The sequence below is a fragment of the Ascaphus truei genome, chromosome 20, assembly GCF_040206685.1.
Source record: "Ascaphus truei isolate aAscTru1 chromosome 20, aAscTru1.hap1, whole genome shotgun sequence".
NCBI classification, from domain to species: Eukaryota; Metazoa; Chordata; class Amphibia; order Anura; family Ascaphidae; genus Ascaphus; species Ascaphus truei.
Window position 1 is genome coordinate 30,971,257 of NC_134502.1, and position 72,089 is coordinate 31,043,345.

General features: G+C 44.0%; 4 protein-coding genes across 4 annotated transcripts; all 4 read left to right on the forward strand.

Annotated features, from left to right (window-relative positions):
• The first annotated feature begins 4,178 nt into the window (after positions 1-4,178).
• LOC142471178 (olfactory receptor 5P66-like) lies at positions 4,179-6,644 on the forward strand. The gene is made up of 2 exons (XM_075577967.1): positions 4,179-4,395; positions 5,685-6,644. Exons 1-2 carry the CDS (start codon positions 4,384-4,386, stop codon positions 6,642-6,644), a joined length of 972 nt encoding a protein of 323 aa, XP_075434082.1. The 5' UTR covers positions 4,179-4,383.
• A 16,051-nt stretch (positions 6,645-22,695) lies between these two features.
• On the forward strand, positions 22,696-24,971 carry LOC142471179 (olfactory receptor 5P66-like). Its single transcript, XM_075577968.1, has 2 exons — positions 22,696-23,648; positions 24,764-24,971. Exons 1-2 carry the CDS (start codon positions 22,696-22,698, stop codon positions 24,969-24,971), a joined length of 1,161 nt encoding a protein of 386 aa, XP_075434083.1.
• Positions 24,972-44,752: 19,781 nt separating this feature from the next.
• LOC142471421 (olfactory receptor 11A1-like) lies at positions 44,753-46,010 on the forward strand. The gene has a single exon (XM_075578227.1). It carries the CDS (start codon positions 44,753-44,755, stop codon positions 45,707-45,709), a length of 957 nt encoding a protein of 318 aa, XP_075434342.1. The 3' UTR covers positions 45,710-46,010.
• Positions 46,011-67,578: 21,568 nt separating this feature from the next.
• On the forward strand, positions 67,579-68,514 carry LOC142471180 (olfactory receptor 5P66-like). The gene has a single exon (XM_075577969.1). It carries the CDS (start codon positions 67,579-67,581, stop codon positions 68,512-68,514), a length of 936 nt encoding a protein of 311 aa, XP_075434084.1.
• Positions 68,515-72,089: the final 3,575 nt, after the last annotated feature.

The window sequence follows — 72,089 nt, forward strand, 5'->3', positions numbered from 1 at the left end:
GACTCAACTAGAAAAAATGTATATGGAACATTAAAAATAAACATCAAAAATATAGCTATAAATCAATTACATACTCTCCCATGTGCTTTACTGCAGCAGGAACTATCCCCAGAGGAGACCAGGCTGCTCTCCCACACGCTCCACTGCAGCAGGAACTATACCCAGACCAGAGCAGGCTGCTCTCCCACGTGATCCACTGCAGCAGGAACTATCCCCAGAGCAGAGCAGGCTGCTCTCCCACATGCTCCACTGCAGCAGGAACTATACCCAGAGTAGAGCAGGCTGCACTCCCACGCGCTCCACTGCAGCAGGAACTAAATCCAGAGTAGAGCAGGCTGCTCTCTCACACACTTCACTGCAGCAGGAACTATCCCCAGAGCAAGCTTTCAATTGAATACATTCTTGTTTAGATAAATTGGTATGGTAATAGGGTGAGAATCTATAACCTCGTGCCAGGTTACACAATTAGCAATTCATGCAGCAATCACGAAAAGACACAAAGACACGAAGACAATGGATATAGTCTTACCCTCATTTATATGGAGTATCAGCCTTATCCCTTAACCGGTGGGGCACCTGAATGTCTAGCAGTCTCCTTTGTAGTAAGGAACTGCAAGTGTGAATTATGACACTTACAGAACACTCAGGCCCTGCGTTTCTCCGCCCTATTGTACACAATCAGAGCGGTCAGCTTTTGATCAGAGGGTTTTATTGTCGACCATTTGTCTCCCCCCTGAGCATTAACCTACCATCTGGGCTCTGGGTTTTTCTACCAGACCCAAAATACAATACATGCTTTAATATCTACACATATTAAAATAATCCTTTCTGCGGGTCTGAGCGGGCTGAAAGTTGCCAGGTCTTCATGCCGGAGGACCTTTGCAAAAGTGGCCAAGTTTCAGCCTTCCACGACCCCCAGAACCGGAGATACCAAAAACCAGTTAAAATCCCCTATTAACTTTAATGCAGGATTCTCCGCCATAGCTAAAATAAATCTCTGCTTTTCACTCTCCTATTGAAATCAACAGGCTCCGCCACTATAGGCTTTCAATGGAGCAACTCTGCCGTTGAAGTCAATGGGCTACTCTGCCATAGGCTTTCAATGGAGCAACTCCGCCATTGAAGCCAATGGTAAAATTACAGTTTTCACATTTGCCTATACTCCGTCTGGTTGATCCGAGAGGGCTGGAAATGGCCATGCAGTCATGCCGGAACAGTGACTACATGCAACCCAAATCCCAACCCTCTGGTCCTCACAGAACCGGAGATATAGGCTACACTTTTTACACTTTCGGACTTAGCCGTTTTACCGCCACGCGGCTTTCCCCCATTGGAATCAATGGCCGGCGCCAGCCATAGGAAATGCATGGGCGAGCGCCGCCACTGGATTCAATGGGACCTCCGCTCCGCCATTAGAGTCAATGGCGTGACCCTCTTGACGAGCGCGACCCTTTACGGGGGTCTTTCATTCCCGGACTCGGTGGGGGTCGAGTGTGGGGGCTCCTAGGATCTAGGGGCAAAAATAATTTTATTCCTGGCTGCCCTAGAACCTAAGTTTGCCATGCCAATTGTGATTGACCTTGAACTAATGTGATAAAAGCTGTTTTTCAGATATTGTATCCTGCGGTTTGCGGTTTTGGATGGCTGCCAACCCGTTCCTGGAGGTTGGCGTCGAGGAATCCCCATTGAAATGAATGGCTCCATAGACTTACAATGGGGAACCGCCGCTTTTCCTCTCGGGCGCCATCTGCTGGTCATCTATGGAAACAGGCCCAAACCGCCAGATCTGCCATTGGAATGCATGGAGCTGCAATGGCGACCTATGGGAGGCTGCAAAATGGAGCCTGAAAAGGTGGGAAAATGGGACAAAGGGCTATAAACACTGAATTATCATTAACCCTTTCCCTCCCATATCAATCCCAGTGTATGTGTTGGTGCAAACACTGGAATGGGAACAAAACATATTTTCAGGGGAATATACATTTGGATGCTGAAACAGGGTAAAGACACATTACTGGACCGCAGTCCAGTTAACCCCTTGCTTCCCAAGTGAGAGCAGGGGGTGGCCAAATGGGGTGTATCCCCTTTAATCCCGGGCCAGTCCCCCTCTCCATTTTGCAGCCTCCCTTAGGTCGCCATTGCATCTCCATGCATTCCCATGACACCACTATTCTACACTCAACCTTCACTGCATATGAGAACTACCTAACTGCAAATACAGGTAAGAGAGGAAGTCCCTGTTAGGTAAACCCCATCTCCACTGATTAAAAATAATATTTAATGGTATTTAGATAGAGGACATAATTTAGTAAAACCTACATTGGCGCTTTAACATAACAGCTCACTTATTGTAAGCCTGGACGTCATGGCATACACGGATTGCAGCCCATAATATTGTATGTTTATTGATTTTGATTTGAAACTGGTATCTGTTGTTTGGAGGTCGGTGGTCCTTCCTCCCCCCCCCCCCCCCAGGGTTTAATCTCGCCCAGCCCACTTTCAAAGTAGCAGGTTTTTTTCATGTTCCTGTTATGACAGACCCAATGTGGTTATTCTCCCTCTCACCGAGGTAGATGAGAATTTTATCAGGTGGTGTTAGGACATGCATACTGGTCATGCCGTGACGTGGCTGCATACTGGTCATGCCGTGATGTGGCTGCATACTGGTCATGCCGTGACGTGGCTGCATACTGGTCATGCCGTGACGTGGCTGCATACTGGTCATGCCGTGATGTGGCTGCATACTGGTCATGCCGGGACGTGGTGGCATACTGGTCATGCCGGGACGTGGTGGCATACTGGTCATGCCGTTACGTGGTGGCATACTGGTCATGCCGTGACGTGGCTGCATACTGGTTATGCCGTGACGTTGTGGCATACTGGTCATGCCGTGACGTGGCTGCATACTGGTCATGCCATGACGTGGTGGCATACTGGTCATGCCGTGAAGAGGTCGCATACTGGTCATGCCATGACGTGGCTGCATACTGGTCATGCCGTGACGTGGTGGCCTGAGACGCACAAAAGGCCCAACGCGTTTCGTCCTATGACTTCTTCTGGGGTCATTAAGCATGTGCCTCAAGCATGTTTGAATTTGATGACACCGCACTATGTTATTCACATCTATTTTCATAAAGAGAGGAAGGCTCCTAATTCTATTTTCAGGTTGAGATCCTCTGGACTCAACGTTTCTAATTTGTGGATCCAGAAGGTCTCTCTCTTGCTTAGTTTTTTACTCCTATCTCCTCCCCTCCAGTGCGGTTTTACCTGCTCAATCGCTGTAACTTTCAGCCCTTTTGAGTCACCTTTGATGATACAATGAGAAATGATTCGACATGCTACTGTATGTGTGACCACTCTTCTCTTGATGTTACTTACTGTAGGTGTTCAATTATCCTCGTTCTAATGGGCCTTGTGTTTTTTCCCATGTGTTGTGGACAACAACTGGTAGGATAATAGACCAAGAAGAAGGAGAAGTGAAAGAATGTATATGGCTCAAAAAGGTTTGTTCTGGATGCCTGAGGATGAGGTGCTTCATAGCTTGCACTTATAACGATGCATGATGAGGGAAATATGCAATGACATTACATACAGGTAATTATTATGCACAATCATACATTTGAGACAGGCGTGACACATGCACATTAACACGTATGCAAATCTGAGACATCATTGTGACCATTTTCGACCACATGCTAATGACTCTTTAGCTCCTAACTCCAAAGTCCAGTCGCACACACCCAAATAACAGGCGCATGGCTAATATTTTCCCACCATCGCTATTACTGCGTCCCCTAACCAACTTTTTTTCGAGCCCCTTACGGAAAAGCACAAATTAACAGAAGTAAGACATCAACAAACAAGAAGGAAAACCAACAAAAGCTAACAGTGATCAGCTATCTTCAGTATCCCAACCTGAAATTAATCTGGCAGGGGAACGGTTAAATTATCTGCAAGATGAAGATACCAAACTGTAGCAATGTGATGTAAGTCTATTAACTTAATTGGGACTGGGAGTTGATGTTTTCCTCCCTGAATTACGTTGACTCGTTCAGATGAAGTCTCCATGGGATTCTGTACAATGAGTATCATGGATTGTCAAGGATTGTGTTTACTGTATAAAAAGTATAAAAGATCAATATCAAAGGTGTAAATATTACAGTCTGTCATTGTCAGACACGCTGCCCGGCATTAGAAGATGCTCCCGTATTGTAGGGTCAACAAGAAGCACAGAGAATTATACCACAAAGTCTTATCACGTTGCTTGCTTACATCTCACTGAGGACATTTACAAGGGAAGGCTAATGTGGTTCCCTTAGAAAGCTGAGCCTGATGCTAACTTAGTCTAATCATTGCTGTGGGGATTATAGCTGGTGGAACGAGATGTTTTCTGTGGTAAGTTGAATTGATCTGATTTGCAGTAGGGGTGGTTATATAATTATGAGAATTTTACCTACATAGCAATAGCTGTGCTGATATTACATTGGGATCTATATATCAATAAATATATAGATTTGCTTGGATTCCCTGTATTATTATTATCTCAGTTTTGTCAAATGTAAGAAGCGAATGTTCCAGTTATTAGTATGTTATGTTGGGAAACGTACAGGTACAGCCGGAGCTCGGTGGGTATCACAGCCTGGCTTACAGTCAGATGGTTAGTAAATGTCACAGTGGGAGTGGGAAGAGGTGCAGATAAATCAGGCTTCATCGTTCCTTTCTAGTGAGATATTAGGGGATATGTTGGGATATGTTGGGATATTTTGCACCAACATATTGTGTGTTATTTTTAGATATAGTACAATGACACCTTCTACATCTGCAGCCATAAATCCAGGCGGTGGAAATGTTTTATCTAGAAGCTGTTTTTCAAGACTAACCTTGAAAGCCCGGAGAGACACAGCTTTGCATATATTGGGGGTAATGCAGTGACACAGGGTAAGGGAGGGAAAATGTTAATTTAAAAAAATAGCTGTGTTTACATGACATTGGGATCTATTTACAGTATCAACGCAAATAAAAAATTGCTTTGATTCCATCTATTATTATTTTCTCAGTTGTGTTAAATGCAAATAACCCAATAATCAGGTATTGGTATGCTATGTTTCGGGAACATACAGATACAGCAGGAGTTCAGTGGGTATTAGAGCCTGACCAAGATGGTTAGTAACTGCCACAGTGGGTGTGAGGAGATGTACAGATGTAGAAGGCTTTATTGTCCCCTCTGTGTTGGGTATTGTGGGATACAGAATGTTGGGACATTCTGTCCATCCATTGAACCCTGTTGAAACACTTATATAATGAGTTCGTGTTAGGGGAAGGAACAATGAAGCCTTCTGCACCTGTTCTCATGACTCATGATTCAAACTATGGAAATGTTCTATCTGGAAGCTATTTTTCAGGACTGGACATGAAATCATGGAGATAGGGAGCCTTGCACATATCGAGGGTAAAGTATTTCTAAAGATAGGGGGCACTGAGAATATATGGGGTATAGGAGAAAGGGAGCTGTAGAGACAATATGGATGGAAAGGAGACAGTTGTGAGCAGAGAGCAGGGGTAAAGGTGAGGCAGCAAAAAAGGGGGCGTGGGAGGGGGAGATGTGTTATGTAACCTCTAACCACGTCTCATCTCAGGATATCACAAATGTTGTGATTTCTAATTTGTGTTTCCCCCGTCCTCAGGCGATGCTGGGGAACAATCACACAATAGTCACAGAATTCCTGCTTCTTGGATTCCAGAATATTCACAGTTTCAAGATTTTACTCTTCACTGTGTTCCTCGTGACTTACATTATGACCATAAGTAGTAATCTCCTGATCATCACATTGGTATCAACCAGTCACCAACTCCACTCTCCCATGTACTTCTTCCTTGCCCACTTGTCTCTAACTGACATCCTGCTCATTACATTTATGGTCCCCAACATACTTCGCCTCATATGGGGAGAAGGTGGCACCATGTCTGTTGCCGGCTGCATTAGTCAACTTCACTTATTTGCTTGCTCTGGGGCTACAGAGTGTTTCCTTCTCACAGTGATGTCCTATGACCGATACCTGGCCATCTGTCACCCGTTGCGTTACACCACCATTATGAATGTCAAGTTTTGCCTCCTGCTGGTCATCTGGTCTTGGCTCTTAGGTTTTGTGGTGACATTAATCTTAATTATTCCAATCAGTCAGTTACAGTTCTGTGGCCCCAATGTTATTGACCATTTCTTCTGTGATTTTGCACCTCTTGTAAAACACTCGTGCTCAGACAGCTCCTATTTAGAAATTGAAATCTTTGTGCTATCCTTCCCTGTATCCCTCTTACCATTTACTTTCATCATAGTGACCTATGTGTGTATCTTCCTCACCATCCTCAGGATCCCCTCCACCACTGGGAGACAGAAAGCGTTCTCCACCTGCAGCTCCCACCTAACGGTTGTTTGCACATATTATGGGACTCTAATTACTATCTACGCTATTCCATCAAAAGAACACTCATTTAACATAAACAAGGTCCTATCGCTGCTCTACATGGTGGTGGCTCCCTTCTTCAACCCCATCATATACAGCCTGAGGAACCAGGAGATCGGGGCAGCTCTGAAGAGAAAGTTTCACAATTCAACAGATTTCTGGCTTGAAAGGAGAGGGAGGTAACCCAAAATATGGACCTCTTTGTACTGTATAGAAAGTAAGATGATTGATATTTAATTTGTGTAGGGACCTCGGGAGTAGTTTGTTTCTTGGAGATGAGGAGGAGCGCAGGTAGGTGTAGCAAAATATGCAAAAAAGAATAACAAATATATAGTGCAGATGGTAGACCGAGTTCTGCCAGTCCTTCAGAGCTTGTTCTCTCTCTTCGCGTAGAGTTTGGAATAGTATGCACTATTGTGGCTTTTCTTCTTATCCATACATATCCGTGCCTTGAGGGATTTCCCTGCTACCATTTAAAGGGCTCCAGTCAGAGAGAGAAGGATCTCTGACACGTGATATTTTCTGCGATTTATGTGAGTTCTATTCTATAGATTACATCTACTTACACAGTGTTTACCATCTGCACTATATATTTGTTATTCTTTTTTGCATATTTTGCTACACCTACCTGCGCTCCTCCTCATCTCCAAGAAACAATCTACCCTTCTGGGACCTGGAACTGTCCCATCAGAGGAAGTTGAGCTGCTTTTACACACATTTATTTTTTCACTATTTCACTATTGGTGTTATATTGTGTGTTATTAGTTGTATTCCCAACAACAATATTGGTTCACCAGGGAGCGCCCAATCCACTTCCCCACCTCACCCCTTCACCTTTCCCTCACATCCCCTTGTTTTGCAACCTCGGGAGTAGTCACTGATGACAGATGACCTCTTCCAGATAATATTTGACTCGGGATGTCCTGCCTCCCCAATGGGAAGAGTCACTGTATAGTTAGATGATCAGAAAGCTGTGTGCTGGTACCGGTACATGTACAGATGTAGAAAGGGTTATTACTCTCACTGGCGTATTAGGGTGGGATATTCTGTGATATTCTGTGATATCACTGCCATTAATGTGTCCTCTCCCAATTAAGCAATTACTATACCAAGACAAATTTACCTAGCCAATTCCAATCTGGCTTTCGTCCCAAACACTCCACCGTAACTACCCTGCTAAAAGTTTGCAATGAGATCCAGTGTGGAATGGAACGGGGACAACTCACTGGTGCAGTATTCCTAGATTTTGCAAAGGCTTTTGATACTGTTGATCATGCTATCCTGTTTAACAAACTCCAGAGCTCTGGAATAGGGAAGCATGCTTTAAACTGGTTTCAGTCCTACCTATCAGGAAGATCCCAACATGTGTCCATCTCAGGCTCTAACTCCAACCCCCTGGATATCACCTGTGGTGTCCCGCAAGGCTCTGTTCTGGGGCCCCTACTCTTCTCAGTGTTCATTAATGGTTTTCCCACAGCTTGTCAGGAAGCCTCAATACACATGTATGCAGATGACACAATCCTATATGCACAAAGCCATAGCCTCTCTGACCTTCAACACATACTTCAGTCTGACTTTTTGAGACTCGAAAACTGGATTTCCCAAAACAAACTGTTTTTAAACACTGACAAGACTGTAACAATGGTATTTGGGACTAAGACTAAATTTTTAAAGCTTCCAGCGACTGAGCTCCTGATTAGAACCAACGTTAACACCACCCTAACCCCTGTCACTAGTTTTAAATACCTGGGCTTATGGTTTGACTCCCACTTAACATTCGGAATGCACATTGATACCCTGACAACTAAGACCTACGCCAAACTAGGGGTACTTTATAGGAACAAATCCTCCCTAAGTCTCCCGGTCAGAAAGCGTATCGCACAGCAGATGCTAATGCCAATTATTGACTATGGAGACATAGTATATGGCTCGGCTCCTCAAACCCACCTTAGCAAACTTGACACCCTCTACAATTCAATTTGTCGTTTTTTTCTCCAATGCAACTACAACACACATCACTGCGAAATGCTCAAAGAACTAGATTGGTCATCACTCGAGTCTAAGCGCAAAGTTCACCTTCCTGTCTCGCCTTCAAATTCTTTATGGGCAAGCTACCCAGCTACCTGAACAAGCTCCTCACCCCTACCACATGCAGCACCTATCACCTGAGATCAGACTCCAAAAGACTGTTCATGGTCCAAAGGCTCAACAAAGTATCCGGACGTTCCTCCTCCTCTTACCATGCACCCCAAAACTGGAACAACCTACCAGAGACTCTCACATCCACCACCAGTCTAAGTTCTTTCAAATCTAAGGCTGTCTCACATTTTAATCTGGTCTGTAACTGTTTCATATGCCTATAATATATATATTTTTTTAACTGTGCATGCAATGTGTTGTATATAATGTATACCCTGTTCATTTATGTAACTGTATTTGTAACCATGTATTATTTGTCTATGTTACCATACCATGTATGGTAAAATATTTTATAAATAAATAAATTAATTAAATCCTATGGAAAAAGGTGATATTCTGCTTTATAATGTGACATCTGTTGGTAAAATAAAGCTGGCTACATATGTAACATAGGTCTATAATGACTTGAATATTACATGTATGTTATTATTACTATATATAGATATAACAATTATAAATATTAAATAATACAGATATTAATCATCTAGATATTACAATTATATATATTGTATGGTATATCTTTATTTATATAGCCGACCCAAGTGATTTAGAACGGTGATAAACAATAGTGCTGGTGATTAAAGTGATAGATACACATATACAGTGAAATTGTAAGGTGCAACAAAAAACAGATTCTCAACCTTCCTACGGGGAATATGTACAGATTCCCCTCGAGATAATGTAGGTGTTGGAAGGGAGCGATGGTATCAGGAACACCCAAAAAAATAGAAAATACAAAAAATAATAGTGCCGTATAATAGCATATAGTTTGGAATAAAGGAATAATCTTGGCTCTATTGAGTGCCTACTTACACCAAGTAAGGGATTAAATCAGCATTTATCAGGTCAACAGGTAAGTTGTACACCGCAGTTGCAGGAACCCAAACGACTGGTAATGTAGGAGAGATCTCACTCAAGTAGGGGATTCATGGAAAACAACGGGAGACCATGGTGTACATCGAAAATTCGATTTTATAAGTTAAAACCAATATAAGAAATGTACTCACAATAAGTACATAATACATGTACACATAGCGTTTTCTTGAGGCAGTAGAGCGCTGGAAGATGGGACTCTCGCTGCTACACTTCCAAGTGACCCTCGCCGGATCACGATGGATGGCGTGTGACGTCACAACCGGTACAGGGATGACGACTTCCGGTATGGCACACACGGAAGCATGCAGCAGGCAGACGTAGCGAACTCGGCACCTTCAGTTTCTCAACAGCTGTGCAAGCTACAGATGGCTCAAAGATGGCTCTACGCGTTTCACTGTGTTCATCACCTTTATTCCAAACTTTATTTATGTAGCGCCATTAATGTACAAAGTGAGAGAGTGCGCGTACAACATGGTGTAAATCTCGGTAAAAATGTATTGGTACAAAAATAGAAAAGGCTTGAGATGGGAACACACAAGTGTAGTAGATAATATCGCATTGTGAGAGTAATTCTCATTATAATTGCAGGATCAGAAGGTCCAGTGATATCCACCGTAGGCCACAATCGTCCCTCACGTCCCCGCACCATCCCTGCAACCTAAAGATCAGGATCTCATATGTGGCCGCAGTATGCTCCTCTTTGCGCTCAAGGGTCTCTCCACATGATGTTTGATGGTGGGTTTGAGGAGATATAAATAACACTTGGGACTCTAGCCAAAGAAGGTCTCTCACCCATCTTTCTCTCTCTCCCCTTTCATTTTCTCTCTTCCCTTTCACGCTCTTTCTCTTCTCTCGCTGACTTCCTCCACAACACATTTCTTCTTTCCTGATTTAACGCTGCCCTCTCTTAGGCTAAATAACACTTATTTGTTATGCTAAATCTCGCAATTCGAAACCCACGTCTCCTTTATTCTACCTTTGTCTCTCTCCTGCACCTTCGTCTCTCTCCTGCACCTTCGTCTCTCTCCTGCACCTTCGTCTCTCTCCTGCACCTTCGTCTCTCTCCTGCACCTTCGTCTCTCTCCTGCACCTTCGTCTCTCTCCTGCACCTTCGTCTCTCTCCTGCACCTTCGTCCCTCTCCTGCACCTTTCACTCTCTCCTGCACCTTTCACTCTCTCCTGCACCTTTGTATGTTTATCTTTTTATTACAACCCCTGAAGACTTTGTTGATTACTTTAAGGCAAAGGAAGATCCAATCCATCAAGACATCCTCCATCAATAATGTAATCCTCCTCTTCCTAACACCCCTCTCTGTATGTCAAAAACTTCAAACCAGACTGACCCCACACAGGCACACAATAACACACTATGAAGAAGGAAGATACTGCACTGACACACAATAACACACCATGAAGGAAGATACTGCACAGACACACAATAACAAACCATGATGAAGCGAGATACTGCACTGACACACAATAACACACAATGAAGAAGCGAGATACTGCACTGACACACAATAACACACCATGAAGGAAGATACTGCACAGACACACAATAACACACCATGAAGAAGGAAGATATTGCACTGACACACAATAACACATCATGAAGAAGCGAGATACTGCACTGACACACAATAACACACCATGAAGAAGCGAGATACTGCACTGACACACAATAACACACCATGAAGAACGGAGGTACTGCACAAACACGCAATAACACACCATGAAGAAGGCAGATACTGCACTGACACACAATAACACACCATGAAGAAGGAAGATACTGCACTGACACACAATAACACACCATCAAGAACGGAGGTACTGCACAAACACGCAATAACACACCATGAAGAAGGCACATACTGCACAGACACACAATAACACACAATGAAGAAGGGAGATACTGCACAGACACGCAATAACACACCATGAAGAAGGCAGATACTGCACAGACACACAATAACACACAATGAAGAAGGGAGATACTGCACAGACACACAATAACACACCATGAAGAAGCGAGATACTGCACTGACACACAATAACACACCATGAAGAAGGCAGATACTGCACAGACACACAAAACACCATGAAGAAGGGAGATACTGCACAGACATACAATAACACACCATGAAGGAAGATACTGCACAGACACACAATAACATACTTGGAAGAAGGAAGATACTGCATAGACACACAATATCACACCAGGAAGAAGAAAGATACTGCACAGACATACAATAAAACCATGAAGAAAGATACTGCACAGACACACAATAACACACCATAAATAAGGAACCAGGTATCATGGGAGACCAGGTTATTTACACCTTTTTACCAGGATCATTCATTGAGCAAAGCAAGATAATGAAATAAATTGTAATTTATTCGGCATAAATTCACTTACACACAGTGGAACACAAAATACAGACAAAAAGACACACTTGCTTTGGGACTCGGGTCGAAAACTAGACTTTCCTAGGTGCAGGGAACTCTATGGGAGAGTTTTACCCTGACCGGGACTTAGCCCGGAATCTCCTGGAACCCAAATCGGCATAAAATTCCATACGCCACCGCTACGCTCTCTTCTGACAACTTGGTCCCTCCTGACCACGAGTCAGTCCAAATCTCCTGGAACTCAAATCGGCATAAAATCCCAGCCGTAACTGCTACTTTAAATTCTGAGAACTTGGTCCAAAAAAAGCTGGACTTTTAAGGCTCAAAATTGAAGCCGGTTGCTCTGCTATTAACACAGATGCAACTATGAAAAGCCTGCCCGCGCTCTTACTACCAGAGACTCCAAACCTGATTGGCTCCTCGATTGTTATAGTATTTTCGGTTTCATTCACAAAACTGAACAGCCAGTAAACGCGTGGGAACTTTCCCAAGCAGCCAATCAGAGCCATGCCGGCTAGAAAAGCCGGGTTAGCAAGAAAATCCGAAATAGCCAAGAGACATGCGTAAGCCTGCCACCTCTCTCCCTGGCTATCCCAATGCCACCCACTGGGACAGGCTCCAACAGGTCTGGCAGAACAAGTGGCATTCCAGAGGACTGCCATTGATCTCCGGAACCTTGTACTCCGCCTTTCCCCGCTGACCAAATGCTATCCACACTTCTGGGAATCTGTGACGGTAGGGGTAGCTTAGAGGACCTAATAAAGAGAAATCCCAGCTATTTACCCCTAAATCCATGTAACTTGGCCAGCTATGTAAGGCTTATTTCAGCCAAATGTAATTTATTCCCTGTAAATGAAATCCCCCAGTGAATCAACATTGTTCTGTGATGTGATTTAGGCTAGCTGTAATTCTAAGTCCTGTCTTTTACATAATTACCTTATGTCTGTATTTATGCCTGTGTTAGCAATTCCCCCCCAGCTAGATACAGTAGTTTGGTATTGTGTGGTAATAGAATTAAAACATGTTAGCCCTACAAATGTAAATTAAGTTATGTGCCTGTCATTTCTATGGAGAGAGTTTCTGTAAATCCTTTTAGCTGAACTGTTCTATAGAAAAGATATGATCAGAAAAAAGGGAAGGGCACTAGTTAAGAGAATCAGTTACCAGTTCTGAGCCCCAGGCACTGTTTCTCTTGATTGGCTACCCTTGCTCAATGTTAAAGGATAGTTACCAAGAGGTATATAAGGAGCACTGCTGATCAGAGCACTAGTCCACTCTGGGAAGGAGAGGGGAGAGGGCCATCTGACAGACAATCTGGGAAGAAGTGTTGAGTTGTACTGTGACCAGCTGGAGGCTCAGCACTCTGACATCCGGAAGCAGAGAAGCGGACAGGGGAAACCCATTGGAAGTGGGTCCCTGCAACTAGGAAAGGTAGATCTCATTCCCCAGACCCCCAAAAGTGTGTATATCTTTGTATTTTGTATTCTTTTGTGTTTCCGAGGTCTTATCCAAAATAAACCTCATTTTATTTCACTGCCTTGTTTTGCCCTGTGACTGATCACTTAAATATAAATGGTGTTAAAAGACCCAGTCTACCATGACAGCATCCTCTGGCTGCTTTGAACTCCGATGTCTAGCAGACTTACCGGCGCCTATGGGTTAGCTCGGGCAGCCTGTTTGAACATCAGTTCTGAATGTAAAAAGCATATTACATTATATAAAGTATATTTTAATACCCTTCTGTGTTTTGGGGGACTGGGAACAGAAAAGGAAAACATTTTGTTGTTCTCTTTCTATCTGCTATATCCCCCACAAACTTTCCCTTGGACTCAGTTTGGACTCTCAGAGTCCCCCCGCCCCCATCTTTATATACGATTGGGGAACCCACAAACCCTATACTGGTTGCAGGTCACCTTGGCACAAGCTGGGGTACCCCCCTTAACCTAGGGATTCCCTCAGCTACAGGATTACATATTCATCCCTGTGGATATGATGTGATTAAGTTAAACACAGTCAGGGTCTAGAAGGGTGTTAACCCTTCTCTTACCCACTGTGTCCACCAGCGCTCTTACTAACAGGTTAATTATACATATACATACATTTGTCGCATAAAATGAATGGGAATAACACACTATTAACAACAGTTGGCTACAAAAAATATATAATAAAAAATAATAAAATCAGTACTTAAAATTAGAAGAGTTCCAAAAAATGTGTGTCCCAACATATGGAGTCCGTTCACAAGAAATATGGGTATGCTGCTTCTTTGCTCCTGGAACCAACCTCGGAACCAGAAGAAACTGTAGACAAGGGAAAAAAAGAGAAATAAAGCGCAAGGCCCATAGAGTAGTATAGTCAAATTTATGAGTAATCAAATACGGTTAAAAACACTTACAACAGTGTAGTTGGTATAGGCATATCGGTACTGGTATACAGACCGCAGCAACAGAGATACTTTATCCGTCTGCTTGTCAGTGGTCCCAGAGTCCTGACCCTTCTCCTCACGATCAGCGAACTGCCTCACTTCCGCGTCAGGTGACTCGTGACGTCGGCGCGGGTCATCGATCAGTGGGAGAACTACGGGTGGTTCTCGGCTTCCTCCTCAAACTCGGCGATTGAGACACTCTGCAAACAGCAACCTGTAGTCTCTCAGCAACCTAGTGCCAGCTCCCAACCAGCACTGTACAGCAACCAGAGCAATGTCTGCCCTACGCGTTTCAAGAACTATGTTTTCTTCGTCAGGGGCGCTTTCATTGCTGGTTGCTTACAGAGGATATATATAGGGTTGTGCATTAGTTAATTAATTAATGCAATACATTGATTTAATCAGTGCCTATTGGTGTATGCTTCCAGTATCCCCATATGAATACATGTTGGATGAACAGGGGTTTCTATTAATTGTATAATTTGTTAATTAAATAGTTACAATACTATATAATTAAAAAAAGGGGGGTATTGTTAGAAATGGTTACCTAAAATTGCTATCTTTATTAATCAGTTGTAAAATTGGTAAGAAAAAATGATAAAAGCTCTGTGAATACTAAAAGCTAACACCATTACATCAATAATAAAATACATTGTACACATATAAAAACTTTCAATTACTTATAATAAAATTTATCATTTTGCACTTTGTTAATTATTTCTTTACTCACAGGAATGCAGCCATATCGATTTCTTCATTAAGCCCTAAAGGGGACAGGGTATTGAGCTGATGTATCCAATACGTCTCTCTTTGTCTAAGTCTCAACACCCTGTCCCCTCCATGGTCATTAGGTCCTATGTGTTCTATGCCTGTGATTTTTAATTTGGCAGGATCTTTATTATGTTTAAAATAAAAATGACTAGGAACACTATGTGTCATCATCCCTTTAATAATGTTGTTCCTATGTTCCAGGAAGTGATTTTTAAGACTCCTTTTAGTTCTACCTATGTACTGCAGGCCACACTCACACTCTAATAAATATACTATAAAAGTTGTTTTACAATTAATTAAAGTTTTATCGGATAAGATTTCAATGAATGCTTGGATTTAAAAGAGATGTCCCCAGTGTTAATGTGCTTGCAGGTGATACACCTTCCCCCGCAGCAATAATTGCCCACAATTTGAGATGATAACAAATTAGTATTACCAAGAGGCTTAATTTTCCTTAATTTAGATGGTGCCAATATATTTTTAAACGTCCGTGCTTGCTTGTAGACTATTTTTGGTCGTTCTGATATGGATGGTGCTAAGAGAGGGTCACATTTTAGAATGTCCCAATGTTTACTTAATATATTTTTAATCTGTACTGATGCACCATTGAATTGGGTAATAAATAGCACTTCTTGACTATCTTTGTTAGTCTTTTTTATATTCTTTTGCAATGTGTGTGATCTTTCCATATTAAGTGCCCTCTCATACTCCTGTTGAATGTTATATTTATTGTGACCTTTATTTAAAAATGTAGTTCTTAATAATCCAGATTGTTTAATAAAATCTTCCCTTTTGTTACAATTACGTCTGATTCTTAAAAACTGACTGTAAGCTATATTTGCAATCCATCCTGGATGGTGTTTGCTGGCAGCATCCAGAAATGTATTACTATCCACCTTTTTATAATGCGTTGTAGTGATAATCTCATTGTCGGAATTGCTAGTTAGCACCAAGTCTAAAAACACTATGTTAGTCGGACTATGATCATACGTAAATTTTAAATTAAAACAATTGGAATTGATATAACCTAAAAATCCTTCTAATTCTACTAGGCTGCCTCTCCAAATAATTAAAATATCATCTACAGTATAAAATGTTTGAATAAAACTAAATTTGCCAAATGGGGGTTGTTATGCCATATACATAATTCCTCCCAGTAGCCCATCACAAGGTTCGCATAACTGGGAGCGAAGGATGTCCCCATGGCAGTTCCCTTTGTTTGAAGATGAAAGGAGTCACAAAATTTAAAATAATTCCTAGTCAATATAAATTGTATGCAGTCTAAAATAAATTCTCGCTGTGGGGCAGATATAGATGTATCCCTAGTTAGAAAATGGGCAATGGCTAACATTCCGTCTTTATGTGATATGTTGGTATATAATGATTCCACATCACATGTGACCCAAATAAATCCTTGTTGCCATTGAATTGGTTGAATAAAATTAAGTACGTGAGTGGTATCTTTAATATGGGAAGGGAGCTCAACCACATAATCTTTTAGAAAAGAGTCTACATACTTTGAAAGATTAGATGTAAGACTATCTATGCCCGCCACTATGGGCCGTCCTGGGGGTTGGATCGGATTTTTGTGGATTTTAGGTAAGTGATACACAAAGGGGATCTTAGGGTAAGTTATTGAGAGATAACCATACTCTTTCTTATTTAGTATACCCACAGCAAGCGCTTCTTTAAGCATTGTTTCTAAATCAATTTGAAAGTCTGTTGTGGGATCCCTTTTCAACAATTGGTAGGTTGTTGTATCATTAATTAATCGCAGACCTTCTTTAATATAATCTTCCCTATTTTGAACAACTATTCCTCCCCCTTTATCCGCCTGTTTGACTATTATACTTGTATCATTTTTCAAATCTTCTAAAGCTTTTTCTTCCCATTTAAATAAATTGTTCTTCATTGTTTTGATGTTAAAATCTTTCTCACACATTAACTTAAAATCTTTATAAACTAGTGCAAAATAGGTATCTAAAAAGGTCCCCTTCGATTGGACTGGATTGAAAATGGACTTCGGTCTAAACCCTGTGTGTTTTATGTCAGCCTCTATAAGATTTATGGTTGCATTATCCGTTAGTGTATCATGAATAGTAAAATCTTCTAATTCTGCTAATGAATTTTCTAATTCATAATAAGATAAATTCAAATCCAAGTCCTCAGTGGCCGAACCTTTGCATTCATTGTTGATATTAAAATTTTGTAATTTAAAATAATGGCGTTTTAATGTCATCTTTCTAATAAATTTTTTCAAATCAATAAACAAATCAAATAATTTGGGTTTGCTAGAGAGTGCTAAAGACAGTCCTTTCTTTAAAACATGCATATGTTCATTGTTTATAATTTTAGAGGACAGATTGAATATACCCACTTCTTTTAATGTCTCTGTTGTGGGGAACCATATCTGTCCGTTCTTCTGTCTATTGATCCCCCCTCGCTTACCTCTTCTGGTAATCCGTGGGGCCCCTTTGTCTTTCATGGGTGAAAGAACTCTATCTTTCTTAGATCTCTCTCTATTCTCTCCTTTTGCTCTGGTTGCTCTGGTTGCTGTACAGTGCTGGTTGGGAGCTGGCACTACTGTAGGTTGCTGAGAGACTACAGGTTGCTGTTTGCAGAGTGTCTGAATCGCCGAGTTTGAGGAGGAAGCCGAGAACCCCTCGTAGTTCTCCCACTGATCGATGACCCGCGCCGACGTCACGAGTCACCTGACGCGGAAGTGAGGCAGTTCACTGATCGTGAGGAGGAGAAGGGTCAGGACTCTGGGACCACTGACAAGCAGACGGATAAAGTATCTCTGTTGCTGCGGTCTGTATATTCACCTCATTCTCCTTTCTGGACTGTGCGGAAGCAGGTTACCCTAGTGGTGAGTCGTGCTTGCATTTTTAATGGCAGGTATTGCTGGGACAATGTGCCTACATGTATCCGAGAGTCAGACATGATTCCCGGGTACGTTTAAAGGGGAACAGGCAACTCCGGACCCCAACCTCCTTGGCACATTCTGTCAACGGTTCCTCCACAAAACCCCCATTGCAACTCTTACCCTAGCAATCCCTGCTTGATTGCACGCCCGGAAAGGGAAAAACATTAAAAAAAATGCTTTTATTACACACAGTTCATTGGAATGGTACAATGTTACTGGACCCAAGAGCTAACACTCTTGGACCCTTATACACAGAGCAGGGGTAAACAAAACGGGCTTGACCTTTATTGTATAGCCTGGTTACCCCCTCCTGTCACACCGGGACATTGGCGAGTCATCCCCATGTTCCAAGAATAGCCCCCCTTTACTAGCCTCCCTCTCTGAACCCCAGTTAATAAATAAATACCCTGGGGCCTAAATAATACAACAAACGACAGAGAAGCCCAATGCTACATCCAATATGACAGAAATACACAGTAAAATTCTTATATGTTCTCTTGAAAAAGGGTCATTGGGGTTTAACCTTTTGGCCAAAGCGTTGTAAGCTTGCGAGCCATGACAAGGCAGACACCCGTTCGCAAGTCCTAACACTACCAGATAAAATACTAATATACCTCTATAAGGATTAAAATTCTCATTAACCTCTATTAGGAGGGAGAAAGACCAACATTGGGTCCATATCCAATAGAATGAAAGGACCTACTAGCTTGGGAAGTGGGGAGGGGCGGGCTTAAAATAAATAATACAGCCTCTTCACCAAAACCACCCTCCGCTGCCTCCTGTACACTACTGTACATGAACTTGCACCTGTACCACCAGATACAGTCTGAGACCCAGCGGCATCTCCACTGCCCCCAATTCAGTAAATTGACCACCATGACCGCCACTCTGGGCCCATCCTTGCATTACTCGACTCATTGCCACACTACTTGGCCCAACCACACTAGACAGGACATTGGGAAGCTAAGGCAACATCCCGATCTCCCTGGAGCCCTGACCACCTGCCTCCACCCAAAAACTAGGACCATGAGCCCACCACAATCCTTATTCCTCCAAGAACTCCCCTCCACCCACCCCCCCCCCCCCACACTCTCACAAACCCCCTTACCCCACTCCTTAAACCCTCCTTACCCTTCTTACCCCAAAGTCTCTCCTTACCAACCACCTGTGGCACCTATATGAGCCTGGCTCTGTTCTGAGGAGACCCACTGTGTCTTCTCGTAGACACTCAATCTGCTTACTCCATCTATCTGTGCTCAGCTGCTCCGGCAGAAAGGAGCGCCGCTGCCCAAGGCCACACTTAGGGAAGCAAACTTGCACAGCCTCACACACTGCTGAGGCCACTGTCCACCAGCAAATCAGTGCGTCTTCTCATGCCTCTCCTGTCCTGTGCTGCCTCCCCTGGACTTCTTTGGCCACTGCCAGCCATTACTCCTGCAGTGCCACCCACCCCGTTCTTAAGCAATGCTCATCACCTCTTCCCTGCTCCAACAGAAGACCTCCCTGGCTTGCACCTTCAGTAACCTCTTCACCCATCATCCCCACCATGATCCTCTCTGGTTCTCGATGGCCTGATTCTTCTCAGAGCGCTATCAACGACGCACTTCTGTATGCTCCTCTGTCCTACAAGCCACTCCCCGTTGCCCGATGGCAACCTCAGATAGGGTTTCTCAGCCTCCACAGGCCTAAATTCTTTGACACTTCACCCGCTCCAATGGATGGGCACAAATTCTTCAAGGAAGTGAGGTGTACAGGAAAGACTAACAAACCCCCAAGTGACACTTAGCCCATCACCCTGGGGAACAACCTCCTTGCAACTAAATCATGCTGCCCCTTGTCTACAAGTGCGGGACTTTCTGAATACTTTGCAGTATAATAGACCAAGAAGCGGGAGAAGAAGTGGCAGAAGTTATAAGGCCCAAATAAGTCTGTTCTGGACACCAGATGACGAGATGCTCCACAGGTTGCCCTTTTAATTACGCATGATGATGAGGAAAATATGCGATGACATTACATATAGGTAATTATTATGCACAATCATACATTTGAGACAGGCGTGACACATGCACATTTACACGCATGCAAATCTAAGACCTCATTGTGACCATTTTCGACCATATGCTAATGACTCTTTAGCTCCAAACTCCAAGACCAGTCTCACACACCCAAATACCACAGGCACAGGGCTGATATTTTCCCAACATCGCTATTACTAGCCTGCTCTTATTCGAGCCCCTAATGTCTTATGGAAAAGCACAAATCAACAGAAGTAAGACATCAACAAACAAGAAGGAAAATCAACAAAAGCCAACAGTGCTCAGCTGTCTTCAGTATCCCAACCTGAAATTAATCTGGCCGGCGAACGGTTAAATTATCTGCAAGATGAAGATACCAAACTGTAGCAATGTGATGTAAGTCTATTAACTTAATTGGGACTGGGAGTTGATGTTTTCCTCCCTGAATTACGTTGACTCGTTCTGATGAAGTCTCCATGGGATTCTGTACAATGAGAATCATGGATTGTCAAGGATTGTGTTAACTGCATAAAAAGTATAAAAGATCTATCAATCTGAGTGTAGTAAACATTACAGCCTGCCACTGTCAGACACGCTGCCCGGCGTTAGGAGAAGCTCCCGTATTGTAGGGTCAACAAGAAGCACAGAGAATTATACCACAAAGACTTATCACGATGCTGCATACATCTCACTGAGGACGTTTACCAGGGAAGGCTAATGTGGTTCCCTGAGAAAGCTGAGCCTGATACTGACTGAGTCTAATAATTGCTGTGGTTATTATAGCTGGTGGAAAGCGTGGGATACTGTGGTAAGTTGAATTCGTATGAATTGCAGTAGGGGTGGTTCTACTGTAGTGCCAACGAGTATTCTAAAACAAATCTGGGGCAATCACCAACAAGATCCAGGTACATGCTGGGTACATGCTGGGTACATGCTGGGTACATGCTGGGTACGTGCTGGGTACGTGCTGCAACATTTCAATAGATTAATTATTAATATATCAGGATGAGCTGTTCTAAACAATTTTTTGCAACATTTCAGTGACATTTCTGCAGACAGACTAATGGCCCATCGGATTAACACCAGGGGTCCATGGCAGTCCCATTCAAACAGAATGGGACTGCCAGGGAACCCTGCTGTGTTAATCCGATGGGCCATTAGTCTCTGTAGAAATGTCACTGAAATGTTGCAGCATGTACCCAGCATGTACCCAGCATGTACCCAGCATGTACCCAGCATGTACCCAGCATGTACCCAGCATGTACCCAGCATGTACCCAGCATGAACCCAGTATGAACCCAGCATGTACCTGGATCTTGTGTTGGTGATAGCCCCAGATTTTCCAAGGCAAGTTTTAGAATAGTCGTCGGCACATCTGTATAATAATGAGCATTTTACCTACATAGCCTATATATATAAAAATTAGCTGTGATGATATTACATTGGGATTCCCTGTATTATTATTTTCTCAAACTTTTCTCAAATGTAAGAAGCGAATGTTCCAGTTATTAGTATGTTATGGTGGGAAACTTACAGGTACAGCCGGAGCTCGGTGGGTATCACAGCCTGGCTTACAGCGAGATGGTTAGTAAATGTCACAGTGGGTGTGGGGAGAGGTGCAGATAAATCAGGCTTCATCGTTCCTTTCCAGTGGAATATTAGGGGATATGTTGGGATATTTTGCACCAACATATTGTGTGTTATCTGAAGGTTCAGCACAATGACGCCTTCTACATCTGCAGCCATAAGTCCAAGCGATGGAAATGTTTTATCTAGAAGCTGTTTTTCAAGACTAACCTTGAAAGGCCGGAGAGACGCAGCTTTGCATATATTGGGAGTAAAGGAGTGACAAAGGTATTGGGAAGGGAGGGAAAATATTTTCTTTAAAAATAGCTGTGTTTACATGACATTGGGACCTATGTACAGTATCAACGCAAATAAAAAATTGCTTTGATTCCGTCTATTATTATTTTCTCACAGTTTTGTTAAATGCCAATAATCCATTAATCAGGTATTGCTATGTTTTGTTTGGGGAAACTTACAGATACAGCAGTAGATCAGTGGGTATCAAAGCCTGCCCAAGATGGTTAGTAACAGCTACAGTGGGTGATGTACAGATGTAGTAGGCTTTATTGTCCCCTCTGTGTTGGGTATTGTGGGATACAGGATGTTGGGACATTCTACCCTACCTTTGAGCCCTGTGGAAAGTCTTATATAATGAGTTCGTGTTATGGGAAGGAACAATGAAGCCTTCTGCATCTGTACTCATGACTCATGATCCAGACTATGGAAATGTTCTATATTGAAGCTATTTTTCAGGACTGGACATGAAAGAATGGAGATAGGGAGCCTTGCACATATCGAGGGTGCAGTGAGACAATATGAAGGGTAAAGTATTTACAAAGATATCGGGCAGTGAGAAATATGGGGTATCGGAGAAAGGGTGTAGTAGAGACAATATGAATGGAAAGGAGATGGCGGTGCAGGGGTAAAGGTGAGGCAGCAATAAAGGGGGTGTGGGAGGGGGAGGTGTGTAATGTAACCTCTAACCATGTCTCATCTCAGGATATCACAAATGTTGTGATTTCTAATTTGTGTTTCCCCTGTCCTCAGGCGATGCTTGGGAACAATCACACAATAGTCACAGAATTCCTGCTTCTTGGATTCCAGAATCTTCACAATTTCAAGATTTTACTCTTCACTGTGTTCCTCGTGACTTACATTATGACCATAAGTAGTAATCTCCTGATCATCGCATTGGTGTCAACCAGTCACCAACTCCACTCTCCCATGTACTTCTTCCTTGCTCACTTGTCCCTAACTGACATCCTGCTCACCACGGTTATTGTCCCCAACATGCTACGCCTCATATGGAGAGAAGGTGGCACCATGTCTGTTGCTGGCTGTGTCAGTCAACTTCACCTCTTTACTTGCACTGGGGCTACAGAGTGTTTCCTTCTCACTGTGATGTCCTATGACCGATACTTGGCCATCTGCCACCCGTTGCGTTACATCACCATTATGAATCTGAAGCTTCGCCTCCAGCTGGTCATCTGGTCTTGGCTCTTAGGTCTTGCGGTGACATTAATCTTAATTCTTCCGATCGGTCAGTTACAATTCTGTGGCCCCAATGTCATTGACCATTTCTTCTGTGATTTTGCTCCTCTTGTAAATCACTCGTGCTCAGACACCTCCCTCATAGAAATTGACAGCTTTGTGCTAGCCTTCCCTGTAGCCCTCTTGCCATTTGTGTTCATCATTGTGACCTACGTATGTATCTTCCTCACCATCCTCCGGATCCCATCTACCACTGGGAGACAGAAAGCCTTCTCCACCTGCAGCTCCCATCTCACAGTTGTTTGTACATATTATGGGACACTGATTACTGTCTACGCTATTCCATCCATAGGACAAACATTTAACATAAACAAGGTCCTATCTCTGCTGTACACGGTGGTGACTCCCTTCTTTAACCCCATCATATACAGCCTGAGGAACCAGGAGATCGGGGCAGCTCTGAGGAGATGGTTTCAATATTCAACGGATTTCTGGCATGAAAGGAAAGGGAGGTAACCCAACATATGAACCTCTTTGTACTGTATAGATGATAAGATTAATATTGAATTTGTGTAGGGACCTCGGGAGAAGTCACTGCTTAGTATGAGGACAGATTACCTCTTCCTGATAAGATTTATATCAGGATGTCCTGCCTCCCCAATGGGAAGAGTCAATGTATAGTTAGATAATAATAATAATAATAATAATAATAATAATAATAATAATAATAACATGTTCTTGTATAGCACTGCTAGATGTATCTAGCGCTTTACAGAAACATTTTGCAGGCACAAGTCCCTGACCCATGGAGCTTACAATCTATGTGTTTGGTGCCTGAGGCACAGGGAGATAAAGTGACTTGCCCAAGGTCACAAGGAGCTGACACCTGGAATTGAATCAGGCTTCCCTGATTCAAACTCTCCGTGCCAGTCAGTGTCGTTACTCACTGAGCCGCTCCCTCTCCCCCAGAAAGCTGTGTGCTGGTTCCGGTACATGTACAGGTGTAGAAAGGGTTATTACTATCCCTGGCACATTGTGGTGGGATATTCTGTTATATTCTGCGTTATCACTGCCATTTAATCATATGGAAAAACGGTGATATTCTCATTTATAATGTGACATTCTGTGTTATCCGTTGGTAAAATAAAGCTGGCTACATGTGTAACATTGGCTTATATTGACTTGAATATGACATGTTTATCTCTAAAGAGACACTGTTTTTAAGTATACCCTTTGCTTCCTTCATTCATTGTAACATCGCCGGAAGAAGAGATCAGTGTATTTCGAAAGCTCGCACAAATAAAAGCATTTCGTTAGCCACAGAACGGTATCATCTATTTATTTTTTGATTATAAAGCTCGGCTAACACGGTACTGATACCTCTACATGTATATATATTTATACACATATATATATATATATATATATATATATATATATATATACACATATATATATACACACATATATATATATACACACATATATATATACCGTATTTTCCGGCGTATAAGACGACCCCCAACTTTTCCAGTTAAAATATAGAGTTTGGGATATACTCGCCGTAAAAAAACATCAGATTTGATTTCAATATGGTAATTTTAATTCAAATTCTTATGACATGCAGGTACTTAGCAGGAAAACTGTCACTTATAAACATAAGGCTGTTTGTCATCAAACATGTAAACATAGAACAGTGCAAGTGGATTAAACTTTTCCTAATTCACTCTAAAGCTGAAAGGAAGGATAAGACAATAAACCCATGCGAGCTGCCATGCAGTTTGTTTTCTAAGCTGTCAACCAAACTGGAACTGATGATGATAGGAGGAAGATAACAAACAATAGAGAGAGAGCAAGTGCCGGGCAAGTCCCTGGCGAGTTAGCAACGCCCATCATAACTGCAAGCTATGGTATTTTTACAGGTTTTGCTGGCGTGACAGTTTCCCTGTAAAAGCCTTCAAAATCCTCCTGTTCGTCATCTGATATCATAAGTACATCAATGACATCTTGTGATACATTTGTAAGGCAGTCATCGTATGGATCGAATTCCGTAGCAGATGGTGTGGTCTCAGCTTCGGCTTCCTCTTCATCTTGCCACAAGTAGTTGTCCTCCATACCATCTAATGAATTTGATATGCCACACTTCTTGAAAGACTTGATTACTGTTTCTGCATCAATATCATTCCAGGCTTTTATGACAAACTTGCACAAAACATCCAACTGTGGAAGCACGCATGTTTCCTCCTTTTGTGAATGACTTTTCGCCGCTAACCATCCATTCATTCCACTGTTCTCCAATGCGATCTTTAAATGGCTTGTTTAGGCACACATCCAGTGGCTGTACCAACGATGTCAATCCTGCAGGAATAACTGCCGCATCTGTGTTTAGTCTTGCAAGCCTTTGCTTGGTGCTGGGAGTTAAATGAGCCCTGAACATATCCCACACCAGTAGACTACATTTTTGAATAAGTCCACCTGGTCGCCTGCTCCATACATTATCAAGCCATAGATTTACCCCTTCTTCATCCATCCAGCCTTTTTCATTCACATGTACAAAACAACCAACAGGGAACTTGAGTTTCGGCATTGTTTTTCTTTTAAAAATAATCATTGGTCTCAGCTTGGCGCCATCAGCTGTGCATCCTAGTACCACTGTAAAACTGGACTTCTCGTGTCCTGTTGTTTTAATTAAAATTGTTTTTCCACCTTTTTGATGGACAGTTTTATTTCCAACCATATCAAAATTCATTGGAGTTTCATCCACATTTCCAATACTACTTAACGCATAGCCATGTTTAGTGCGCTGTTGTATTACGTATCGGTGGAAACTATTTACTTTGCTATGAAGATCTGCAGGTAATTTTTCGGGCAATTTCCGTCTTTTGCCTCAGTACCATATTATGCCTTCCCATGAATCTAGTACACCAGGATACAGTGACCTTAAATCTGTTGCTGTGATCTGGGTTAGATTTGGCCCACTGAAGTGCAAACAAACGTATTTTATTTCGTGTCACTACATAACCGTTTTGGCGATGCTCATTCACCATGTCTGCTACATGTTTTCTGAGTTCTGGCCAATGTGGGGTGCCTCTTCTTAATGCACACTTACCCCGTGGCATACGCTTTAATGCTTTTTCATTTGCTTTCCTGTCCCGAACCATCTTTTCTGTTACTCCATATTGTCTTGCAGCAGCGCAGTTATTATGTTCCATGGCAAAGTTTACAACTTTAAGTTTGAAACTGGCTTCATATTTCTTTCTTCTTGCTGGTGGAGCCATGATGGGGCTTTGACTGTTGGACATTTGTATACTGTAGTGTATGTCCTGGTGCTATACTGTATGAACAGGTGCAGATACTGGTGCTGTACTGTATGAACAGGTGCAGATACTGGTGCTATACTGTATGAACAGGTGCAGATACTGGTGCTATACTGTATGAACAGGTGCAGATACTGGTGCTGTACTGTATGAACAGGTGCAGATACTGGTGCTGTACTGTATGAACAGGTGCAGATACTGGTGCTGTACTGTATGAACAGGTGCAGATACTGGTGCTATACTGTATGAACAGGTGCAGATACTGGTGCTATACTGTATGAACAGGTGCAGATACTGGTGCTGTACTGTATGAACAGGTGCAGATACTGGTGCTATACTGTATGAACAGGTGCAGATACTGGTGCTATACTGTATGAACAGGTGCAGATACTGGTGCTATACTGTATGAACAGGTGCAGATACTGGTGCTATACTGTATGAACAGGTGCAGATACTGGTGCTGTACTGTATGAACAGGTGCAGATACTGGTGCTATACTGTATGAACAGGTGCAGATACTGGTGCTATACTGTATGAACAGGTGCAGATACTGGTGCTGTACTGTATGAACAGGTGCAGATACTGGTGCTATACTGTATGAACAGGTGCAGATACTGGTGCTATACTGTATGAACAGGTGCAGATACTGGTGCTGTACTGTATGTGGTACCCAGTAGACAACAACCAGCCAATCACGGCAAGCGATGTACCTTACCGGCGATTGGCTGGTTGTTGTATACAAAGCCTGCTTGGATTGGTCAGCTCTCCCTGCCTGCCCAGCCCTCCCTGTCTCCAAGACTATCAGAGCGGTAGCGCAAACACGCCTCTTTCACCCGTCTGGCCGCCCTTGTATCCTATTACCTCCTTCTCTGCCTCTCAGATCTCGCACATGCGCACCTCCGCCGCTTCACTGCAGTCCTCAGGAGCGAGATCTGAGAGGCAGAGAAGGAGGTACGGTAATAGGATACAAGGGCGGGCCAGACGGGTGAAAGAGGCGCGTTTTTCTGGGCACAGCGCCGCTCTATCTCTTTTTTTCCGTACCCCGGGCGTCCCGGACGCCTGCAGCTTGCTCCGCCCTTCACTTACACCTTCCCGGTGAGGCGCCCCCTCACCTCGTCATCGGGACCGCGTTAAGTCACTTCTTTCCACGAATCCTGGTGAGTGGATTTTCTTCTACCGTACTTGTACAGCGCCGCCCTTGCTGCTTTCACGCGGTCGCCGCATACGGCGGGGATGCGGCCGCGGCCGTTTTTGAGCCCCCCCCCCCCCCCTCCATATGTGGCGACCGCAGAATCTCCAGTCCGGCTCGGAAGTTTCAGCACCCGCCCTATAAGACGACACCCGGCGTATAAGACGACCCCCGAATTTTGAGAAGATTTTCCTGGGTTAAAAAGTCGTCTTATATGCCGGAAAATACGGTATATATACACACATATATATACACACATATATATACACACATATATATATATATTAGCTGATATACCCGGCGTTGCCCGTGATTTACCCCCCTTCACAGTTGGCTGGCCCCCACGTTCACAACTCCGTTCCCCGTCACAGCTCCGTCCCCCCCCTCTTCACAGCTCCGTCCCCCCCCCCCTCCTTCACATCTGCGGTCTCCCCTCCCTGCACCCCACATCACTCTCCACCCCTCCTGGCCCCCACATCAGTGTCCCCCGCCTTGCACCTCACATTACTGCCCCCCCCCCCCTGCATCAACCCCCAGCCCCCACCACATCACCCCCCGGCTCCCACCACAGACTGTCACACACACACACACACACAGTGTCACACACACACACAGACAGGAGTAAGAGGCAGTGTAACACACACAAACAGTGTAACACACACACAGTGTAACACACACACACAAACAGTGTAACACACAAACAGTGTCCCACACACACACACACACACACAGTGTCACACACACACAGTGTCCCCCCCACACACAGTGTAACACACACACACAAACAGTGTCCCACACACACACACACACACAGTGTCACACACACACAGTGTCCCCCCCACACACAGTGTCACACACACACACACACAGGCGCGTGCTTGAGAGCCGTGGGGGGTGTCCCGGGCGCTCGCTCCCCCGCTAACTGTAGCGGCACCAGGGGGGGTGAATGCGGGGGAAACAGGGAGACATGGGGAGAGGAGGAGGTGCGCGTGGGTCACGCTGACTTGGAGGGTGTGTGTGTGTGTGTGTGTGTGTGTGTGAGTCGTCACTCCGCCTCAGGCCTCAGGCCAATGAGAGGTGCGGGGGCAGGCGGCCCAAGGGACCAATGAGATTTCCCCTAGGGACACAGGAAGATGCAGACAAAGCATATTATAAAAGGTAAGTGGATGATATTACACTCACATGGTTTCAGTAATAAAAATGCATTTCGATCGCAATGGATCTCAGCAGCCGGATGGATAGTAGCTCAGCTTCCCCTCTGCCGTGGCGTGCGTGTCACTGATGCGTTCCATTAAAACCGGAAGTGATGTCATCCGCTTCGTCCACTTCCTGGGGTTCCGGCCGGCATAGGAAAACGTCACTCTACGCGTCACTCTACGCGTTTCACCACTCCTGATGAAACCTATGTGGTTACTGGAACGCATCAGTGACACGCACGCCACGGCAGAGGGGAAGCTGAGCTACTATCCATCCGGCCGCTGAGATCCATTGCGATCGAAATGCTTTTTTATTACTGAAACCATGTGAGTGTAATATCATCCACTTACCCTTTATAAACTTTATATACGGTCTGCACTATGTCCAGTTTTATCTTCTAATAAGGTCCTTGGGAGCCCATGTACCGGGGGAAATATTGATTTCTGGATCTTCTGATCGCTCTGTGACACCTATAGCATCCAAAAGATACCTTTACGTGCCTTCAATTTCCTCACGTTTGTGAGAATTTATTAGAGAGACAAGTCACCATATTCTGACCTCAATATAAACAATATTGCACTATCAATATATTCTTTGTCTTCACATATATTGCGCTTCCCGGAGACCCATTTCCTTCTACTCAATTGGGGTAACAGGACTGGAATAAAAAGCGACGATCGCAACGAGGTCCTCGGCCGGGTCACCGGGCGCTGGCGTAAGTCCCCTTGCTGCGTACCGAGATGTCGACCCTTCCGTGTTTAGCGCGTCTCGGGATAAAGCGTACAAACACCAGGTCCTGGTTGGGCAGACGCCCGGATATGGTGTAAGGAAAGGTGCGCAGGCGTGGCGCCTACGCGTTTCGCACAGACGTGCTTCTTCAGCAAAGTGCTAGTAATTTTACGTCGCTTAGCTCTTGTTTTCTTCCCAATATCTGTGGCCGCGGTTGTTGAAATCTTACCGACCACCTCAGGACGTCTATTACTTTGGACACAAAAATCTAGTCAGGGTAAAGATCCTGGTTAGACAAGAGACCCGCAATTGGACTCTAAAGCCCAAGAGGAGACTTTAACCTCTATGTACTCCGTGTCAACCACCACCAAATTTTAAATACACTTCTGTTTATACCCTACACTCCCCGCTTATGTCCCCTATTATGTTCTAATAAAAGCTTTTTTGTTTTGCGTCGCTTGGCACAGTAGACTACAAGTTTGGGAATATTTTCTGGTCCCACCTATAGTTGTGTCCTTTGAGTGCAATTGCGGGTTTCTTGTCTAACCAGGATCTTTACCCTGACTAGATTTTTGTGTCCTCATTTCCCCTACCCTATGCACCATGGAATTTTATGTTAATTATGGTAGTTTTGGAGAGCGATAAGCCTTCTGTGTGTTTTCGTCTATTACTTTCCCTATAAATGTTACAGAATATCCGGAATCGCTTATCCCCAGTGCAACACTAATGCGGGTTTTCCTGCAGCCACACGCTGTATGTGACACATTTAAATGGAGGATGGAACCCCAATACTGTGTATGTTGTCACTTACTTACAGGTTAAAGTCGATTCTACACCCCAATTACGAATAAGTTTCTTTGACTTTTCTGGTGTCTCGTTACATATCAAGGAATGTCTAATCCTCCTGTCTTCTCATTGTCTGTACCAACTACTCCTTATTCCGAGAGGTGGGCGAATGAGTCAAACTTCGGCACGGAAATTCTTCACCGTAGTTCTTTCAAAATTATATTAGCTGAAGAATATTATAATGTGAAGGCGATGCACATAAGTTAGGACAAATGTGTGAAAACCCCCAGCTGCTAAAGTGCCCAGTAGACAAGAAACGCGTCAGAGGATTGTTGTGCTTTTTTTAACGTTGGCTATTATGCCCAATAAAGATGATTAATTTGTTCATACCTACCGCCAGCCTCATTTTTTTTCATTCCGCAGTGCCTATTCCCTGTTTTACTTACAGGTTCAAGTCAGTTCTAAACCCCAATTATGAGCACATTTTTGAAGTGAAACTTCTCTGCTGGCACGTTTTTTCAACGGTTAATATATAACTTTGTCTTGTTAAATACAGTATTATGGTGAGGACGAGTGATTGCTAATGCCAACTGCTCTCTGCTCCTATGGGTTCTGTTTCCCCCTGTTGTTGTTTTGTGCACAGGAGTCTCTTTACATGTTGTCTCTCTCTCTCTCTCTCTCTCTGTAACACTTGCGCTCACCACGAACAAGGCAGGACCCTGGTACTGAGGTAGGAAAGTACACAACTGCGCAACCCAAGCAGCGGAAGCGCGCCTGGAGGGTGGATAGTCAGCGTAGCCGGGTCCGGGTTAGTTCACATACTTGCCGGGGCCCGGGGGGCAGAGCCAGTAAAATGGTCGGTGTCTGTCGTGACGTGGTCTGGGGTTGGAGCCGGTAAAGTAGCAGCGTGTCCAAAAGCCGTGGTCAGGGATGGAGAGGTGCAGGTAGTCACGGGCAAGCCGGGGTCGTTATCCAGAGAGGGTCCAATAGTCAAGCCGGGTCAGTACACGTGAAAGCAAGTGGAGGGGAAAGCAGAAAGGCACAAGGCAAAACAGAACGCAGGAACACAAGGCTGCACAGGTTATGCTCAGCAATGAGGAAATGAAAGGGCAGGGTTTGAATAGGAGAGATGCATGACTGGGATTGAGAGGCGGAGCAGAGGTGCGGCCTCTGCGGAGGCAGAGATTGGCTGCAAGGCACAGGAGACAGGTGTGTGTACTTGCTTGTAGCTGGGGAGCGGTGCACGATGTCACATGTGCGTGACGCGCGACGCGACCGGGGGGGGGGGGGCGGAGCCAGGCTCCGTGGTACGGGTAGAAGAGCTGAGTGTGCGTGTGCAATCTGTAAACAGAGCGGGGGACTGAGAGGAAGCAGGCAAGGAGGGATCACACCGCAAGGGGACGTGTTCCCCGATTATTATAATTTTATCTCTCTATCTCTCTTTCTCTCTCTCTACACACAATAACACACCCTGCTTAAGGCACATAGTGGACAGACACACAATAACACAATATAAAGAAGGAATATACTGCACAGACACACAATAACACACAATGAAGAAGGAAGATACTGTACAGACACACAATAAAACACCAGGAAGAAGGAAGATACTGCACAGACACACAATAACACACCAGGAAGATACTGCACAGACACGCAATAACACACCAGGAAGATACTGCACAGACACGCAATAACACACCAGGAAGATACTGCACAGACACACAATAACACACCAGGAAGATACTGCACAGACACACAATAACACACCAGGAAGATACTGCACAGACACACAATAACACACCAGGAAGATACTGCACAGACACACAATAACACACCAGGAAGATATTGCACAGACACACAATAACACCACGTCAAGGTATAACCACATTTTGCGGGTCCTAACACTAAACTGTGAACCCTTCCTTTTACCTCTGTATGCGGGGAAGCAACCACAGTGAGTCCTGTCCATTCAGCAAAATGCCAGAACCTCCCAAGTTAAAAAGGTGGGGGGGGGGGAGGGTGAGCTCTGGGAGGAGGGGCCACCTAACCTCCAAACAACTGTTACCAGTCAGGAACTAAATTAACACACACATTCCCAGCACGCTCTAACTCCAACACCCACCATATTATATATACTGTATATATATATATGTAGAGGTATCAGTACCGTGTTAGCCGAGCTTCAATAATCAAAAAATAAATAGATGATACCGTTCTGTGGCTAACGAAATGCTTTTATTTGTGCGAGCTTTCGAGATACACTGATCTCTTCTTCCGGCGATGTTACAATGAATGAATCAAGGAAAAGCTATACTATAAACTGTCTATTGGAATGTTATCTGTGCTGGTCCTTCCCCCGGTGTGGATGTGTTTTATGGCTGGAGGTGTCAAAGGGTTCCTGAAAGCAAGTGAAGAAAGAGTGTGTATGTGTAACAGTGTGACTAAAAATGAATGTAGAGCCCACAGTATATACAGTGCTTTACACAAGGTGTGTGTGGAGTTGGAGTGGATAAAAATGGTGTGGATGGGTGTAGAAATGTGAGGGTTTGTAGCACAACTAAAAGTGTGTGTGGATACTTTGTGGTCCCTATTGGTGTATAGGGAAGGAAAAACAAGAAGTATTAGTATGTGTGAAAGACAGCTGTGTGTGCATACATATAGCACAGTATGTACAGACATGGCCTTTAGCGCTCATGGGACGAGAGTTCACTAGTGTCAGTAATGGTTCATAAAATTTCGATCTCTGTTTAGGCCACTGCTAAGTGTCCCGAACAGTTGCATAAATTTGTATTCATGCAACCGTCTCTCTTTCGGTGTTTTAAGATTACCTTTGAGTATGACATACCTCCAGACAATTGGGACCGCTATGGGTACTCGGATGGCGCCACAGTATGCCAATCTGTTCTGCGCAAAACTGGAAAGTGACTTTCTGTCCACCTGTCACTTGAAACCCCTTACATACCTTCGCTACATCGATGACATCCTCCTGATTTGGACCTCTGGCGAACAGGACCTCCTACAGTTCTATGACAACTTCAATACTTTCCACCCGACCATCAACCTCAAACTCACCCATTCCCCGGATGAAGTACATTTTCTAGACACCACCATTACTATAAAGAACAACCAACTACAGACTTCTGTATACCGCAAACCTACAGACAGAGCCAGCTATTTGATGGACAACAGCTTCCACCCGACACACACCAAACATGCAACCATCTACAGTCAAGCCATACGATACAACGATACGATATGCTCCGACACAGCAGACAGAGACCAGCGGATTAAAGCCTTGAGATCAGACTTTATAAACCGTGGATATAACCACAGAATTGTAGACCAGCAAATTCACAAAGCCACCAGAATACCAAGAAGTGATCTCCTTGAATAAAAACAGAAGGAGACAAGCGACAGGTTACCTTTGGTGGTCACATATAACCCACACCTAGGATCCCTACGCAAGATCGCCAGGAAACTACAACCCATCCTCCAGGAAGATACAAGACTGCAACAGGTCTTCCCTGAAGCACCCTTATTATCATACAGACAACCCCATAATCTCAAGAATATTATGGTGAGGAGTAAAGTATTCAGCAGTACAACTGAATGCGGGACAAAACCATGCCAGGACCCAAGATGCAAAACCTGCGCAATGCTCTACACAGCGGACACAATACAAATACCACACAGGAATCGGGAATACAAAATCAGAGGAAGGTTCACCTGTTCCTCCAGCAATGTCGTGTACCTCATCATGTGCATGAAATGCCCAGGAGGCTGCTACTACATAGGTGAGACAGGACAGGGGCTAAACAAGCGAATGAACCTGCATCGCCACAGCATCACACACGGAACAAGAGACAGTCCTGTTGGCGACCATTTCTCTGACTCTGGCCATAAGATGAACGATCTGAGGGTTGCCATACTCAAAGGTAATCTTAAAACACCGAAAGAGAGACAGTTGCATGAATACAAATTTATGCAACTGTTCAGGACACTTAGCAGTGGCCTAAACAGAGATCGAAATTTTATGAGCCATTACTGACACAAGTGAACTCTCTTCCCATGAGCGCTAAAGGCCATGTCTGTACATACTGTGCTATATGTATGCACACACAGCTGTCTTTCACACATACTAATACTTCTTGTTTTTCCATCCCTATACACCAATAGGGACCACAAAGTATCCACACACACTTTTAGTTGTGCTACAAACCCTCACATTTCCACACCCACCCACACCATTTATATCCACTCCCACTCCACACACACCTTGTGTAAAGCACTGTATATACTGTGGGCTCTCCATTCATTTATATTCACACTGTTACACATGCACACTCTTTCTTCACTTGCTTTCAGGAACCCTTTGACACCTCTAGCCATAAAACACATCCACACCGGGGGAAGGACCAGCACAGATAACATTCCAAGAGACACTGTTTTTATGTTTACCTTTTGCTTCATTCATTGTAACATCGCCGAAAGAAGAGATCAGTGTATCTCGAAAGCTCGCACAAATAAAAGCATTTCGTTAGCCACAGAACGGTATCATCTATTTATTTTTTGATTATTATGTATGTATATATATATATATATATATGTCTGTGAGTGGGTTTACTGGCTTTGCATCTCCCAAGTCCTTGCTTTAAAGCTGTGTCTAAAGCAGCATGCATTGGCTAAGGGTTGCTCATGTAATGTGAGCTTGAGATAAAAGGTGGCACTGTGCTCATTTGCATGTAATTTCCCAGAATCCCTTGCTGCAGTGGAAATGCTGTGTGCTGGGTGATAATGGTGACAGACAGGGTTGCAGACCTGTCTAAGACATGCAAATGAACATACAGGAATATTTACAGTTGCTTTATGCTTTACTGTGGAGGGTTTTTGTCACTTTTTTTACCCACCATAACCTTAATAAGTGTGATATATATATATTTCAAAAGGAGTGCGACTTTGGATCGGCTGGTTTCTTCTGTCCGCGGATGTCAAAAAGGGAGATTCACGTTTTGGGGATGTTTTTTTTTTTATTATTATTACCTGAACACTCTCTGCGGATTCCGCAAACCCGTCGGCGGATTTATAGAATATAATCCTCCCATCCTTCTAAAGAATCCGCCAACGAGTTGCTGAATCCACGGATTTGATGCTACAAATCTGTCCACGGGTTCCATCCAATGGCGTTTATCTATGAATCCGCGCAGATTGAAGACGCCAAAACCGTTTGCGGATTTTACACCACAAAACACATTTCTGGGGGAAAATACGGGAGACGGATGTGGACGAATTCACCCGTTTCTATTGATAATGTTTAGGGTGCCACGGTGCCTCTGGGTGGTGCTGCTATAGGTGATGTTCTTAAAGGTCCGTGATGATAGAACATATTTAAAACGCGCCGACGCTGTGCACACAATTGTGATTAGCTGTTGCACAATTAAAACAGACGTTAAGCGTCCGTTTTTTTCTGGGTAAATAAAGTTATACACACAGAAATAACGTCGACGCAGGTGAAACATTTTTACGCCACGGCTATTACTGCGTTATCCAACCAGCGCTACATCCGGCCGGCGATATCTTAAGGGCCGGCACCGCTAATTAAATATGTGTCATTGGGCCTAGTTCTGGAGGAAGCAATACAAAGAAAAGGGCTCTTCGTAAATGATGTGAAGAGATGGACACTTCTCAGGTCTTTTCACAGCCTGAAATGAATCTAGCAGTTACATTATCTGCACGATGGAGACACCAAACCTGCAGCAAAGCTCTGTAAGTTACTGATTGGGATGGGAGTTGGTGTTTTCCTCCTGGAATTTCTTTCAATCCTCCTGATGAAGTCTCCATGGGATTCTGTAGACTGTGTACCACAGGGACTGTTCTCTCTACTGTGTGAAGAGTATAAAAACCTCTATCAATCTGGGTGTGGTAAATATTACAGTCTGTTATCGTCAGACAGGCTGCCCGGCATCAGGAGAAGCTCCTACAGTATATTGTAGGGTCAACAAGAAGCACAGAGAATTATATCACGATGCTGCATACATCTCAATGAGGACGTTTACCAGGGAGGGCTAAGTTGTTTCCCTGAAAAAAGCCGAGCCTGATACTGACTGAGTCTGATCATTGCTGTGGTAGTGGTTATAGGTGATGGTAAGTGTGGGATACTGAGGGAAGTCACATTGCTGTGTTCTGCTTTGCAGCAGGGGTGGTGATTTTATTGTAACTACATATCAATATAACCAAATAGCTTTTTTTATATTAATTTGGGGTCTATAAATAAATGCAAATTAAAAAGTTCTTTCAGTCGCTGGATCACGTTTTATAAAAAAAATGTTAGAAACAAATTAGTTTTGTTATTAGTATGTAATGATGGGGAAACGTTGTCATTTGTATGAGGTTATTTTCCCCATAATTTGTCACTGGAAACCTTATATATCATATACATTGTCTACTTTTGTTTCGCTTGTATACGGTTAACAGTGTCATTTGTCCCAATGTCAGTGGTCCCAAGGTTCAGCAAAGTATCCGGCCGCTCCTCCTCCTCTTACCGTGCACCCCAAAACTGGAACAGTCTGCCGGAGACTCTCACATCCACCACCAGTCTAAGTTCTTTCATAACTAAGGCTGTCTCACATTTTAATCTGCTCTGTAACTATAATATATTTTATTTCTAACTGTGCATGCAATGTCTTGTATATAATGTATAACCCTGCTCACTTATGTAACTATGCATTTGTAACCATGTATTTGTCATCATACCTCTGTGCCCGGGACATGCGTGAAAACGAGCGGTAACTCTCAGTGTATTACTTCCTGGTAACACATTTTATAAATAAGTAAATAAATAAAATAAGGTTATTTGCTTATCACATTGGGTCAGTTTAAGCTTCTTGTTCCCATTACATTTTGCAGTAAATTCCAACATTTTTATTTTAAAATATGAAACTGTATGTTGTTGAAATTTCACAATTCTAAATGTGCTAGTAAAAAAAAAAAATCAGCCCCCCAATAAGTCTCCTTTCTTGTTTGAATTTGGGTAATTCGTCAATGCTACCAGATATATTTACCTCCTGTGTTTACCTGTTGGTACTTTTTCTTTAATATTTGAATCAACATCTGTTTATTCTGTTCTCACTTCTTACAATACTTAATTGGATTTGCAGTAGGGGTGGGGGTTTAATAAGGAGAATTATGACTACAGAACCTATATAGCAATATACAGTAGCTGTGTTGACATTATATTGGTGTCCGCAGCATGTATCACGGTAAATAAAAAAAATTGCTTTAATTCCCTGTAAACACACAGATACCCAACAAGCTCTGAGAAACCCCTAACATTACCACATAATATATATATATATATATATATATATAGTGCAGAATAAATGAGTTCTTCAGTATTCGGTGATACCTTTTTTATTTGGACTAACAATTTATGTCACAGGACAAGCTTTCGAGAGTTATCCTCTCTTCTTCAGGTCAAGCAATACTGATATGCAAAGGGTTAAATGGCTAATACAGTGTAGAGAGAGGGGGAAAAAAACAACAACAGATATTTACTGTAGATAATGTCGGGTGTTAAGTGTTTGAAGCCAGGGGACAGTGTCAAACAAAGGTGGGGAGGGGGAGGGATACTGGGGGGGGGGGAAAGTGTGGATCAGAATAGAGGCAAGCAGGATAATTACAAACCAAAGGACTTAATGCGGACATGGGTTTTTTCACACCCTATCAAAATTGCTTGTAATTATCCTGCTTGCCTCTATTTTTATCCACACTTTCTCTCCCCCCCAGTATCCCTCCCCCTCCCCACCTTTCTTTGACACTGTCCCCTGGCTTCAAACACTTAACACCCTACCTTATCTACAGTAAATATCTGTTGTTTTTTTTTTCCTCTCTCCACACTGTTTTAGCCATTGAACCCTTTGTATATCAGTATTGCTGACCTGAAGAAGAGAGGATAACTCTCGAAAGCATGTCCTATTACATAAATTGTTAGTCCAAATAAAAAAGGTATCACCTAATACTGAAGAACTCATTTACTCTGCACTATCGCATCTGGACTAACACGGCTATTTTCTGCTTTATATATATATATATATATACACACACACACACACACATATATATATATGTGTGTGTGTGTGTGTGTGTGTGTGTGTCAAAAGGAGTGCTAGTATTTAATTCTCTGTGCCATTATTTTCCCACAGTTTTGCTAAACGTAAGACACAAATAAATCAGTTTTTTGATGTTTGGGAAACTGAATCTGATGAGTTTAATGGGATATGTTGTGTTATTTGGAGGAGCAATGAAGCTTTCAACATCTGTACTCATGATTCCAGGCTTTTCACATTGTCCGGAGAACAAGAAACCCGGGTGCCACCTAGGGGGATGGTAGGTATGGTAAAGGGGGATATAGCAACTTTGGTGGTAGGCAAGGTGTCCCTCTGCTTCTTTTCCGCCTGTGACTCTAAAGACCCCAATAAAGGATCTACCCAGGATCCTTCAACAAATGAGACAAGAAAAAAGGGGGGGATGGGGGAGCACCGGTAGAAGGCTGGTATACACTGAATGGATTGTGTAATGCTCTATGACAATGTGAAGGGTTTTGTGGGAGTAAAATAATTTTTAACACTCACACGGCCTTGTGCGAATGCGGTCGCATCAAGGTATCTTTTGGACTCCCTTTTCTTTCTTCTTTCTCCTTTCTTCTTTCGTCTCCTATCTGTCTTCTGGATTCTTTCGCCGCCTTGCGTCTGCGTTCTTCTTCTCCTACTTCTTTGATGTTTGTCTCACCCTCGGAATAAATATATACACAAAATATATGAGCAAACTGTGATTTTATCAAGAAGGTGTCAGGATATAAGTAGGGATATAAATAAAAACACTCACACGGGCCTGTGTGCGTGCGCTCTAAGGGATGGTATCTTGGTCTTGAAGGGGCAGTCCCACTACTCGATGTATAGTTAAAGCTCTAAAAACAGAGAGTCAAAGGCCACACCTTGGTTAAAAGGCAGAAAACAAAATAAAATGTTACTACTCACACGGCCAAGTGTGAGTGCACACTTGGATATGGTATCTTTATGGTTCTCCTTCTGATATCCCGGCTGGGAGAGGTCCACTGGTGCTGCACGTGAGTCCTCACCCCCCCCCCCCCCCCCCAATGGGTCAAGAAGTTCTGAGCCCGGGAATTCAAGGCCAAGGTCTTTATTAAATCAACAAATAAAACAACAAAGCACAGCTAACTCAGCCCGTGAGTTACTCTGTGAAAAAGTAAAAAAGCCAGTCTTTTGGGAATCGAGCAGGACTTGTGGTGCTGCAGCTGAACTGCCTCCGCGTCCGGATGTAGCGCTGCACGTCCGCGTGTCCCGCTCCCGACGGTGGCTTGGTAGGGTCAAGATTCTTGGGGGATTTTGAGCTACGCGTTTCGCCCTACGGGCTTCCTCAGGCTCCGTAGTTAGAATGGTCTGGGCTCGCTGCTCCTGCTTTATATAGTGCGGCCGGCCATTCTACTACACCCCCTAATTACGTTTGTTCTGAGTATTGAAATCGGTATCAGCTGTTCTACACTGATCATATATACAGTGTGACAGCGTTCCGTTCTACTTCACTGTGCATGTAACCAACATAAATTGAGGACTGTGACTTTGTATTAGCTGAGGGGATTATATGCACCTTGTGTTGGTCTTCTTCAATTAGAACCTTACAATTTCTAAATAATGTCACCAATTGGCTATTAATACTAAACACTAAACATTGGGGACGTAAACATTGAATTGGATCCAGGGAGTGCCCCCTCTGTCCCTCTGACCCTTAATGACTATAAACAACTCTTAGGCTAAGAGTCGATATTAAAATGATTAAAATTATTTAAAGTAAACAATTGCTACACTGGCGACACACTTTATTCGAGCTTGGCTAGTCCCACGAATTCGGGTAAACCCGGGTGTATTGAGGTTTGTGACTGTTTTCTGCCCGAGTGCATTGAGGAATTTTCCATGCAGGGATTTAAGCATTTTATTCCCGCTGGCTGCAATACTGCACAGTATATATATATATACTGCATTACAATTCATGAATTTATGCCATCTGGTAGACACGCGAAGCATTGCAGACTATTAAATCCTTATCATTGTCATTTAACAGATTAGCCGCCCGTCAGCCAGGCATGAACCCAGGCTGGGAAGGCAAACGCAACGGGGCTTGTCAGAGGTGAGGAGCGGCGCATTCCAGGTATCTGCCAGGTACATACTGGGTATTTGCTCGAATAAAGTGTGTCGGTGCAGTAGGTCATGCATGGTGTAAAAGTGCTAGCCACTCCCTCACCAAAAAATGATCTGATACTAAATTATTAATACAAGGATGAAATAAATATCTATACACAGAATTTTCAAAACATATTTAAATTTCTTAATCAATGATTTGTTAATTCATATAGTTCAATTTTATACATGTGGTGCTTAAAAATACTTAAAAATACATTTGTACTTTCTAATAAAAAAATTCCTCATAAAAGATGCCAATTGCGGGTATGAATTGAGCGTAAATTGTTACTATACATATGGACTCATCTCCTTAAAGATGTTGTGTGGGATGAAGTTGATCTAAAAAGAAAAGCAAAGCAAACATGCTTTGAAGGTCTAGGGGGATGCGGAAAATCGGGAATAGCAGGAAAGGTGGGATGGGAGGGGGGGGGGAGGAGATGGGCGGGGGCGTCAGGCGACGTGGGACATGGAACGCGAAGGTCCATGGGGTTAATGATGGAGGATAGGGTGTTTTTGTCTTTAAGGCGTTGCTTGAACAAATTGGATACTCAATAGAACGCTCCCAGGTCTATGTCTATATTTAGACCCTTTGGGGCTAAAGTCTGTAATCTGTAGATCCAAAAGGTTTCCCGTTGTCCAAGTTTAATAAGTTGATCTCCACCCCTCCAATGTACCTCTACCTTCTCTATGCCCTTGTAGGTGAGACCCTCTGGGTTCCCTCCATGGGACATACTGAAGTGTCTGGAGACACTATGGGTCATACCCTGCTTGCGTATATTGCCCACGTGCTCCAACACGCGGACCCTCAAAGGTCTAGATGTACGGCCCACGTATTGGAGACCACACGGACACGCAAGCAGGTATACCACATATTCCGTCCGACATGTGATGAGGTGTTTGATTTTAAAATTTTCGTTCGTGGTATGTGAGGTAAACTCTGTCCTATCTCCTTTTATTGCCTGTTTGGAGGCTTTGCAACTGAAGCAGCCATAAAAACCTACTGGAGGGGGTAGCCAATGTTGGGCCCTTTCCTCTTTTTCCCTCCTAAATACACTAGGTGCTAATTTGGCTTTGATTGTGGGTGCTCTTTTAAAAATCCCCCTTGGTACAGATGGAATGTGTTCTTTTAAAATAGGATCCATCTGGACTATATGCCAATGTTTTTTTATAATTTCTGTTATTTTACCGGCATCTGTGCTGTAGTTTGTAATAAAGGCTAAAGAAAAGTTTTTGTCTTTAGTTTTATTTTTAGATTGTAAAAGCTGTTCTCTGGGGACTAGTTCTGTTCTCTCTAGTGCTGTCTCTATTATCTCTGCTTCATACCCTCTTTCTAGAAATTTATCTTTTAAAATCTGGGCCTGTTCCTTGTATATCTCTGGGTCTGTACAATTTCTTTTAATCCTGCGTAGTTGTCCATACGGGATGTTTTTAAGCCATTTAGGATGGTGGCAACTTGTGTTTAATAAATAGTTATTGGCATCGGTGGGTTTAAAAAACGTTTTTGTCTTTACTGTACCGCTTTCCACAAAAATTGTAAGGTCTAAAAAATGTAAGGAGGTTTTGCTGTGTTCAGAAGTGAACTCCAAATTTACTTGGTTCGTGTTGATATAGGTAATGAATAGGTCTAGATCAATTTCATTTCCCCTCCATATGAGCAGCACATCATTGATATAGCGATGCCAGGAGACAAGGTTCGCGCCAAACGGATGGTCGGACCAGATATGACTGTCCTCCCAATCTGCCATGAAGATGTTCGCAAAGCTGGGCGCAAACCTTGTCCCCATCGCAGTGCCGCACAGCTGGAGGAAAATGTCTCCATTGAACCAGAAAGAGTTGTGGCGCAAAATGAAGCCTATACTGTCGAAAATAAACTTACGCTGTTCCACTGGGATAGTATGGTCTTTTGATATAGCTCGCTCTATTGCTCCTTCCCCATCTGTATGTTTTATGCAGGTATACACAGATTTAACATCGCAGGTGACCAAAATGTAGTCCTCCTGCCATTCTATATCTTTTAAAATGTTAAGCACCTGTGTGGTATCCTTCAGGTAAGATCTACTTGTGGTAGCATATTTTTGTAGAAAGGTATCTACGTACTCCGAAAGATTTTGAGTAAGAGAGCCTATACCCGATATAATAGGTCTTCCTGGGGGAGTCTCTAGGCATTTATGTATCTTAGGTAAGAAGTAAAATACAGATAAAATGGGTTTATCACGTTTCAAATAACTCCATTCTTTTTGATTCAAAATGCCCAGGGACTTCCCCCTCTCTAGGATGGTATCTAAAACTTTTTTATCTTTAGTGGTGGGATCTACATTCAATTTTTGATATGTACCTACGTCTCCTAGTATCCGGCCTGCTTCTTTTAGGTAATATTCAGTGTCCATCACCACCACCCCTCCTCCTTTATCCGCTGGTTTGATGGTGATGGACCTGTCATCAGCTAGTGCTTTCAGGGCTTCCTTTTCTTTTCTACTGAGATTGTCTTGTTTACCTTTTTTCTGTCCTACAATCTTTTCTAAGTCCTCTAGTACCAACTGTGTGTAGACCTCTAAATGATGTCCCTTACTATTACTTGGGTAAAATTTGGACTTATCATGTTTATGTCCCCAATGTTTAGTGTTTAGTATTAATAGCCAATTGGTGACATTATTTAGAAATTGTAAGGTTCTAATTGAAGAAAACCAACACAAGGTGCATATAATCCCCTCAGCTAATACAAAGTCACAGTCCTCAATTATGTTGGTTACATGCACAGTGAAGTAGAACGGAACGCTGTCACACTGTATATATGATCAGTGTAGAACAGCTGATACCGATTTCAATACTCAGAACAAACGTAATTAGGGGGTGTAGTAGAATGGCCGGCCGCACTATATAAAGCAGGAGTAGCGAGCCCAGACCATTCTAACTACGGAGCCTGAGGAAGCCCGTAGGGTGAAACGCGTAGCTCAAAATCCCCCAAGAATCTTGACCCTACCAAGCCACCGTCGGGAGCGGGACACGCGGACGTGCAGCGCTACATCCGGACGCGGAGGCAGTTCAGCTGCAGTACCACAAGTCCTGCTCGATTCCCAAAAGACTGGCTTTTTTACTTTTTCACAGAGTAACTCACGGGCTGAGTTAGCTGTGATTTGTTGTTTTATTTGTTGATTTAATAAAGACCTTGGCCTTGAATTCCCGGGCTCAGAACTTCTTGACCCATTGGGGGGGGGTGAGGACTCACGTGCAGCACCAGTGGACCTGTCCCAGCCGGGATATCAGAAGGAGAACCATAAAGATACCATATCCAAGTGTGCACTCACACTTTGCCGTGTGAGTAGTAACTTTTTATTTTGTTTTCTGCCTTTTAACCAAGGTGTGGCCTTTGACTCTCTGTTTTTAGAGCTTTAACTATACATCGAGTAGTGGGACTGCCCCTTCAAGACCAAGATACCATCCCTTAGAGCGCACGCACACAGGCCCGTGTGAGTGTTTTTATTTATATCCCTACTTATATCCTGACACCTTCTTGATAAAATCACAGTTTGCTCATATATTTTGTGTATATATTTATTCCGAGGGTGAGACAAACATCAAAGAAGAACGCAGACGCAAGGCGGCGAAAGAATCCAGAAGACAGATAGGAGACGAAAGAAGAAAGGAGAAAGAAGAAAGAAAAGGGAGGCCAAAAGATACCTCGATGCGACAGCATTCGCACAAGGCCGTGTGAGTGTTAAAAATTATTTTACTCCTACAAAACCCTTCACATTGTCATAGAGCATTACACAATCCATTCAGTGTATACCAGCCTTCTACCGGTGCTCCCCCATCCCCCCTTTTTTCTTTTCACATTGTCCATCTAGAAGATGTTTCTCAAGACTGGCTTTGAAAGCTGGGAGACATGTAGTTTTGCGTATACGGAGAGTAAAGTCCTTCCACAGGTATGAGGCGGTGAGGGGAAAGGTTGTAGGTGAAAGAGAGGGGTAAAGACTCTTGAAAGGAGCTGAAAGAAGAATGCCCTGAGCAAAGCACAGGGCGGGGGGAGTGAGGCTGAGATAAAGGGAGGGACAGAAGAATGGTTTCTTTTAGCAACCCTCATCCATATCTGAGGATATTACAAGTATCAAAGAAGTAATTTGTGTTTACTCTGTTAACAGGCGATGCTGGGGAAGAATCAAACAATAGACACAGAATTCCTGCTTCTTGGATTCCAGAATCTTCACAACTTCAAGATTTTACTCTTCACTATGTTCCTCGTGACTTACATTATGACCTTAAGTAGTAATCTCCTGATCATCACATTGGTGTCAACCAGTCACCAACTCCACTCTCCCATGTACTTCTTCCTTGCCCACTTGTCCGTAACTGACATCCTGCTCACCATGGTTATTGTCCCCAACATGTTGCGGCTCATATGGGGAGAAGGTGGCACCATGTCTGTTGCTGGCTGTGTCAGTCAATTTCACTTGTTTGCTTTCTCCGAGGCTTCAGAGAGTCTCCTCCTCACAGTAATGTCCTACGACCGATACCTGGCCATCTGCCATCCGTTGCGTTACACCACCATTATGAATTTCAAGCTTTGCCTGCAGCTGGTCATCTGGTCTTGGCTTTTAGGTCTTGCAGTGACAATCATCTTAATTCTTCCGATCAGTCAGTTACAGTTCTGTGGCCCCAATGTCATTGACCATTTCTTCTGTGATTTTGCTCCTCTTGTAAAAAACTCTTGCTCAGACATCTCCTTCATAGTTATTGAAGTCTTTGTGCTAACCTTCCCTGTAGACGTCTTGCCATTTGTGTTCATAATTGTGACCTATGTATGTATCTGCCTCACCATTCTCAGGATCCCCTCCACCACTGGGAGACAGAAAGCCTTCTCCACCTGTAGCTCCCACCTAACAGTTGTTGGCACATTTTATGGGACTCTGATTATTATTTATGTTATTCCATCCCGCGGACACACATTTAACATAAACAAGGTCCTATCTCTGCTCTACACGGTGGTGACTCCCTTCTTCAACCCCATCATATACAGCCTGAGAAACCAGGAGATCAAGACAGCACTGAGGAGAAAGTTTCACTATTCAACAGTTTTCTGGCATGAAAGGAGAGGGAGGTAACCCAACATATGGACCTCTCTGTACTGTATAGAAAGTAAGATGATTGATATTGAATTTGCATAGGGACCTCGGGAGTAGACACTGCTTAGTATGATGACAGATGACCTCTTCCTGATAAGATGTGACTCAGGATGCTCTGCCTCCCCAATGGGAAGATGCACTGTATAGTTAGATGATCAGAAAGCTGTGTTCTGGTAACGGTACATGTACAGGTGTAGGAAGGGTTATTACTCTCACTGGCACATTATGGTGGGATATTCTTTGATATTCTGCATTATCACTGCCATTAAATCCTATGGAAAAACTGTGATATTCTGCTTTATGTGACATTCTGTGTTATCCGTTGGTAAATTAAGTTATAATGACTTAAATATCACATTTGTATTAGTCCATGTATATTATTGTCACTATATATAGGTATGAAAATGATAAATATTCAATAACACAGATATTAATAATCCAGACATTACAATATATATATATATATATATATTGTAATGTCTGGATTATTAATATATGTATGGTGTATTATGTATTATGGATATATATATGGTGTAAATCTGGGTAAAAATGTATTGTTACAAAAATAGAAACGCTTCATGACGTGCACACTCACAAGTGTAGTAGATATAATGTCATTGTGAGAGTAACTCTCATTATAATCGGAGAATCAGAATGTCCAGTGACATCAACCGTAGGCCACAATCATCCCTCACGTCCCCGCACCATCCCTGCAACCTAAAGATTAGGATCTTATATGTGGCCACGAACTCAAGGGAGGGGATAGGGGGCTGGGGAAGGGAAGAGGAACCCTCGCTACTGCTAAATAATTGTATGAGTGGCGGTGCTACAATCAGGGGTACACATAGGTAGGCAACAACGAGAAACAGATCCCCAAGGAGAGCCCTCATACACTCTAGATCACAAGTACACAGGTAGATAAATGTGTGTGTGGATGAGGAGTGAATTATTTAAAACACTTTACTAGGAGTAATAACTCAAATGGAATAACATAGAACGCTGTAGAATCAAAGTATAATGATTCCATGTGAGCCAATATAACAGCGAATTGTTAGAAACCAGATCGGAGGCAGCCTTGCAGGTTGCCAATGTCCTAACCTCACTGAGAAGAGGGTGGTACTGGTACAGTGACCAAGGCAGTATTAGATGAATCCTAACTTATAACTGAGGTCAGTGGGGATACCCACTGGGTGTGTATAAGTAACACCACTATTAATATAGGTGGAGTCCTGCCACAGTTAAGTGGCTAACCTGTGGTATATGGAGTTAATCAGTGTAATGACACACTAGATAGACAAGGTATTTTGTCTCTGGGTATGCACTGGAGGTGCAGTTACAATAGCACAATACAGTGTGTATGTTGCACAAGGTGTACTCCCTGTGGCATGTATAGATGGTTAGTCTACCTGCCAGTATAATTAGGATACATATCCTGCGCAGAAGGAGTCAAGTGCTAAACATAAGCACAGGTAGATGAATGCGAAAAGGTAGGATCAGAGGCTGTTATAACAGTGCACAAGTAGTGCCTGTTTCCACATGAAGTCCAATGTTACAGACAGTGAGGTGCATCCGATCATTAGCAGCAGCCCTGGTGATCAGGCTTCATAGCGGTACCCCTTCTGATAAATGCAGGGTGCTTGCCTATATGTGCAATCAAGCCACAGGGTGCTACTACATTAAAAATGCATGTTAATGCATAAACATGGCTCTAAACGGAGAGCTACTAGAAGGGGACGCGCTCCGATCACGAGCACGAGTCCCGCCCCTCTGACGTGATGACGTCACATGCCGACCTACGTTTCGCTGGGCGTGCTTTGTCATATACCACAGGTTAGCCACTTAACTGTGGCAGGACTCCACCTATATTGATAGGGGTATTACTTATACACACCTAGTGGGTATCCCTACTGACCTCAGTTATAAGTTAGGATTCATCTAATACTGCCTTGGTCACTTCACCAGTACTACCCTCTTCTCAGTGAGGTTAGGACATTGGCAACCTGCAAGGCTGCCTCCGATCTGGTTTGTAACAATTCGCTGTTATATTGGCTCACATGGAATCATTATACTTTGATTCTACAGCGTTCTATGTTATTCCATTTGAGTTATTACTCCTAATAAAGTGTTTTAAATAATTCACTCCTCATCCACACACACATTTATCTACCTGTGTACTTGTGATCTAGAGTGTATGAGTGCTCTCCTTGCGGATCTGCTTCTAGTCGCTGCCTATCTATGTGTACCCCTGATTGTAGCACCGCCACTCATACAATTATTTAGCAGTAGCGAGGGTTCCTCTTCCCTTCCCCAGCCCCCTATCCCCTCCCTTGAGTTCGTGGCCACATATAAGATCCTGATCTTATTCCATTTGAGTTATTACTCCTAATAAAGTGTTTTAAATAATTCCCTCCTCATCCACACACACATTTATCTACCTGTGTACTTGTGATCTAGAGTGTATGAGTGCTCTCCTTGGGGATCTGTTTCTCGTTGTTGCCTCTTATACGTGGCCGCAGTAATCCCGATCGTGATACAGAAGCCAACAGCCACGGAAGGACGAGGGTTTGTAGCATTAGACGTGGGACAGCTGGAACCTCCGTCAGGCTCTATAAAATGTTTGTGTGGCGACGCAACATGCAGGAGGGGGCTGTCCCAACGCATTTTATCACAAATCACGTGACTTCAATAGAGAGGTTTGACCCGTTTGATGCTGGAAGTCTTGAGACCAGCAGATAAAGGGGGTAGCATTGTTATTCAAGATGTATGTGGGAAGCTCTTAGATTATTACCTGATCCTATATCATATGCAACCTTGTCTTCAGACCCCACAAAGGAATATCAAGGATATTTTTGATAAAGTATTTAACTGTACAAAACGCGTTGGAGAGCCGTGTACCTCCTATTTTTAACCATGCTTTAATAAAGAGAATTTGTTTGGACCCTTCTCCCTTGGCTGTGCACTGCTTTTCTCAACTTCCTTCCTTTCTCAAGGTGGCTCTTTATGATAGCATCATCTCTTCCACAGAATTTAAATTCCACTACATCTCTCACCCTCGTGTACCCCCTTTATTTACCATCAGCCAAAGGTTCATAAGGATTTAGGCAATCCACCAGGTAGACCCATTATCTCCGGAGTGGAGTCATGACGTCCAGTGTGTCCAAGTATGTTGACCACTTTCTTCAACTTCTTGTGGTCAATTTGCCAACAGCTATCTACTGTACATGCTGGAATCTGCCATCATAGAAAATGGCTAAAAACCATTCCACAAAGTCAATTCAGGAGATTGAGGAGGAATTGTTCTGTGAAGGCAGATTTTGAAACACAGTATCTCGAACTGGTGCAGACATTTGTTAGCTAAGGGGTATGATGAAGCCATCAGCATGGACTCACTAGCTAAGGTTACAAGATACATACTGAACAAACATTGGAATGTTCTCCCTTTGACCCTTATTTAGCTAAATAATTACCTACTAGAGACCCTAGATATGTTCTACTGTGTTGTTAGTTACAAGATTTGTATGTGTTTGTTGGCTGTTACATGTTATGAAAAGTGCTTCGCACCCGCACACCAGTTGCCGAACCCCAGCCTGGATATCGACTACTCTGACGTCTCCAACTCTGACCCCGGCTTGTCCATGGATTACCCTACCTTCTCCAACCCTGACCCTGCTGCGGTTGACTAAGAACTGCGCATTTCAGAACCGGCTTCATGGTCTAAAGTCGGGTATTCACATCCCCACCTCAGCCACGCGGTCCAGTCCCGGTTTGTGGCAAGCAGGTCCGTTACAGTATGTAAGTATGTGTGTCTTTATTTATATGGTGCCAAAAGTGTTCTCAGCGCTTCACAAAGAATACAGTACAGGGAATTATAATAATACCATAAGCGCAGTAAAATCAGACAATAGGAAAGGAAATCCCTGCCCCAAAGAGCTTACAATCTAAGTGGTATGATGGAAACTTACAGCCTCTGTGTAGTGCTGCTATGGGTGGGATTCTCAAAGGTGCGTGATGATAGAACATACTAAAAACGCGCCGACGCTGCAAACAGTTGGGGTTCGCTGTCGAACAATTTAAACAGGCGTTAAGCGTCAATTTATTTCTGTGTAAATAAAGTTATACACACAGAAATAATGTAGAAGCAGGTGAAACATTTTTACGCCACGGCTATTACTGCGTAATCTAACCAGCGCTACATCCGGACGGCGATATCTTACGGGCCCGCAGCGCTAATTAAATATGTGTCATTGGGCCTAGTTCTCGAGGAAGTAATACAAAGAAAAGGGGCTCTTCACAGTCTGAAATGAATCCAGCAGTTACATTATCTGCACGGTGGAGATACCAAACCTGCAGCAAAGCTCTGTAAGTTACTGATTGGGATGAGAGTTGCTGTTTTCCTCCCGGAATTATTTTCAATATCTCCTGATGAAGTCTCCATGGGATTCTGTAGACTGAGTATCACAGGAACTGTTCTCTCTTCTGTGTGAAGGGTATAAAAACCTCTATCAATCTGGGTGTAGTAAACATTACAGGCTGCCATTGTCAGACACGCTGCCCGGCGTTAGGAGAAGCTCCCATATTGTAGGGTCAACAAGAAGCACAGAGAATTATACTACAAAGATTTATCACGATGCTGCATACATCTCACTGAGGACGTTTACAAGGGAAGGCTAATGTGGTTCCCTGAGAAAGCTGAGCCTGATACTGACTGAGTCTGATCATTGCGGCGGTGGTTACACGTGAAGGTAAGTGTGGGATACAGAGGGAAGTCACATTGCTGTGGTGGTTATAAGTGAGGTTAAGTGTGGGATACAGATGGAAGTCACATTGCTGTGTTCTTTTAGGGGTGGTGATTCCATAAGGAGAATTGTAACTACATATCAATATAACCAAATCACTTTTGATATTAATTTGGGGTCTATAAATAAATGCAAATTAAAAATTGATTTAGTTCGCTGGATCATTATTTTTTCTCACCGTTTTGTCATTTTTTAAAGTTTTTTTTCCCCATAATTTTTCATTGGAAAACTTAGAAATCATATTCATTTCCTACATGTGTTTCACTTGCACACGGATAACATGTTACTTGCTTATCACACTGGGTCAGTATAAGCTTCTTGTTCCCATTATATTTGGAAGGAAGTTCCACATTTTCAAATATGAAACTGTATATTGTTGAAGTTTCACAATTCTAACTGTGCTAGTAAACCGGTGTTGCTATTATATTGAGTACAATCTCAAAAATACAGGGGAAACAGACTCAGGCGAGGAGACTCCTGCTCGTGCACCCAACACAGACAAACAATGTCTTCACAGTGCAGGTCACCTCTCAGACAGAGACACACAGGGCAGGTCTCCTCTCAGACAGAGACACACAGGGCAGGTCTCCTCTCAGACCGAGACACACAGGGCAGGTCTCCTCTCAGACAGAGACACACAGGGCAGGTCTCCTCTCAGACAGAGACACACAGGGCAGGTCACCTCTCAGACAGAGACACACAGGGCAGGTCTCCTCTCAGACAGAGACACACAGGGCAGGTCTCCTCTCAGACAGAGACACACAGGGCAGGTCACCTCTCAGACAGAGACACACAGGGCAGGTCTCCTCTCAGACAGAGATACACAGGGCAGGTCTCCTCTCAGACAGAGATACACAGGGCAGGTTTGCTCTCAGACAGAGACACACAGGGCAGGTCTCCTCTCAGACAGAGACACACAGGGCAGGTCTCCTCTCAGACAGAGATACACAGGGCAGGTCTCCTCTCAGACAGAGATACACAGGGCAGGTTTGCTCTCAGACAGAGACACACAGGGCAGGTCTCCTCTCAGACAGAGACACACAGGGCAGGTCTCCTCTCATACAGAGACACACAGGGCAGGTCTCCTCTCAGACAGACACACAGGGCAGGTCTCCTCTCAGACAGAGACACACATGGCTGGTCTCCTCTCAGACAGAGATACACAGGGCAGGTCTGCTCTCAGACAGAGACACACAGTGCAGGTCTCCTCTCAGACAGAGACACAAAGGTCAGGTCTCCTCTCAGACAGAGACACACAGGGCAGGTCTCCTCTCAGACAGAGACACACAGGACAGGTCTCCTCTCAGACAGACACACAGGGCAGGTCTCCTCTCAGACAGAAATACACAGGGCAGGTATCCTCTCAGACAGAGATACACAGGACAGGTCTCCTCTCAGACAGAGACACACAGGGCAGGTCTCCTCTCAGACAGAGACACACAGGGCAGGTCTCCTCTCAGACAGAGACACACAAGGCAGGTCTCCCCTCAGACAGAGATACACAGGGCAGGTCTCCTCTCAGACAGAGATACACAGGGCAGGTCTGCTCTCAGACAGAGACACACAGGGCAGGTCTCCTCTCAGACAGAGACACACAGGGCAGGTCTCCTCTCAGACAGAGACACAAAGGGCAGGTCTCCTCTCAGACAGACACACAGGGCAGTTCTCCTCTCAGACAGAGACACACATGGCAGGTCTCCTCTCAGACAGAGACACACATGGCAGGTTTCCTCTCAGACAGAGATACACAGGGCAGGTCTCCTCTCAGACAGAGATACACAGTGCAGGTCTCCTCTCAGACAGAGACACACAGGACAGGTCTCCTCTCAGACAGAGATACACAGGGCAGGTCTCCTCTCAGACAGAGATACACAGGGCAGGTCTCCTCTCAGACAGAGATACATAGGTCAGGTCTCCTCTCAGACAGAGATACACAGGGCAGGTCTCCTCTCAGACAGAGATACACAGGGCAGGTCTCCTCTCAGACAGAGACAAACAGGGCAGGTCTCCTCTCAGACAGAGATACGCAGGGCAGGTCTCCTGTCAGACAGAGACACACAGGGCAGGTCCCTACTCAGACAGAGATACACAGGGCAGGTCTCCTCTCAGACAGAGATACACAGGGCAGGTCTCCTATCCGACAGAGTTACACAGTACAGTTCTCCTCTCAGACAGAGACACACATGGCAGGTCTCCTCTCAGACAGAGACACACATGGCAGGTTTCCTCTCAGACAGAGATACACAGGGCAGGTCTCCTCTCAGACAGAGACACACATGGCAGGTCTCCTCTCAGACAGAGACACACATGGCAGGTCTCCTCTCAGACAGAGACACAAAGGGCAGGTCTCCTCTCAGACAGACACACAGGGCAGTTCTCCTCTCAGACAGAGACACACATGGCAGGTCTCCTCTCAGACAGAGACACACATGGCAGGTTTCCTCTCAGACAGAGATACACAGGGCAGGTCTCCTCTCAGACAGAGATACACAGTGCAGGTCTCCTCTCAGACAGAGACACACAGGACAGGTCTCCTCTCAGACAGAGATACACAGGGCAGGTCTCCTCTCAGACAGAGATACACAGGGCAGGTCTCCTCTCAGACAGAGATACATAGGTCAGGTCTCCTCTCAGACAGAGATACACAGGGCAGGTCTCCTCTCAGACAGAGATACACAGGGCAGGTCTCCTCTCAGACAGAGACAAACAGGGCAGGTCTCCTCTCAGACAGAGATACGCAGGGCAGGTCTCCTGTCAGACAGAGACACACAGGGCAGGTCCCTACTCAGACAGAGATACACAGGGCAGGTCTCCTCTCAGACAGAGATACACAGGGCAGGTCTCCTATCCGACAGAGATACACAGTACAGTTCTCCTCTCAGACAGAGACACACATGGCAGGTCTCCTCTCAGACAGAGACACACATGGCAGGTTTCCTCTCAACAGAGATACACAGGGCAGGTCTCCTCTCAGACAGAGACACACATGGCTGGTCTCCTCTCAGACAGAGATACACAGGGCTGGTCTCCTCTCAGACAGAGATACACAGGGCAGGTCTCCTCTCAGACAGAGATACACAGGGCAGGTCTCCTCTCAGACAGAGATACACAGGGCAGGTCTCCTCTCAGACAGAGACACACATGGCAGGTCTCCTCTCAGACAGAGACACACAGGGCAGGTCTCCTCTCAGACAGACACACAGGACAGGTCTCCTCTCAGACAGAGATACACAGGGCAGGTCTCCTCTCAGACAGAGACACACAGGGCAGATCTCCTCTCAGACAGAGATACGCAGGGCAGGTCTCCTCTCAGACAGAGACATGCAGGGCAGGTCTCCTCTCAGACAGAGACACACATGGCAGGTCTCCTCTCAGACAGAGACACACAGGGCAGGTCTCCTCTCAGACAGAGATACACAGGGCAGGTCTCTTCTCAGACAGAGATACACAGGGCAGGTCTCCTCTCAGACAGAGACACACAGGGCAGGTCTCCTCTCAGACAGAGATACACAGGGCAGGTCTCCTCTCAGACAGAGATACACAGGGCAGGTCTCCTCTCAGACAGAGATACACAGGGCAGGTCTCCTCTCAGACAGAGATACACAGGGCAGGTCTCCTCTCAGACAGAGACACACATGGCAGGTCTCCTCTCAGACAGAGACACACAGGGCAGGTCTCCTCTCAGACAGACACACAGGACAGGTCTCCTCTCAGACAGAGATACACAGGGCAGGTCTCCTCTCAGACAGAGACACACAGGGCAGATCTCCTCTCAGACAGAGATACGCAGGGCAGGTCTCCTCTCAGACAGAGACATGCAGGGCAGGTCTCCTCTCAGACAGAGACACACATGGCAGGTCTCCTCTCAGACAGAGACACACAGGGCAGGTCTCCTCTCAGACAGAGATACACAGGGCAGGTCTCTTCTCAGACAGAGATACACAGCAGCGCTCTACTCGCATCACGCGGTTCTCCATTTAATGTGACCACCAGGAACAGTGGAGAGACCATGTTTCAGGTCCCACATGGAGCTTCCATCAGGTGGTGAAATTGTTATAATATACAATAACTGGGCTGATGTTATATTGGTGTCTACAGTATGTATCACCGTACATAAAAAAAATTAATTTAATTCCCTGTATCATTATTTTCTCACAGTTTTGTCAAACGTAAGAAACAAATGAATCAGTTATTGGGTGATTTTGATGATTTTAACGGGATATGTTGTGTTATCCGTAGGAGCAATGAAGCTTTCTACATCTGTACGCATGATTCCAGGCTATTCACATTGTCCACCTAGAAGCTGTTTTGCAAGACTGGGTTTGAAAGCCGGGAGACATGTAGCTTTGCGTATATGGAGAGTAAAGTCCTTCCACAGGTATGAGGCGGTGAGGGGAAAGGTTGTAGGTGAAAGAGAGAAGCAAAGACAAAGGAGCTGAAAGAAGACAGTCCTAAGCAGGGAACGGGCGGGGAAGTAAGGCTGAGATAAAGGGAGGGACAGAGGAATCGGTACTTATCCAACCTTCAACCACATCTCATGTATGTATTTATGTATGTATGTATGTATGTAAGTTTGTATGTCTTTATTTCTAAAGTGCCATTAATGTACATAGCGCTTCACAGCAGTAATACTCGTGACATTCATATAAATAACAAATAATTCCTATATCATATCATGGGAATAAGTGCTTCAGACTTAAAAATTACCATTTAGGAAGAGGAGTCCCTGCTCCAAAGAGCTTACAAACGAATTGGTAGGTAGGAAGAACATACAGAGACAGTAGGAGGGCATTCTGGTAAGTGTATCTGCAGGGGGCCAACTTTATGTATAAGGTGTATAGTATAAGCCGCGGAGCTATAAGGGCATTCCAGAGATGCGGGGCAGTCAGAGAGACAGGGTTTAAGGTGGAGAGGGCTTTAGATACAAAGGGCGTAGAGAGAAGACATCCTTGAGCAGAACGCAAGAGTCAGGATGGTGCATAATGAGAAATTAGGGCTGAGATGTAAGGAGGAGCAGAAGAGTGTAAAGCTTTAAAAGTGCGGAGGAGAATTGAATGCGAGATGCGGGATATGATAGGAAGCCAGGAGAGCGATATCAGCAGGGGAGACGCAGAGACAGATTTAGGAAACAGTAGAGTGATTCTGGCAGCAGTGTGTAGAATAGATTGTAGTGGAGACAGGTGAGAGTCAGGAAGGCCGGACAGCAGGAGGTTACAGTAATCGAGACGGGAGAGAATGAGGGCCTGTATCAGAGTTTTAGCAGTCGAGCAACCGAGGAAAGGGTGAATCTTTGTAATATTGAGGAGGAAAAGGCAACAGGTTGTGATTGATCATACTTCCAACAGTAATGTGGAAGGAAGTAGTAGGGCCAGGTTTCGGAGGATGTATGAGGAGCTCTGTTTTTACCATGTTAAGTTTAAGTTGGCGGAGAGCCATCCAGGATGATATCGCAGAGAGACATTCAGAAACTTTGGTCTGTAGAGCAGGTGTAAGGTCAGGGGTAGAAAACTACATTTGTGTGTCATCAGCATAGAGGTGATATTTGAACCCAAGAGATGTGATTAGGTCACCTAGAGAGAGTGTGTACAGAGTAAAGAGGAGAGGTCCCACGACAGAGCCCTGGGGTACCCCCACAGAGAGATTGATAAAGGAGGAGGTGTTAGCAGAAGATAGACTAAAAGTACAATGGGAGAGGTAAGAGGAGATCCAGGATAGAGCTTTGTTATGAATACCAAGATTATGGAGAATGTGAATGAGGAGAGGGTGGTCCACAGTATCAAATGCTACAGAGAGGTCGAGTAATATGAGCAAAGTGTAATGACCTCTGTCATTGGCACCGTGGAGGTCATTAGCTACTTTAGTGAGGGCTGTTTCAGTGGAGTGAGCAGTGTGGAAGCCAGATTATAGAGGGTCTAGGAGAGAACAGGTGTTGAGAAAATGGAGCAAGAGAGAGAATACAAGATATTCAAGGAGTTTAGAGGCAAAAGGCAGGAGGGAAACAGGTCGATAGAAAGACAGGTATGGTCAAGCTTGCTGTTTTTAAGTAATGGTATGACTGTTGCATGTTTGAATGGGGAGGGAAAGGTACCAGAGTAGAGAGAGGAGTTAAACATGTGTGATTACGGTAGGAGCAAGAGGTTTAAGGAGATGGGAGGGAATGGGGTCAAGAGAGCAAGTGGTAGAGAGAGAAGAGGAGATCAACAGTGACACATTCTCCTCTGTGACAGCGGAACAAGTGTCAAGGATGGCAGGAGGAGAGTTAGAAAGCGGTGTAGAGTGGTAGGAGGAAACAGAGGGGATGTCCTGATGTATGGATTCCACCTTTTCCTTAAAATAGTCAAAAAGTCCTAAGGTGAGATGGAGGAAGAAGAAGAGGCAGCTGCGGTTGCTCTGAGTATGGAGTCAAAGACAGAGATTAGTCAGCATGGGTTAGTAGATTTATGCATGTTGATTAGTGAAAAAAGTCTGAGGCTATCAAAAATATCAAAGACGTAATTTGTGTTTACCTTGTTAACAGGCGATGTTTGGGAACAATCACACAATAGTCACAGAATTCCTGCTTCTTGGATTCCATAATCTTGACAACTTCAAGATTTTACTCTTCACTGTGTTCCTCGTGACTTACATTATGACCATAAGTGGTAATCTCCTGATCATCGCATTGGTGTCAACCAGTCACCACCTCCACTCTCCCATGTACTTCTTCCTTGCCCACTTGTCCTTATCCGACATCCTGCTCACCACAGTGATTGTCCCCAACATGCTACGCCTCATATGGGGAGAAGGTAGCACCATGTCTGTGGCTGGCTGTGTCAGTCAACTTCACTTCTTTTCTTGCACGGGGGCTGCAGAGTGTTTCCTTCTCACAGTGATGTCCTACGACCGATACCTGGCCATCTGTCACCCGTTGCATTACACCACCATTATGGATCTCAAGCTTTGCCTCCAGCTGGTCATCTGGTCTTGGCTTTTAGGATTTGTGGGGACATTGTTTATAACTTTTCCAATCAGTCAGTTACAGTTCTGTGGCCCCAATGTCATTGACCATTTCTTCTGTGACTTTGCGCCGCTTCTTAAACACTCGTGCTCAGATATCTCCTTCATTGAAATTGAAATCTTTGTGCTAACCTTCCCTGTAGACCTCTTGCCATTTGTGTTCATCATTGGGACCTACATATGTATCTTCCTCACCATCCTCAGGATCCCCTCCACCACTGGGAGACAGAAAGCCTTCTCCACCTGCAGCTCCCATCTCACGGTTGTTTGCACATACTATGGGACACTGATTACCATCTACCGCCTGAGGAATCAGGAGATCGGGGCAGCTCTGAGGAAAAGGTTTCCCAATTCAACTGATTTCTGGCATGAAAGGAGAGGGAGGTAACCCAACATAGGAACCTCTTTGTTCTGTATAGAAAGGAAGAGGATTGAATTTGTGGAGGGACCACGGGAGTAGACACTGCTTAGTATGATGACAGATGACCTCTTCCTGATAAGATATGACTCAGGATGTCCTGTGTCCCCAATGGGAAGATGCACTGTATAGTTAGATGATCAGAAAGCTGTGTGCTGGTATCGGTACATGTACAGGTGTAGATAGGGTTATTGCTCTCACTGACGTATTAGGGTGGGATCTATTGTTATATTCTGCATTATCATTACCATTAAATCCTATGAAAACTCTGCTTTATAATATGACTTGTATATTGTATGTATTCTAGTCCATCTATATAATTACCACAAATATATTCCGGTGCCTCAAAATTGTCCTGAAATCAAGAATGTAAAAAGATGGTCAAACTTCTATTTGATTGCAATATGAACTCATGTGATTCAGTATGACACATTTGGACTTGATGCGATTGCTTGTCTATGGTGACTTGGGAGTACAGTATGAACAGGAGATATCTAATCACTTATTGATCTTATAGTCTACTGATTGTTGACTATCCATCCTGGATTTAGTGCTGTCTCTCCATGGACATTTGATGTTTAATTACAACAGTGAGAGGGGGTTTTATGCTACGTTTGATTAGTATTTTAACCCAAATTGGATGGAGCGCAGGACCTGTTCTTTTGGATTTCATTAAATAAAGTACAGGTGCCACCAGAGTCACCTCCACCTTGCCCTGCAAGGGGTGAACTGCGGCCTGATCACAGCCAAGTGCCGCGGCACAGGGGGGAAGTTCCCATCGGGATTAACACAGCGGGGGTCCCTGCTTCTGAATGGGACCATTCATTGACCCCCTGCTGTGTTAATCCTTATGGGCAATTAGTCTACTGAGTTTTGGCCGCTGTGAAGCTGTGATCTGACTGTGGTCAGGCTGCATTTCCGCTGCAGTTTCATTGGGGCAAACTGCTAAATGAATGGGACTGCATCAGTAGGCGCAGGGTTAATATTTTCCCACCATCGTTATTGCTGCATCTCCTAAGCAACTCTTAGTGGTTCCCCTGGTGTCATACAAAATAGCACCACTAGGTAAGTGTGGGTCATTGTGTCTACTGCTGGAGGCCACATCAACACAAGAAAGACATCAACAAACAAGAAGTATTACAAACAACAGCCTCTGGAACAGTACTCAGGTCTCATTGATGTCCCCACCTGAAAGTAATCTAGCAGGGGAAAGGTTAAATTATCTGGACGATGGAGATACCAAACAAAGTTGTGTACAGTAAGTTACTGATTGGGATGGGAGTTGGTGTTTTCGTCCCGGAATTACTTTCATCATCCTGATGAAGTCTCCATGGAGATCTGTACACTAAGTATCACAGGGACTGTTCTCTCTACTGTGTGAAGAGTATAAAAACCTCTATCAATCTGGGTGTGGTAAACATTACAGCCTGGTATTGTCAGACACGCTGCCTGGCGTCAGGAGAAGCTCCAATATTGTAGGGCTAACAAGAAGCACAGAGAATTATATCGCAAAGTCTTATCACGTTGCTGCATACATCTCACTGAGGACGTTTACCAGGGAAGGCTAATGTGGTTCCCTGAGAAAGCTGAGCCTGATACTGACTGAGTCTAATCATTGCTGTGGTGGTTATAAGTGATGGTAAGTGTGGGATACTGAGGGAAGTCACATTGCTGTGGTGGTTATAGGTGATGGTAAGTGTGGGATACTGAGGAAGTCACATTGCTGTGGTGGTTATAAGTGATGGTAAGTATGGGATACTGAGGGAAGTCACATTGCTGTGTGTATGTAAGGCTATCTGCACTCAGATCCTAAGGAAACCTTAATGCAATTATATTTATTTATTTATGTATAAAATGTGTTACCAAGAAGTAATAAACTGAGAGTTACAGCTCGTTCTCACGTATGTCCTGGGCATAGAGATAAGATGACAGACTCATGGTTACAAATACAGTTACATAAATGAACAGGGTATACATTATATACAAGACATTGCATGCACAGTTAGAGATAATATAGATTATGGGCGTATGTAACAGTTACAGACCAGATTACAATGTGAGACAGCCTTAGTTATGAAAGAACTTAGACTGGTGGTGGCTGTGAGAGTCTCCAGTAGACTGTTTCAGTTTTAGGGTGCACGGTAAGAGAAGGAGCTGTGGGCGGATACTTTGCTGAACCTTGGGACCATGAACAGTCTTTTGGAGTCAGATCTCAGGTGATAAGTGCTGCGTGTGGTATGATAGCTGGATTGCTTGCCCAGAAAGTATTTGAAGGTGAGACAGGAAAGGTGAAATTTGCGCCTAGACTCGAGTGATGGACAATCTAGTTCTTTGAGCATTTCACAGTGATGTGTTGTAGTTGCATTGGAGAACAAAACGGCATATTGAATTGTAGAGGGTGTCAAGTTTACTAAGGTGGGTTTGGGGTGCCGAACCGTATACTATGTACACATAGTCGATAATTGGCATTAGCATCTGCTGTGCGATATGCTTTCTGACCACCAGATTTAGGGAGAATTTGTTCCTGTAAAGTACACCTAGTTTGGATAGGTTTTGGATGTCAGGGTATCAATGTGCATCCCGAATGTTAAGTGGAAGTCAAACCATATGCCCAAATATTTAAAACTAGCAACAGGAGTTAGGGTGGTGTTAGCGTTGGTTCTGATCTGGAGCTCAGTCACTGGAAGCTTTAAAAATGTAGTCTTGTTCCCAAATACCATTGTTACAGTCTTGTCAGTGTTTAAAAACAGTTTGTTTTGGGAAATCTAATTTTCGGGTCTCAAGGTCAGACTGAAATATGTGTTCGAGGTCGGAGAGGCTATGGCTGTGCGCATATAGGATTGTGTCATTTGCATACATGTGTATTGAAGCTCCCTTACAAGCTGTAGGAAGATCATTGATGAACACTAAGAAGAGTAGGGGCCCGAGAACAGGGCCTTGCGGGATACCACAGATGATATCCAAGGGATTGGAGTTAGAGCCTGAGATGGACACATGTTGGGATCTACCTGATAGGTAGGAATGAAACCAGTATAAAGCATGCTTCCCTATTCCAGAGCTCTGGAGTTTGTTAAGCAGGATAGCATGATCAACAGTATCAAAAACCTTTACAACATATAGGAATACTGCACAAGTGAGTTGTCCCCGTTCCATTCCACACTGGATTTCATTGCAAACTTTTAGCAGGGTAGTCACGGTGGAGTGTTTGGAGCAAAAGTTATATTGGAATTGGCTAGGGAAATTTGTCTTGGTATAGTAATCGCTTAATTGGGAGTGAACACATTTTTACATGACTTTGGATAGTATTGGGAGAAGAGAGATTGGCCTGTAGTTTGAGACAGTGTTTTTGTCCCCAGTTTTTGAAAATTGGGAAAACTCTGGCAGTTTTCCAGGTCTTAGGTATATGGCCTGCAGACAGGATAGAGATGACTATGGTAGCAATTGGTTTGGCAATGGCTGGGGCACCAAGTCTTAGGAACTTAGATTGTAGTAAGTTAGGTCCATATTGGCTGCTTAGTTTTAATTTGAGGAGCACTTGTGTAATCTCCTCTTCGGATACTGGGCCAAATTGAAAATTGTGGGCAGTGTTGGGAGGGGGTGGGACTTTAGGGATACTCCCAGGTTGAGATTCATGTTTGTGGTTTGTGTTACGTTTTGCTAATAAGTTAGTAGCACACCCCACGAAGTAATCATTTAATGCATTTGCAATGTCAGTGGGGATTGTCAGAGTAATATCCCCCTTAGTAATATTACTTGGCTGTTGATGGTTAGAAGGCTGGAATATATTGTTGATAACCTTCCAGAAGTTAGCTGGGTTTGATGTATTCTGGTGGAGATTGTCAGAGTAATATTGTGCTTTTGCGTGCCTTGTTTACCTTGTGCACATGTTCCGCATGCATCTGTAGTGATTGAGATCCTTGGTAGTGCCAGTTGCTTTGTAGCTTTCCCACAAGGCATCCCTGAACTGGGAGAGTGCTATAAGGTCAGGTGTAACTCACGGAAGGTGGGCCCCCCGTATCCTTATTCTGCGTAGTGGAGCATGGGTTTCACAGAATTTTAAGAACTCGGATTGGAAATAGTCGAGCGCAGAATCAGGGTCGGGAATTAAGTCGATTCTGTGCCATGGGCAGTTGGTAAGCTCAGCCAGAAACTGTTGTGGGTTAAAGTTTCTAAATGTTCTAGTGAGGAGAACTTTAGGGCTTGATTGCGGTGTTTTAATTTTCCATACACAGTACACTATTGCACGGTCACTGAAAATATCAGGAAGGATGCCAGAGGATTGGATTCTGCTGGGATTTGAGGAGAGAATCCAGTCTAGCAAGGAATGGTTGTGCAATTTCAGGTTTGTCCATGTGGGTTGGGAAATGAGTTGCGTTAGGTTAAGTGACTTGACTTGTATCTGGATTTTGTGGTTTTTAGGGTCAAGCCAATTGAAGTTGAAATCCCCAAGAACTAGCAGCTCACTATTCTCATTCGGAGAGGAAATGGAGCCAAGAAACTGGGTGATATCAGTCAGGGACTATAGAGGGGCTTTAGGGGGGCGGTAGATGCAGCAAGCAATAAATGCTTAGAAAAGGGGAGGCAGATTTTGCCAACTAGGATTTCAAAAGAGGGTGGGCTTGGGGGGCAATTTAACAGTGTAAATTGTAAGGTGTCTGCAATATAAAATAGCACCCCTCTTCCTCTCTTTGACCTATCTCTCCTAGAAATGGAGTATCCCTGAATGGCAATATTTGCATCTGGAGTTTTTGGGGGTTAGCCATGTTTCTGTGAGAATGATGGCTTTGGGTTTATGCAGAAGGTACCATCCAGTTTGGGCAGCAGGTTCCAGATATTTATATGGGCGACAGATAAACCTTTTTGGAATTTAAAGGGGAATTATCAGGGTTATGGGACAGAGTTGGGAAGGGAGGGCCTGGGTTAAGTTCAATGTCACCTGCTAAAGAGAGTAACAGAATTAATAGAAATTTGAGTAGTTGTTTGCAAGTTGTAAATTTGTGGTGTTTGCCATTAGAGTGAGCAGTGGTTGGTGTGCTGGTTTTCAGAGTTCTCCACCAACATTCAGTAGATAGTGCAAGGCTTTTGAGAAATCCAGGGTGTATGGTGATATTGGTTGTGGGCAAGGAGGGAGGAGTGTGTAGTGGATAGAGGGAGTAATATTTCCATGAGGCCATGAGAAAGAACAAAGAAGAGGTACATAGCAGGTCCATTATCACAGAGGTAGGTAGTGCTGCATGGAGCTATTGCACTCAAAGCCAAAGGAAACCTTATTGCAATTACAGTATATGCACTTTACTGAAGACTGGTTATAGTGACATGTTCCTTTACTTTGGTGTATAGTTTTTAGTCCATGAGTGGGAGGATGGTGCTGTGAGGGTGCAGGGAAGTACCATAGTCCAATTTTGGACTATGGGATTAGACCAGTAGAAGGGGTCTTACCCCGAAATGTTTCCCCCCTCATTTCCATGTACTTTTTCTTCCCTCCTGTGGTTTATTTTTTCCTCCACACTTAGCTTGTCTGTGATATCACTTTCCCCTTCCTCCCCTCTCCGGCTGAGCCAGCACCAAGCTTTGACCCCATATCTGTTCATTGCATACGGTTGCGTTGCAGCCCTTTTGGGTTTATTTAATACAAATACTCCTTTGTTGCAAACATTGACGTCTCATGGTACTTTTTTTGGAGTGCTGGGAAACCCAGTTGTGTTATATAGTTTGTTTAGGAAGGATTGGGGGTCCTTCCACTGTTCCCTTGCACCCCTCTCTCACATTGAGTCACAATATTATCATCTACGGCAGTGCTGCCTACACCCCATACTTTTAGTATATTGTTGAAGTTTCCCTATTCTAACTGTGCTAGTGCTTTACCACAAAAATTAAATCAGCTACAAATATGGCTTTGTTTGAATTTTGTTAATTTGTCAATCCTACCAGTCGTTACCTCCTGTGTTAACCCGTTGGTACTTTTTATTTTATATTTGAATCACTATCAACATCTGTTTTTTTCTGTTCTCACTTCTTACTATAATGAATCAGATTTGCAGTAGGGGTGGGGGTTTAGTAAGGAGAATTGTAACTACAGAGCCTACATAGCAATTTACAGTAGTTGTGTTGCTATTACAGTCTAATGAGTACAATTCCAAAAGTGCGGGGGAAACATCCTCAGGTGAGGAGACTCCTGCGTGTGCAGCCAACAAAACACAGACAAACAATGTCTTCAAAGTGCCGGTCTCCTCTAAGACAGAGATACACAGCAGAGCTCAACTCACACGTTCATAATGAAGTTCTCCATTTAAAGTGACCGCCAGGAAAAGAGGAGAGACAACGTTTCAGGTCCACATGGACCTTCCATCAGGTGGTGAAATGATTGTAATATACAACAGCTGTGTTGATATTATACATACAGTACTGTATGTATCACCGTACATTAAAAAATTACTTTAATTCCCTGTATCATTATTTTTTAACGTGAATACAAATACTACCGCTCACCTATGTGTGTGCTAATGATTATTGGATACATAGGGTGCACACGGGAGTCATGATACAGCAAGGAAGGGGATGGTTGAAGGTACAACCCAAAGAACCTATGTGCACTCACTAGTAACCAGTCGAGGGCTGGAAATATTCGATCCTGGGGTGGAGTGCCCCTAAATGGCCACTCACTAGTAATCTAAAACAAATTGGTTTATTTAACATATATACAATATACAGACATATACAATTAAAATAACAGGGAGAAATGCAACAGTGGAGGAAATTATACCGCCACGCAGTCTTATTGATGCTGTGTCAGTCCAATTGAGATATAATAGGAGTAATTACTCCTCAGGAGAGAAACATACGTACATCAGTATAATTGTCCTAACACACACGAATGCAACTCCTATTAGATTAAATACGCAGGGGTCAGTGAGTAGTCTCCGCAGCTGAAATGCGATCAAGACCACACGGCTATCACCATTCGAAGTACTGTGTACGAAGACGTAACCACCGCATTATAAATACTGTTTGTATCTACAGTTGTGACAAGTGCAAAAAAAATTGTGAGGCTCTCCTGTATAAGGTGTAAGTGGTAATATATAATGATAAATAATCTTATAATAAAGTGCACACTCAAATTAAATTATGTTAGAGTGTTTATGTGTATAAAGAGGCATATAAAGCGAGTAATGTGAAAACGTCGCAGCTCAAACCTATGAAGAGAAGGTCCGCGTTCTCTTGCAGTAGATAATCAGATGTGGTTTTTGGGGCGCGCAGATATCACCATATGTGGAAAAAATAATAATATATATATAGTGTAGCAATTTCCAAAATCAAATGACAACCAGGTATTGACAGAGATGGGGACTCACACTTTCCCAGTCAGGTAACAGCAGTGTGCAAATAAATATGATTGGATTCTTCTAGTGAATAGAAGGCAGCTGGTCTCAGCGTGGTAACCCTCAGTGTGACAGAGAGGACACACTCATTGCAAGTTCCACAAAATATTGTATTAAGGCAAAGAATATTGCACTTACATTTGCGCAATACAGCATAGGCACATAAAACTATAGCTGAGTGGCTTGTTCGTCCGCAGTGTGCCCGGCTGTTGTTATGCGTCGCGTCACTTCCGGCGATCGTTCGTGTTACTTCCGGGTGCGATCGGTCCCGGTTTGGAACGGCCGGTGCAGGGTAATAACGGAAGCAAACGTGGCCTACTCCAACTCGACTCTACGCGTTTCGCTCAGTAAAAGCTTCATCAGGAGGGAAATTGCTACACTATATATATTATTATTATTTCCACATATGGTGATACCTGCGCTCCCCAAAAACCATATCTGTGTATCACAATTGTGTCAACTTGCATACATTGCTGCACTGTGGTAACAATGTATGCAAGTTGACACAACTGTGATACAAACAGTATTTATAATGCGGTGGTGACGTCTTTGTACACAGTACTTCGAATGGTGATAGCCGTGTGGTCTTGATCGCATTTCAGCTGCGGAGACTACTCACTGATCCCTGTGAATTTAATCTAATAGGAGTTGCATTCGTGTGTGTTAGGACACTTATACTGATGTACGTATGTTTCTATCTTGAGGACTAATTACTCCTATTATATCTCAATTGGACTGACACAGCATCATTCTTTTCTCACAGTTTTGGCAAACGTAAGAAACAAATGAATCAGTTATTGATGTTTGGGAAACTGATTTTGATGAGTTTAATGGGATATGTTGTGTTATCCGGAGGAGCAATGAAGCTTTCTACATCTGTACGCATGATTCCAGGCTATTCAGATTGTCCACCTATAAGCTGTTTCTCAAGACTGGGTTTGAAAGCCGGGAGACATGTAGCTTTGCGTATATGGAGAGTAAAGTCCTTCCACAGGTATGGGGCGGTGAGGGAAAAGGTTGTAGGTGAAAGACAGGAGTAAAGACAAAAGGAGAAAATCCTAAGCATAGTGCAGGGGGGGAGTAAGGCTGAGATAAACGGAGCGACAGTGGAATGGGTAGTTTTCCAACCATCAACCACATCTCATGTATGTATGTATGTTTGTATGTATGTATGTATGTGTGTCTTTATTTATACAGTATACTGTAATGTCATTAATGTATATAGCTTTTAACAGCAGTAATACATGTGACAATAATATAAATAAAAAATAACAGATCATGGGAATAAGTGCTTAAAAATTAACATTTAGGAAGAGGAGTCCCTGCTCCCAAGAGCTTACAATCTAATTGGTAGGTAAGAAGGATGTAGAGACAGTAGGAGGGAGTTCTGGTACGTGCGTCTGCAGGGGGCCAAGCTTTATGTATCAGGTGTATAATATCAGCCACGGAGCTAATACTCCGTTTGAAAAGCAGATGTGTTTTAAGGTGGGTGTTAAAGGTGGATAGAGAGAGTGCTAGTCAGGTATAGAGGGGAAGGGCATTCCAGAGGTGTGGGCCAGTCAATGAGAAAGGTTTAAGGCGGGAGAGGGCTTTAGATACAAAGAGGGTAGAGAGAAGACATCGTTGAGCGGAACAAAAGAGTCAGGATGGTGAGAAAATAGAGCAGGCGAGAGATTACAAGACATTCAAGGAGTTTAGAGGCAAAAGGCAGGAGGGAGACAGGTGGATAGTTAGAAAGACAGGTAGGGTTAAGCTTGCGGTTTTTGAGTAATTGTATGACTGTTACATGTTTGAAGGAAGAGGGAAAGGTACCAGAGTAGAGGGACGAGTTAAAAATGTATGTGAGCGTGGGGATTATAGTAGGACCAAGAGGTTTTAGGAGATGTGAGGGAATGGGGTCAAGAGGGAAAGTGGTAGAGGGAGAAGAGGTGATCAACAGTGACGCACCCTCCTCTGTGACAGTATACAGTTTAAAAGAGTCAAGGAATGCAGGAGGAGAGTTAGGAAGCGGTGTAGGGTGGGAGGAGGAAACATAGGGGATGTTCTGATGTATGAATTCCACCTTTTCCTTAAAATAGTCAGCAAAGTCCTGAGGTGAGATGGAGGAAGAAGAAGAGGCAGCTGAGGATGGTCTGAGTAGGGAGTCAAAGACAGAGAAGAGTCGGCCTGGGTTAGACTTGTGCATGTTATTGGTGAAGAAAAGTCTGAGTTTATCCCAAATATCGAAGAAGTAATTTGTGTTTACCTTGTTAACAGGCAATGTTTGGGAACAATCGCACAATAGTCACAGAATTCCTGCTTCTTGGATTCCAGAATCTTCACAGTTTCAAGATTTTACTCTTTACTCTGATCCTCGTAACTTACATTATGACCATAAGTAGTAATCTCCTGATCATCACATTGGTGTCAACCAGTCACCAACTCCACTCTCCCATGTACTTCTTCCTTTCCCACTTGTCCTTATCCGACATCCTGCTCACCACAGTGATTGTCCCCAACATGTTGCGCCTCATATGGGGAGAAGGTGGCACCATGTCTGTTGCTAGCTGCATCAGTCAACTTCACTTCTTTGCTTGCACAGGGGCTGCAGAGTGTCTGCTTCTCACCGTGATGTCCTACGACCGATACCTGGCCATCTGTCACCCCTTGCGTTACACCACCATTATGGATCTCAAACTTTGCCTCCAGCTCGTCATCTGGTCTTGGTTCTTAGGATTTGTGGGGACATTGTTTATAACTTTTCCGACCACTGAGTTACAGTTCTGTGGACCCAATGTCATTGACCATTTCTTCTGTGATTTTGCTCCTCTTGTAAAACACTCGTGCTCAGACATCTCCTTCATTGAAATGGAAAGCTTTGTTCTAACCATCGCTGTAACTCTCTTGCCTTTTGCATTCATCATTGGGACCTACGCATGTATCTTCCTCACCATCCTCCGGATCTCCTCCACCACTGGGAGACAGAAAGCCTTCTCCACCTGCAGCTCCCATCTCACGGTTGTGTGCACATATTATGGGACTCTGATTATTATTTATGTTATTCCATCTAGAGGACATTCATTTAACATAAACAAGGTCCTATCTCTGCTCTACACGGTGGTGACTCCCTTCTTCAACCCCATCATATACAGCCTGAGGAACCAGGAGATCGGGGCAGCCCTGAGGAGAAGGTTTCACTATTCAACAGATTTCTAGAATGAAAGGAGAGAGAGGTAACCCAACATAGGAACCTCTTTAAACAGTTAAGATGGTAAGACAATTGATGTTCAAGTTTAGGGACCTCTGGAATAGATACTGCTTAGTTTGATGACCTTTCACTAATAAGATTGGATCCATTGTGTCCAAACTAACACATGGGAAGATGCACAGTCATATTTCATTGATCGGAACACTGTGTGCAAGAATTGGGCCGTCCAGAAGTATAAAGGGTTATTGGTCTCACTGACGGATTGAAGTGGGAGATGTTATGATATTCCGAGTTACCCCTGTGTTGAATCCTATGCGTTATAATGTGAAATTCTGTATTATCGGTCTGTAAAATATATTGACCCCACCACCAATATGTAGAATATTAAAAAGAATATACATTTTTTAGCGATTGCATGAATGTATTGTGATGATATTTATATATCTCACAAGAGTGGTTTGACTTTTTTTGCTAGTCCCACGCTGTGCTTTAAAGCTGTGTGAACGGCGATACATCAGCTTAAATGGGCTCCATGTGAAGGGATATTCCAGGCAAAAGGTGACACATTGTGTGCTCATTTGCATGTCATTTCCCAGAATCCCTTGCTTTATGCTGGGTGATAATGGTGAAAGGCAGGGTTGCAGACCTGTCTAAGACATGTGAATGTGCTCACAAGTGATATTCTTTATTGGCTATACGCTACCGGTGGAGTATCTCTTGCCTGATCCAGGGAGGCGTCCAAATGGATCACCAGGCAGAAGGGCTAGGAGCGGAACATATTCTTACAGCAAGGAGTCCAAGAATATTGTTGGAGACAAACCGGGTGGCAGATGGACAAAGGTTGTCGGCAGTAACGGAAGCCTGAGTGGCAGTAACGGAAGGCTGAGTGGCAGTAACGGAAGGCTGAGAGGCAGTAACGGAAGGCTGAGTGGCAGTAACGGAAGGCTGAGTGGCAGTAACGGAAGGCTGAGGGGCAGTAACGGAAGGCTGAGTGGCAGTAACGGAAGGCTGAATGGCAGTAACGGAAGGCTGAGTGGCAGTAACGGAAGGCTGAGAGGCAGTAACGGAATGCTGAGTGGCAGTAACGGAAGGCTGAGTGGCAGTAACGGAAGGCTGAGTGGCAGTAACGGAAGGCTGAGAGGCAGTAACGGAAGGCTGAGTGGCAGTAACGGAAGGCTGAGTGGCAGTAACGGAATGCTGAGAGGCAGTAACAGAATGCTGAGAGGCAGTAACAGAATGCTGAGTGGCAGTAACGGAAGGCTGAGAGGCAGTAACGGAAGGCTGAGAGGCAGTAACGGAATGCTGAGTGGCAGTAACAGAATGCTGAGTGGCAGTAACAGAATGCTGAGAGGCAGTAACGGAAGCCTGAGTGGCAGTAACGGAAGGCTGAGAGGCAGTAACGGAAGGCTGAGAGGCAGTAACGGAATGCTGAGTGGCAGTAACAGAATGCTGAGTGGCAGTAACGGAAGGCTGAGTGGCAGTAACGGAAGGCTGAGTGGCAGTAACGGAAGGCTGAGAGGCAGTAACGGAAGGCTGAGTGGCAGTAACGGAAGGCTGAGTGGCAGTAACGGAAGGCTGAGAGGCAGTAACAGAATGCTGAGAGGCAGTAACAGAATGCTGAGTGGCAGTAACGGAAGGCTGAGAGGCAGTAACGGAAGGCTGAGTGGCAGTAACAGAATGCTGAGAGGCAGTAACAGAATGCTGAGTGGCAGTAACGGAAGGCTGAGAGGCAGTAACGGAAGGCTGAGTGGCAGTAACAGAATGCTGAGAGGCAGTAACAGAATGCTGAGTGGCAGTAACGGAAGGCTGAGTGGCAGTAACGGAAGGCTGAGTGGCAGTAACAGAATGCTGAGAGGCAGTAACAGAATGCTGAGTGGCAGTAACGGAAGGCTGAGTGGCAGTAACGGAAGGCTGAGTGGCAGTAACGGAAGGCTGAGAGGCAGTAACGGAAGGCTGAGAGGCAGTAACGGAATGCTGAGTGGCAGTAACGGAAGGCTGAGTGGCAGTAACGGAAGGCTGAGTGGCAGTAACGGAAGGCTGAGAGGCAGTAACGGAATGCTGAGTGGCAGTAACAGAATGCTGAGTGGCAGTAACGGAAGGCTGAGTGGCAGCTGCGGGATACTAATAAGGTGTGAGTATACTCCAGCATCAGTGTCAAGGAGAGAAAAGGTAACAACACACTGGACAACATCACACGTGCAAAACCTGCAGGCCCCACAAGCAGACTCCATTGTAAAATCAGACTAGATCCAACAGAGAAGTCGGTGCCCCCATTGCTTATAACTTGTGAAGCAGAAACTGTGTATATATTGGTATATATCGTGCATTATATATCACTTTAATATTTGCAATATCATTTAATATTTTACACTATGTGAGGTTGTGCGCTGTCTTTTTTTCTTTACATGACATCTATTGATATGTCTAAATCTTATTAAAAGAAGAATCTCTAACCAATGTGATATTATAATAGGACTTGGATTTTATCCAGTACATTATTGGTTGTTAAGACCCCACAATATACTATGGGGATTTGGAAGGAGAGATACGAGGATACAGAGGATGAACGTGACTAGCACATCCATCTAAAAAGAACCGGCAGAGGAAGAAGGACTACACTATGGTGCTAGTGTCTAGGCCCCCATTCAACCCACCAGTACCCAACTGGTAGATCCAGAACGTTGCTCTCCTGCATAGAACCTTGAAACAGTTACCTCCCAAAGTCAAAAGGTGAAACGTGTTCTAGACCCACAATGGTCAGAGACATAGGATCTCTCTTGTGTATTAGATTGAAATGTCTCGACACGCTATGGGAATTATTACCATTGACCACGTTCACGTCTATGCTCGAGGCAGCAAGTACTGAGAGGTCGGGTGGTGCGACCAACGCATTGCTGGCCGCATCCACACGATAACATGTAAACAATATAGGTGCTCAGCCAATTGATATTGCCTTTAGCCTTGTGTCTACTGCCTTGTAGAAGAAACAAAACTCGGTTTAGTAACTAAATATTTGCAAGTGATGCGGAATCCACGCCACACCTGTGATCATCAAATTGGTTGACAGGCGGCAGCGTGCGGTGCATCAACACGCCTAATTTTACCGGGAGCCAGGATTCCCTTGATGTTTCTAGCTTTCCTATAAATAATAGAAGCTGTCTATGGAAGTATAGGTCCTAGATGTTGGTCACATTTCAATATGTTCCAGTGTCTATTAAGAAAATTCTAAATAGACCTGAAAGATTGATTTGGTTATGAATTTGGGAGCGATGGAACCAATGTCTACCTAGCTCCAAGATTCACCATACTTGAAATGAGATTTTCATTTGACCTTCGGTTTATTTAATAAAGAGGACCTTTCTATAGCCCAAACTTTGTTGAAAGAGTCTGTGATAAGTTTGGGTTTGAAGCCTGCCTTTCCATATGGAAACACTTACTCGTGGGATGTCCACAACTGGCAGGTGAGGCCACACCAACACTAAGCTTCATTAAATTGCCAGCAAACTCCTTTGTGCCCTGACGCGGTTTGCCCTGAATGCTGAAAGGTAGATGCCCTCTGTGGTATCATCAGTGACATCCATAG

Excerpts from the sequence above, each read along its gene's own strand:
- LOC142471179 (XM_075577968.1), top strand. The coding sequence starts at position 22,696 with ATGCTTGGGAACAATCACACAATAGTCACAGAATTCCTGCTTCTTGGA. Across the intron at positions 23,649-24,763 it reads TGGCATGAAAGGAAAGGGAG|GTACTTAGCAGGAAAACTGT; the intron begins GTAACCCAACAT and ends TATGACATGCAG.
- LOC142471421 (XM_075578227.1), top strand. The coding sequence starts at position 44,753 with ATGCTGGGGAAGAATCAAACAATAGACACAGAATTCCTGCTTCTTGGA.
- LOC142471180 (XM_075577969.1), top strand. The coding sequence starts at position 67,579 with ATGTTTGGGAACAATCGCACAATAGTCACAGAATTCCTGCTTCTTGGA.